Source organism: Gastrolobium bilobum, unplaced genomic scaffold (genome assembly GCF_033153095.1).
Source record: "Gastrolobium bilobum isolate Gb01-03AN ecotype WA unplaced genomic scaffold, APGP_CSIRO_Gbil_v1 utg16102, whole genome shotgun sequence".
Classification (NCBI taxonomy): domain Eukaryota; kingdom Viridiplantae; phylum Streptophyta; class Magnoliopsida; order Fabales; family Fabaceae; genus Gastrolobium; species Gastrolobium bilobum.
In genome coordinates this window covers 1-58,452 of record NW_026895969.1, presented here as the reverse complement: position 1 = coordinate 58,452, position 58,452 = coordinate 1, and the positions used below count along the sequence as shown (strand labels likewise).

Sequence of the window (58,452 nt, the reverse complement as noted above, 5' to 3'; positions counted from 1 at the left end):
CCTTGAATGCTTGGAGTACTTGGTCTTTTGTATTTAGCAAGGACACCCATACTCTTCTGGAGTGGTCATTAATGAACGTGATGAAGTAATATGCACCACCTAGAGATTTCTCTGACATAGTACACACGTCAGTATGGACAAGATCAAGAACATACCTTCTTCTTCTAAGCTGGTCCGATCTTCTAAATGAAATTCGGCATTGCTTGCCAGCTATGCAATGTGTGCATGTTTTCAGAAGTGGACCTTTCAAGTTCGGCAATAGTTCCTTCTTGGTGAGAATTTGTAGACCTTTCTCTCTCATGTGTCCGAGTCTCTTATGCCATAGCTCCAGACTCGATTCATCCTGAATAGTATTGATCTCTTCACTGCCGATCTTTCCTTGCATGACATAGAGACTTACCTCGAGCTACCACCAAGCTACCTTTGGCGAGTTTCCATCTTCCTCCACCAAAGTAGTTTATCAGCCCGGTTTCATCGAGCTTACCTGCCAAGATGAGGTTGAGCCGCATATCAGGAACATGTCTGACCTCTTTCAGAACCAGTCTACATCCTATGTTAGTCATCATCGTGACTTCTCCAACTCCCACTATCTTGTTGGTAACCTGGTTACCCATCTTCACGATATCGAAGTCGCCGCCTTGATATGATGAGAAAAGCTCCTTGTGGGGTGACATGGAAAGATGCTCCTGAATCTACAATCCATGAACAATCATCATATGCTATATTAAGATAATTATCCTCACCGATTAGGAAGACATCGACCTCGGATTTGGCTACTACGGCTGTGGTGCTCTGTTCTTCTTTTTTCTTCAGATTTATCTAGTCCGGCTTCACGGTGCCATTTTTCTGGTCTCTTTTTAATGTCTGACATTCAAACCTCCTGTGACTTGGCTTACCACGATAGTAGCATGTTAACTCGGATCTCGGCTTTGACCGTCCTCGAGACTTATCTCGACCTCGGCTTTTACTCCTTCCTCGATGCTCCGTCCTTACGCGGTTCTCGAAGACATTGGCCTCATACTGGCTAGTCATCCCTCGTTCTTTTCTTCTGGCCTCTTCATTCAACAGGTTGTCTGCAACTGAGTCCATGGTCAGCTTTCCTTCTGAGACTAAGTTGCTAAGCGTCACCACCAAAGTATCTCAGCTCTCTGGCAATGAGCTGAGTAGCGAAAGTGCTTGCAACTCGTCATCAATCTTCATGTCAATTTTCATTAACTGATTTACGAGCCCTTTGTTTTTGCTCGTCCCTGTAGACCAATTTCATAAGTCGGCGTACCAGGGCAACTTTGTTACGCGACATCTTCTTCTGAATCAGATATTCCAGCTTCGTCCACAGCTCATGAGCGTTTGTGTAGGTCGACACGTGCTCGAACAAGCTCTTGTCAATGTACTTGCGGATCATAGACCGCCTTCTGGTTGAGGAGATCCCATTTTTTATCACTCTTCCCTCCTGTCTTGTCTGCACGCAGAATAGGCTCATATAAATCTTTGCAATAAAGATGATCCTCCATCATGGGTTTCTAGTATGAGTAGTTCTCTGCCGTGAGTTTGAACATATCACCATCATGTGCTATGGCACCCTCCATCTCGGACCTCACAAAGCCCTTGATCTAAGAGCTCTGATACCACTGTTGGATTAATAACAACTTCTATTTGTGGAAGTCAAGTAAATTTGTGGCAAGATGAAAAAATAAAGAAGTAGAAAAATAACACACAAATAACACACAATTTTAACGTGAAAAACCCCCTCAATGTTAGGAGTAAAAACCACGGGACCACTAAGTCCAAAAAATCTTCCACTATGAAAGTAGGATTACAACGATGATCTCTCTAGTACAAGATTAGAGGTTTGCACACAAATACCTCATCCACTAAGGATGGTTACAACAAATTTATCTTTCACTTGAAGGATTTCTTTCTCACCTATATGGTGGAACTATTTCTCTATGAGGAACTCTCTCTTACTCTCAAAATGCTTCGAAGGGATGATTTGAACAAATGAGCAAGGCTGCCTTTTTACAGGAACATCTTCTTGCGTCCAAACAACATCTCCATGTGCAATCCGTGTTCAGGCTTCAAGCTTTCCGCAATTGCTATAGTATGTTGCCTCCAAATGGATTGTAATTTCATTCTTTCCATCAAATGAACAATGAAGAAACATGTGAACATTGAAAACAAAGCTTGCCGACACAAGCTACCAAAAATCAGCTTAACCAACTTGATTAAAAATTTGGCAGCATCCATATGTTAAGCATCTACCTACTATAATAATTTAGGAGGAAAAATCAACTCAGGTGCATCGCCAAGTCACGGCGTGCATGAATTACCACGTTGACAAGATCATCGTATCCTGGCTCCACTGGTGGATGAGCTTAGGAGGAATTCAGAACTGTGGAAGTGTGAGGTTTGTTTTGACATGGATATAGCCTGCAATGATTCGGCATTAAGCAGTATTAAGGTAAGAAAAAGCTCCCCGTCTGCGTCAATCAGATTTAAACGAGAAACAAGGACAGGAAATTCCTGTTCATTGGCGTTTTATGAAGATTCTTGTTATACATAATATTCCAATTCATATGAACTGACCCCAAGTCCCTAAGCCTTTAACTATATAACCTGGCTTGAATTTGATTATTATTTTATAAACAATTTCTCCATCTATGGTTTTGAAATTATAGTTCTAATCTTTTATCTTTTTATTTAGTAAAAAGTCATAATTTTGCTACTAAAATCAATTTATTAACACCATCGAAATTATGTATTTATTTACAATTTAATAGATACGATAAAGATATGCGAATTTCATACGTGGGTCAATTCAATTTAGTGTTTTAAGAAAAATTCATACACGGCAATTGGTAAAGCCATCCACACTATGTCATATGAATTGAGGATATTAATGCAGTAAGCGTCTCAATGTATGAGGCGTTAACACAAGTGATCTCTCCGCACGAAAGGCTATAACCTGCATGGTATCTCCTACCAACTACGTGACCAAAAGCAATAACAAGCTAGCCAAAACAGCAATATACAGGTAAAGAAGCCTATAACACAAGGCAAAATGGAAAAATTCAGAACGCACCATCCACAATCACAATATTCAACAAAAGGCAAAACTTTCCACCTAATCTCAAATTTTAACAATAAGGTTATGCAAATGAACAAACTAAATTTTCAATTAACTAGTGACGAAACACTGGCAAAACACTTAGAATATAATTGGTTTTTTCCATGTTATGACAATGACCGTGTAAAGAAGAAACAACACGGAACTGAAGAAAGAAGCATGCTATCGTGTGAACTTCCGGGGGCCAGTCTACCCGGATAAACAGCATGAGGTGAACCAATCCATACATTATAAGTTGCACTCCTCCAGTTCACAAAATCGGGATGAGCAGCCAGATGTGAATCACAGCATTTCCTGTGACTTCCGTACGCAACGGCTAACCTTTCTCTTGAATTCATCTCTCCTATCTCTCCACTCCTTCTGCAACATAAGATTACATGGGGTCTCAGACAACTTCAAACGAACATTCAAACTGTCAAGATTGAAGCACTTTATAATCCCAGGTGGGGCACTTCAAACAGTGAAGATATTAGCAGCAGAAATGTCTATTTCTAAAATGCAAGGGTTCACCAGAACAAAAAAATTACCGAATCGCATGTTAAATCCTCCAAAAAAATTTATTCAAGATACTTATAACACTTGTGCAGGGTGGGTATGGTGCAAGTTTTAATTATTTTCTAGTGAAACAGGTGCAGATTTTCATCCCAAAAACTAGTGAGATGGGTAGGGAGTAGGTTGAGTGTATGTTAAAGAGCAAGGTAGAGTAGGGTTGAGCAAAAACCTGCCAACATGCTACCACAAGAAAAATTCTGGTGAGGCTTTCAAGAAAGTGTATATCAGAAAGACGAAGAAGGGTCCAATGACAAAGGGCCAGGCAGCAGCAGCAGCAAATACGCCAAGCCCAAACACAACTTGAGCTCAGATGCAGATACGAGTCCAGAAGCAATGGAAGATTCTATGAGCGTTGAATGGAAGATTCTATGGAGAGAAGAACTATTCAGCGGGAAGGTAGGATGGATGACATGACGGAATCAATGCGACAACTCCGGGAAATGATATTGGCATACCTTTACTGGGTGGACCAAAGGGAGAGTGGGGTGGGCACTGGAGAACGACCTGGACAGTGTGAGAGGATAAACGAACACAAAGGGGGTCATAATGGAGGGAACTGGAGGGAAGATGATCACATGAGATGTCTGGAGGTGCCATATTTCGCTAGAGATGATCCATATGGGTGGATCTATCGCTCAGAACGATATTTCAGGCTCAACCAAATTTCCCATGAAGAGCAAGTAGAAGCGGTGTCAATTTGTATAGAGGGGAGGGCCCTAAATTGGTTCCAATGGTGGAAATCAAGAAACCAGCCACTAAATTGGTTTCATACTTCTTCTTTTGGAAACCCGTATAAGGCACTAATGTCCCTTCGTCAAATTGGGATAGTATTAGAATATAGGAAGAGCTTCAAATTGCTGGTAGTGCCTTTAAGGGAACTTGACAAAGAAGTAATGAATGCAGCATTCCTAAATGGCCTGATGGTGAAAATTCATGCGGAAGTCAAGTGACACCATACAACGGATATGGAGGGAATCATGTCCTTGGCACAACGTGTGGAAGAGAGAGAAGTTGTTATGGGGAAGACGATGGTTATAGGGGATCGTAATGGATCAATATCAAACGGGTTAGGAGTAGGCTTATATACAAGGCATGCTTTTACAATCCGAACTGGAAATTAAAATGCGAAAGCTACGGGAGGTATGGGTTGGGGAACACAAAATGGACCTAATACTTTCGAGCGTGGGTCCAACTTAGCTAGAGGAGGAAATAGAAGTGTGGAGCCTCAAACATGGCCTAACAAAAAACACAGGTCATCAAGGAGGGTCAGCTGGGAATACCAACAGCAATGATAGTGCTTTAGGTGACGCAACCTGTGCTATAGATGTGATGTGCCCTTCTGGCAGGACCATGTGAGTGGCAACTCGCAACTTATTGTTATGGTATTGGGGGTAGAAGGAGAAAACAAGGGCTTGGAAGAGGAAGTTACAACCCAATGCACGAGAGACGAAGACTTGGCTATGACATTTAGTGCTATGAGCATTATGGGCATGACTTCTAATAGGTCAGGCTTGTGGATTCAGGAGCCTCCGACAACCTCCTACCTACTTAAGTCGCGAAGGATCTGGAGCTCACAATAGACGGGACAAGCTTCATATGGGGGAGGTAGGGGATGGGTATTAGGTGACAAACAAGGGCGTATGTCGAAAGGTATGGCTCAGGTTCCCTAATCTAATGGTGGTACAAGATTTCCACCTCTTCCAATTAACAGGGGTGGACGTTATCTTGGGATTTGAATGGTTAGTTGAGTTAGGGGAGATCCGAGCAAATTTTAGGAAACTTAGTCTCAAGCTACCAACGCCGCAAGGGATGGTGGAAATCAAAAGGGAACCATCGTTGACCAGAAGTGTAGTATCTTATAAAAAAATGGGGAAGGCCTAAAGGAAGGGGGCAAAAAGGTATTAAGTACATTTGGGAATGATAGTAGTAAACAAAGACAAGCACAAAGGCGTATCTGAAGGAGTGGAGTGTCCTGCAAAGATTTCAGGATGTTTTCTAATTATCCACTGAATTACCTCCTTCAAGATCATTTGATCACAAAATAATCCTAAAGCAAAGGGCTGAAATTCCGAATACTAAACCTTACTGCTACCATCATTACCAAAAGGAGGAGATTGAGAAGTTTGTGACGGAAAGGCTGGTTGCGAGTATGAATATGATCAAACTGAGTAACAACCCATTTTCCAGTCCTCTCATAACAACCCGTTTTCCAGTCCTCTCATCCTAGTAAAGAAGAAAAATGGGAGATGGAGGTTCAGCATGGACTACCAGACATTTAATCAGGTAACCATAACTGATAAATTTCCTATTCCTGTCATTGATGAGCTGTTGGATGAGTTGGGAGGGGTTGTGGTCTTTTCTAAAATGGACTTAAAAGTCTGGCTACCATCAAATAAGGATGTGTGAGGAGGGCATTGGAAAGACAACATTTCGCACTCACAAGGGTCACTATGAATACCCCGTGATGCCATTCGAGCTAAAAAACATCCCCTCTACATATCAATCGTTGATGAATGAAATATTTAGACCTTTTCTAAGGAGATTTGTGTTGGTTTTTTTGACGACATCCTATGGATGTAAATTTGCATGAGCAGCACTTGAGTCAGGTTACGGAGACGTTAAGGCAGAATTAGTTGACTGCCAACCTGAAAAAAAGTAGTTTTGAGCAACAAGAGTTAGAGTATTTGAATTTTGAGCCATATTATAAGCAATGAAGGAGTGAAGGAAAACCCCAATAAGGTAGAAGCTATACGAGCATGGCCGAGACCAAAAAATGTTAAGGGAGTCAGGGGGTCCTTAGGATAACCGGATTCTATAGAGATTTGTTAAAAATTATGGGTTGATAGCTAGACACCTCACACAATTACTCAAGAAGGACAATTTCATTTGGGGAAAATCAGCAAAGGAGGCTTTTGATAATTTGAAACAAGCTATGGTCAGACTTCCCACTCTGGCTTTGCCTGATTTTGGCAAACTTTTTATAATAAAGACTGATGCTTTTGGGTTGGGGGGATAGGGGTTTGAGCAAGATTCTCTTCCTATTTCTTTTTTAAGCCAAACCTTCTCGGATAAGGCACACAATCTGTCTGTGTATGAAAGAGAGTTAAAGGCCATTGTGTTTTCACTTTGCAGTACATAAGTGGAGACACTAACTTATGGGGAGGAAGTTTATTATCAAGACGGATAAAAAAAAAATTAAAATACCTTATGGAGCAGAAGGTTATGCTGAGGGGGCAACAAAAAATAGGGGCAAAATTATTGGGCTTTGACTTTGAAATCCAATATAGACCAGGGGTGGAGAACATAGCTGCTGATGCCCTATCTCAAGTTATGGAATTTAAGGAATTATCCTTAGTTTCAAGCCCCAAATTACACCCTTTGGCAGATGAGGTGTTGGTTTATCAGGGCACTCAGACAAACATGTTGGAGCTCTTACAAGATCCAAATTCCCATCCTAGATATAGGGAGGTCAGGGGTTTTTTATGGTTTAATGGTATATTGGTATTGCCCCCGAAATCTCCTCACATTACCCTGTTGCTACATGACATGCTTCCCGATGGGGGGCATTCTAGTGAATTAAGGACTTTTAAGAGGATATCATCCCTGTTATCAGCCTATTATGCTAAGGTTCATTCGGTTTTTAATGTTTCACAACTCAAGAAGTTTGTCAATCCTGCGATTCCAGTGTTGGACCTCTCTCATTGCTTAACTGATTCTTTGGAGTAACAGATCGAGCCTTGTGAAGTACTTGATGCCCATGGATTGTTGAATGGTTAAGTTGAAATCTTAGTGAAATGGGCAGACTTACTTGACTGTGAGTGCTTCTGGGAAGAATTAGACATGTTTAAAGAGCAATTTCCTCATTTTCACCTTGAAGGGAAGGTGAATGTCAGGTAGTAATAGAAATAGTATAGTTAAGTTGTTGAGTATTCTGTCAGGGAGGTTTTGCGTATAACAGCTTTCTGTTAGATCCGGAATATTCCAGAAGGTGGCTTTCAAGTCTATAAATGTGATTCGACTCTTGTATTATCATTATGATCAATATACAGTTACAATTCTTAGATTCTCTTTGTTTTTCTCTCTATGACTTTTCTTCTTTTCTCTGTTATTCCATTGCTTTGAGGTAGGGAGGTAGTGGTGAGGCTTTCAAGAAAGTGTATAACAGAAAGACGAAAAAGGGCCCAACGACAAAGGGCCAGGCATCAGTAAATAGGCCAAGCCCAGATACAACCTGAGCTCAGATGCAGATACGAGTCCAGAAGCAATGAAGTCCAAGGAGGGAGGGGGAGTACTACAGAATGGAGAGCATAACAGAATTGGGGGAAGGAAGGGTGAGTTAGTTAGAGGAGAGAGAAAAGGAGGATGTAATTGATATAGGGAGAAAGAGACGTGAGGGGGGGTATTATGTTGGTAATCAATTGTTTGGGGTATTGGGTAGGAAAGAGCTACTGTTGGAGTCCTCTGTTATGTTATCTTTTCCATTGTAATTCCAAGGCTGTTTCAGCCATTACAGTAGCCATTCCAGTTATTAGGAGCTGTAAGGAGTTTATATCCATAGTATATCCTGTATTTCAATTCAAGTTGTGTTTAATTCATTGAGGTTTCATCACATTCTCTTTATTCTTTTTCTTTTTGCTTCTGTGCTTCATAACTCCAATTACTAAAATTCACGGTTTTTGCTGAAACCAGATCAATTTGATCACTCGTTTAATATTAATATTTTTTTTTTCCATAACACAATTCCTAAATAGTCTATCCTATTAATATTAATTTTTTCCACTGCATTTAATCACTCGTAAAATTCATCCATACTAAAAATAGAAACTATATCAATTTGTCATTAATTCATTAACTGGGGAAGTATTATACAAACTTGCGTTATGCAATTCCACATCTCACTCTTTACACCCATCAGCTACCAGCTCATGTACCTTGGACCATAAATCAGAACTTAACTATATATTAAGTAGCTAATCTTAAGGAAATATCTACGGAAATATTTGGAGAATATACAGGATCAAAGCAATCCAAGGATGCAATTGACAAAAATATTCATTTACAGTTGGTTACTAAGTCTTTTGCATGCTTCCCATGAAAAATGTTGGTTTGCCTTTTCTTCTCTAGGATGCAATTAAGTACCATAAGAGAGGAGTGAGGGGAAGGTTGCTTTAACAAAATCATATAGTTAAGAAAAATGGTCAAACTTACCGCAGCTTCAACATTTGCAGGAGATTCATCATTAGGACTAGAAAGCATTGATATGATACTCAACACTATACTCTCTACCTGCAAGATAGCATGCATAATATTCATAAGCAAAATAGCTTTACTAGTAGTAAGTACATCAAATCACTAGTGGTGAACAAGAAGTGGCACATCATTTCCACATGACATCCAGCAAAGTTATTAATAACAAACCAACTTCGAAAGTTTTAACACTCCAAATTAGCTTTAAGGCATTAAATATTTGATGTCTTTATAGGCTCTTTAGATATTTCTATTTGATAAATGATGCTGGAAAGCTCCTACTCTTCAATCTTAGACTTTTTAGTTTTTACTTGATGGGCTCCCCATGAGCCATCACAAACTTGAAAGTCCAAAGAGCTGAAACCACTACCACTCATGAACCTTTTGGTCTAACTACATTCAGAGATTACGTAGAATAATAAATATAAAAGATAACTCAAAGAATAGAGATTAAGTATTCAGAAAATTGGACTTTTAATACCTAGTTTATTAATATTTTCCTCTTTCGTCGAAAGTACGGCAGAGTTCCATCCTACCATACGACTAAATGATCTATCATTAATGCAATGCTGAAAGTACATGACAAATTTACAAGTGGTTCTCCTCTAGATTATGTGTATCAATCAAACAAAGAAATCATCACAAGGTGAAGACTAGTATATAATTGCATCATATGGTTAGCTTCTACCACATATAGGTACATTATATCTTACCAAACACACACACAGAGACACACATTATACTTTTGTAACTTGGTTATCAAACAAGATCACACATGCTAGAGATATTAATGTTAAATTACACTAATCTCCATTACAAGGGGCCATAAATTGCACTTAGTAATAGGTAGGTTGTCCATTTATGGAATGAAAGGATAGAAAAAAATTTAAGTCTTTTAGTATTTCTTTGAGTATCTTTTACAGCAGGAAAAAATGATGTAGGAAACACCTTTAATTTAGACAAGTCACAAGAGAGAAATTAGTAAACATTTGTATTGTATGGTTAGCTTTTCGCATGTTTACACATTTTAACCTGATTATCAAACAAGCATGCAGGAGAGGTACTAAACAATACTAATCTCATATTTCTACCATTAAGTTGATTTAGTCAGCAATAACAAAGCAATGTGACCAAATGAATAATGAAGGGCAAAATTCTCATTATGAAAAAAAAAAAAAAAGGTATGGTTCTATGTTTATACATACTGTATGAACAGGCGTCCAGCGCTCACTTGCAAGCTCATAACCATTTGGGTCCTCCCCAGGAGGATGAAGAATTGATATGCAAACCCGCCCATCAGGATATACTGCAAATTGAACAGCATCATTTAACTGTGTTTTAATCAAAGCAAGATCACAAATGGGAAAAACCAACCATTGGGATGCCATAACTCTGAGGTGAATTTCACTGATGGCGGACTATTTGGGTAGTTGGGTGGAAAGCTCATAATGGCATTGAAAAATCCCCCCTCACTACAAGAAATTTAAAATTGACAAACAAAACAGCAGAGTGGTCAATAAAACTCAAGTGTTATAACAATCATAGAAACAAAATAAAATGTTAACTAATAAAACCAATCCAATAAGAGGGAATAAAGCAGTGATTTAGAGCATTTTCTAAAAAAAGAACAAAAGTAAAGCCTACAACTAAGGAAAATCTAATGCAACCTAATGAACCCAACTAAGAACAACCCCCATAATTAACAGCATAATAAAAAAAATCAGGAAAGTATCATATTTTGCAACTGAGAAGCAGCATTAGAAAGAAATTTAATCTTTATTCTTTTCATTAAGGCTCCAAATATCACTTTCCATCATTATCAGTACTTCATTTATTTAAGTTGAAACTATGACGGATGCCATAAAGCCCCATATTCAATCCCCCTCATCCCCTTTTTACCCTGGAATCTCCAGAATTAAATAACGCAACAAGAAGGGCAAGAAGAAGGGCTCACACAACAACCGCATTAATTAATTCCTCATGAATAGGGCAGACAAGAAACAATTCCATCAATTTAAAAAAAAATTAAGGATCACAAAACCCGAGCAATCCAACCAAACTTTGAAGAGCCCGCGTAATTAAAAACGTGATCTTTAGGTGAAAAGCCAAAACCCCAAAATAAAGAATCAAAGAAATCATCACTGCATAGGCAAAGGCAAATCAAATCAAAAACCCCAAGTAACAATCGAAAATAGCATTAACTCGAGCAAGAGAGAGAGAGAGAGAGAGAGGAAAGGGTATTAATATAAAGGAGCTTACTAAAGAGTATCAGGAGGTCCAATTATCGTAACACTCCATTCAAAAATGTTGGTTTCGTCCACCAAACCGGCGGAAAAACCGTCGACGGGGTTCTTGCAAAGATCTGCAACGCAGGGAAGGTCAATCAGAACACAGCGGAAAATCCACGCGAAAACCTTTGAAGAAATCAAATGGGTAATAGAGAAAGAAAGGGGATTTGATGAGCTACCTTTGAGTTGCTTTTGGAGGAGGAGGCTTGCTTGGGACGCCATCAATAACAAGGAAAAGAAGCTCAGAGGAGAGGGCTTCAAGAAAGAATCAAGATTGTGAACAAAGAACGTAAGAGAACTCCAAAAGCCAACACTTAGAGTATTTATTTAGTATGGTATACGAGAATGAAAGTAATGTTAATTAGATAGATACACGCAAAAGAGAAAAGGAGAAAGGTTCCCAACCCAATGAATGTGTCTCTATGCGACTATGCTAGTTCCCTTTGAGCTGTGGTATGGCCTGGTGCGTCATCAGGGTTGGGTGTATAAATAGACAGAGCTAGTTTTAATTTAAATAGGTTAAATTTCTGTAAAATATTTTAAATTTGTCCTGAATGATCTGATAGGATTCAAATCAAATTATAAATCTGATCTAAATAATATTTAAAAAACAAAAAATTTGAGTTACATTTATTAGCCTGTTTAAGTTTATCAGATATTTAATAATTAAAAATAATATTATTTTATTATTTAAAATTATTATTTATTTTATTAGAACAAAAATATAATATAGGACGATATGTAAGTTTATAGATTCGGTATGTAAAAGAAAGACTATAAATTACTTTCTAAACAAACTTTTTTTATTTATTCTATTTTATTATATTTAATAGGTTAAGTCTAAACTAATGTAGTCTCTATTAGGCCAATTGTTTTAGGGGACATTTGGTATAGGAGATATTTTTTTATCGAGAAAAAAGACATCAGTGAATATGGGGCAAATATTTTTTTCTCGAATAAGGTGTTTGGTTTGTTAAAAAAAATTCGGAAATGTTGGATTAATTTTAGTAATGTTATGTTTGATTGACCGTAAAATATTGATGGAAATGTTAACTTAAACGACAAAGTTACCCTTATTTTTTGAATCTTGAAATGACAAAATGTGAGTTATCAAACGTTAATGTTTACACTTCTTTGTCTCCCTCTCACCAGGTTCATTTCTTTGTTTCTAAAGATTTCTCCTCGCCTCTCTTCCTATTTTCAGTTGTGGGGTTGCCGGAGATCTCACCCACACCACAAAACGCGTCTTCCATCCCTCTCCCTCCGCCGGCGTGATTACATTGTGTCATGCATAGATGTTCAAACAGATAGAGCTAAAAAATCTGCTGATGACCAGTCGTTTGCCTAAACTGCAGCCAAGTGAGCAGATTACTTATGCAGATAATGAGGCAGCGTACAAGTTTCTAGAAGAAATCTATGGTACCAAGCACGAAGATATAATCCTTTATGAACAATATGTTGGTAGTGGTCCTACCTTGGATCTTGCAGCTAAATTTACTCAATTGAGAGCCGTTTCCTCCATAGTCCCATAGTTTCAGGCTTAAGGGTCATGTTGTCAATAGAATTGATGAGCAGAATATTTAGCATTATTTGTGCAGATTTGTAATTATATCCTTAATTAATTAGCGTAGGTTATGATTTGTAATTATATCCTTAATTAATTAGCCAGCCGTAGGTTATGATTGTGTAATTATATCCTTAATTAATTAGCTAGCTGTAGGTTATGATTGTATAGTTATGATTGTGTAATTATATCATACTATTTAAATGAGAATTCTCCAAAGGAGAACATAAGGTTTTATCCCAATTTCTCTAAGTTTAACATGGTATCAGTCTAGGCTTCGTTACTAAATTTTTCGTTGTGCTCACAGTCTCTGAGTTCCCAAGTTCTAGTCTTTTGCGCGTACTGTTCACGTCGCGATTCTTGTTTTTTTTTTCCTCTCGCGATTTTTCTCAGCATCATGTCTACTGAAAAATATGATGTTCTTTTTGTTCGTCTTAATGGAAAGAACTACTCCACCTGGGCATTTCAGTTCCAGATCTTTGTCAAAGGCAAGGAGCTTTGGGGTCATGTTGACGAAACTAATTCTGCTCCTGACAAAACTACGCACCAAGCGGCACATGCCCAATGGGAGGCCAAAGATGCACAGGTAATGACTTGGATCATAGGCTCTGTTGAGCCTAGTATTGTCCTCAATCTCAGACCCTTCACAACGGCAGCAAAGATGTGGGACTATTTGAAGAAAATTTATAGCCAAACAAACACTGCTCGCAGGTTCCTGCTTGAACATGAAATTTCTCTTTTTCAACAGGATAGTCTCTCAATTTCTGAATTTTATTCTCATTTCATGAATCTTTGGCCTGAATATACTGACATTGTCTATAAAGATTTGTTGATTGAAGGACAAACTGCAGTCCAAAATGTTCATGACACCATAAAACGAGATCAATTTCTTATGAAATTGAGATCTACTTTTGAGGGCATTCGCACCAACCTAATGAACAGGGCTCCTGTTCCCTCCTTGGATGAATGTCTAAATGAATTGCTTCGTGAAGAACAACGTCTCCTTACTCAGACAAACATGGAACACCAGAAATCTGCCTCCCTTCCTGTAGCGTATGCAGTACAAGCCAAACCACGAGGTCGAGACATGAGTACTGTCCAATGTTTCTGCTGCAAAGGCCATGGACATTTTGCTTCAAACTGTCCTAAAAAGTTCTGTAATTACTGCAAAAAAGAAGGTCACATCATCAAAGAATGTCAAATCAGACCACCACGGAGAAATGCAACAGCCTTCACTGCCACTGTTGGCTCTTCTACTACTCCTGTTTCTGTGGATCAGAATCCGCCTGTTTCTGTTCCAACTTTAACCCCTGAAATGGTTCAACAAATGATTGTTTCTGCATTTTCTGCTTTGGGTCTTTCAGGTAAAGTTTCTTTATCCAGCTCTCCTTGGTACTTTGACTCTGGCGCATCCAATCATATGACCAACAATGTTGCTTCTCTTACCAATGTTACAAATTACTCTGGTAATTTACAAATACACATTGCGAATGGAAACAATTTACCTATCACAACAATTGGTGATATTTCTTCATCTCTTACCAATGTTTATGTTTCCCCTGATCTCACTAGTAACCTTATTTCAGTTGGTCAATTAGTTGACAGTGATTGCAAAGTTGAATTCTCAAAGTCTGGTTGTCATGTGCAGGATCAACACTCAGGGAAGGTGATCGCGAAGGGGCCTAAAGTTAGACGTCTTTTTCCTCTTTATTCATTGTTGTCACCATGTTCTTTTCAGCCTTTTATTTCTTGTAATTCTGCAACTGTTAATTTTCAATTATGGCATAAGCGTCTTGGTCACCCAAATTCGAATGTACTTCATGCCTTAATGAAATTTGGAGTTCTTGGCAATAAACATTTCTCATCTTTTAGTGTTGTTCAATTTGATTGCAATTCTTGTAAACTTGGTAAAAGTAAAATTCTACCATTTCTAGTTCATCAATCAAATGTAAATCAGCCTTTTGACATAATTCACAGTGATTTATGGGGCATCACACCTGTAATATCTCATGCACATTACAAATATTTTATCACTTTTATTGATGACTATAGTCGTTTCACATGGGTCTATTTTTTGCGATCTAAAGCTGAAGCTTTCTCTGCATTCCAATTTTTTCATTCCTATGTTCAAACTCAGTTTGCATCAAAAATTAAAACTCTGCATTCTGACAATGGGGGGAATACACATCTCATTTGTTTCAAGAGTTCTTTCAGAAAAATGCTAAATTATCTCAAAGGTCGTGTGCTTCCATACCCCAACAAAATGGGATAGCTGAAAGAAAAAACCGTCATCTTCTTGATATTGTCCGTACCTTAATGTTGGACTCTTTAGTACCCTCCCGTTTTTGGTGTGAAGCTCTCTCAACTGCTGTCCACCTTATTAATCGGTTGCCTTCTCCAGTCTTGCACAATGATTCCCCTTTCTTAATGTTATTTGGTAAGCAACCCAATTATTCAACTCTTCGCACCTTTGGTTGTGTCTGTTATGTTCATCTTCAGCCACCAGAACGCACCAAACTCACAGCTCAATCTGTTAAATGTGCTTTTCTTGGTTACTCAGCCCATCAAAAAGGTTTTTTATGCTATGATCCTCACTTACATAGGATTCGGGTTTCTAGAAATGTCATCTTTCAAGAAGATACATATTTTTTTGCTACTAACCAAGACACTCAATCTTCTACATCCAAATCTGTCTTGCCATTGTTTCCTAACAGTTTTGCAGAAGACCAAGCTCGTCTTCCTGTCATTGTCTACCAAAGATGTCCGACTGTTCCACCAATTCAGACTTCAATCCCTTCAAGGCCCCCTTCTGATCATTCTCTGGTTGCTGATCCAGTGCATGCACTAGAACCTGCCCCTTTACGTCACAGTACTCGCATTCGTAAACCATCAGAAAAGTATGGTGTTTCTGAATCTTTATCTTTGACAGCAACTTTAGCATCTATTCCTATTCCTTCTTCATATAAACAGGCAATGGAGCATAAATGTTGGCAGGATGCTATAGAGACTGAACTTCTTGCACTAGAGGAAAATCAAACATGGGACATTGTTCTATGTCCTTCGTCAGTTAAACCTCTTGGCAGTAAATTTGTATTCACTATAAAGTTGCGTTCAGATGGATCCATCGATCGATACAAGGCTAGATTGGTTGTTCTTGGAAATAAGCAAGAATATGGCCTAGACTATGAAGAGACCTTTGCGCCGGTGGCCAAGATGACTACTGTGCGGACTATTATTGCCATTGCTGCATCTGAATCTTGGCCAATTCACCAGCTAGATGTCAAAAATGCCTTCCTTCATGGTGACCTCAAAGAAGAAGTTTACATCAAACTTCCTACGGGTATGCCCTCACTATTACCTAATACTGTTTGTAAGCTAAAACGTTCTTTGTATGGATTAAAACAGGCACCAAGAGTGTGGTTTGAAATGTTTAGCACAACATTACTTGGTTTTTCCTTCATCCAAAGTAGCTATGATCCATCTCTTTTTCTACAAAGGACCTTCAAAGGAATTGTGATTCTCCTTGTTTATGTGGATGACATTATCGTCACCAGCTCAGATCAAGAGGCTATCACTACAATCAAACAATTGATGCATACAACTTTCCACATGAAAGATCTTGGACAGCTCACTTATTTCTTGGGATTAGAAGTACAATTCCAACAAAAAGGCATCTTTGTCACTCAGCACAAATATACTCAGGATCTAATTCAGCTAGCTGGTCTCACCACTGCAACTATGGTTGACACTCCCATGGAAGTTATTGTAAAGTTAAGACGGGATGAATGTGACCTTCTACAAGACCCAACTTTATATCGAAAGTTGGTAGGAAGTCTCATCTACCTCACCATCACAAGACCTGATATCTCTTTTGTTGTCCACACAGTCAGCAAATTCATGCAAAATCCTAGACACTTGCATCTTACAGCAGTACAACGAATCATTAAATATTTGTTGGCCACTCCCAGCCGTGGTATCTTCTTTCCGACAAATGCAACAATACAACTTCAAGCATACAACGATGCTGATTGGGCTGGATGTCCCGACACAAGGAAGTCTACTACTGGCTGGTGTATGTTTTTAGGAGATGCCCCTATCTCCTGGAAATGCAAGAAACAAGAATCTGTCTCTAAATCCTCCACTGAAGCAGAATATCGGTCCATGTCTGTAGCATGCTCTGAGATTATTTGGTTACAGGGCCTTCTTTCAGAACTTGGTTATTCACAAGCAACACCAACTCTGTTGTATGCTGATAATACAAGTGCCATACAGATTGCAGCAAATCCTGTATAACATGAAAGAACAAAGCACATAGAGGTCGATTGTCATTCAATCAGGGAAGCTTATGACCGTAGAATTATCACTCTACCTCATGTCTCAACATCTGTTCAACTAGCTGACATCCTCACCAAGTCTTTGACACGTCAACGACATAATTTCCTCGTCAGCAAATTGATGCTTGTAGATTCACCAACATCAATTTGAGGGGGGGATGTCAATAGAATTGATGAGCAGAATATTTGGCATTATTTGTGCAGATTTATAATTATATCCTTAATTAATTAGCCAGCTGTAGGTTATGATTTGTAATTATATCCTTAATTAATTAGCCAGTTGTAGGTTATGATTGTGTAATTATATCCTTAATTAATTAGCTAGCTGTAGGTTATGATTGTATAGTTATGATTGTGTAATTATATCATACTATTTAAATGAGAATTCTTCAAAGGAGAACATAAGGTTTTATCCCAATTTCTCTAAGTTTAACACATGTATCCACGCCATATGCAATGAAGCTTTAAATAAATTGGTGTATGAACATAAGTAAATACTGTGTAAATATCTTTTTTGGAGTGGAAATATTTAAATGAATGGCGGTCTTGATATACCATTGTATTCAACATTGTAGTTTCTTAATATTATAAATATGAACTTAGGCATTGCATTTATCTCGTTCACATTTGAAATTATAAATCTGTAACTAGTTTTATTTTCTTTGAGTACGAGATATAGAAAAGTTTATGCACCAAAGCAAATTGACTATAATAATTAAAAAAGAAAAGGTTTAGACAAAATTAAGTTATTTCAAGGGGCAGAAATATATAAGAAACAAAACTAAAACTTTTGTGTAGTTTTACAACTTATATGGATCATATATACTGAGGCATGCTTAACTTAAAAAAACCATAATTGGATCTGTACCATAACCTAAAAGCTTAGTTCACAAAGCTTATACAAAAGAAAGCACAACATAGAGAACATTGAATAAAAGTTGGGAACACTGTACGCATAGATGGTTAGAATATTATGTTCATATAATAACAAGACAACCTTGCAAAAGTCTCACAGAAGAATGAAAGCCAAGTTATTGTTGAATGCCTTCATTATATCCTTTCTGACAGTATTATTTGCAACCAATTTAATTGAATATGTTTTGCTTTTCCCCATTTCCTCAGTTAATTTCCACAGCTACATTTCTATTTACAGTATATAAAAGCATGAATAACTAGAATAGGTGCACAAAGCATGTACCATTGCATATACCATTGCTTTGTGCACGAAGTCATACACCATTGCATATACCATTGTATGTCAGAAAGTTTAATGAGATTTTGGACCTCCCAAACATGGATATTAATAAAACATTTATATAAGCTAAAATTGTATTGTTACAACAGGGGAAATTTAGGAATCAGATAACCAACTTTATAACCAAGTTATACATTTGACTTATACATAATCTCGTTCACATAATGAGCATGATGTTATGTTGCTATTGTGTCAAGATGGCCAAAAACGCTCTGAAGGGCTATGAAGTCGTCCATAAGCAAAACAAGTGCCATTTATCTATGAAATGTCCAAACAAGAGAAACTTTCCAAGTATGCAGAGAGGTTCGTCCTATTTGGCTGATAACTAATGAATAGCTCACTCAAGCATAGTAATCCAAACTTCTACATAACCTTTGAATGAAGTCATGAGGCAGTTGTAACAATCTTTAATAAAGAGAAGGAGTTGGTTATGGGGACTGTGAATCCACACCTTGATAATCTGACATATATGCATAAAGAGCATGTTAAAACCCAAAAAAAGGCCATTAACATCACATGCGATGATATAATATACCGAGGTCATTTTTGTCTCCAATTTTTATTACACGATTCTGAGGTGGTGGGAAAAAAAACCATGGGGGAGATGGGATTCATTTTTACGATTGTGTAGTTGAAATTAATATGATGGGGAAAAATTGATGAATCAAAGTGATGATGTGGATACAACGTACACTTGATAATTCCACGTCAACATAGTTTTGATGACAACAAAGAGGAATGATTCAAAGTCAAAGCAATATCCAAAAAGCAAACGTGAAAGCATGCACCAAGTCTCAAGCATCAATCCAAGTCTAAAATCTCAAATGGTATATTTATTTAGGACTTGGGAAAATGTGTAAAGATGTATAGATACAAAGCATTGCATGAGCTCAAGGTCATTCATCACTCATATATTTCAAAAGCATGCATCCTTAAAAGAAAAGTCAAGATAAATGATCTCATATGTACAATATTGGTTTGGAAGAAGCACATATGTGATACAAAGTTTTCTAGATAATCTCCATAACCAATAATAATGCATTACAAGTCATAAAGATCATTTGGAAAGAGTAGAAACTCAGAAATTGTACAAAAAAGGTTGCTGCTATGAAATATCCGGATATTCCACTTTGAATATCCGGATATCCAATATCCGGATATGGAATACAGAGTATCCGGATATCCAATATCCGGATATGGAATCCGGAATATCCGGATATCCAATATCCGGATATGTGCCCGATAAATATCCGGATATGTACAGACTGCAACGGCTAGAAACGACTAGTTTTCATAGGAGGTGTCATTATAAATACCCACATCAGTTGGGATGAACAGTACACGACCCTATAGCATTTATTGAAGCTTTATTACTCTTGCCAGCCTTTTATTGCTCATTAATTACTCACTTTGATCATTGCATACACTTGAGCTCATCTTTCCTTTGAAGTTATACATCTCTTAGCTCTTCAATTTGTTCAATCTGTACTTTGAGAGTACTTAACCACTTCTAATCACCTCAATCTTACTTCTTGATTTGAGAGGGAAGTGAACCCTATACTTAAAAGGTTACCAAATTCCTAAGTAAATTTGGAGTGAAAAATTGTGAGGCATCAAGAGCCCGAAGTCTTGAAAGGTTGTAGAGGTTTGTCAAGCACCCTTAAGCTTGATAGTTAGTGAAAAGATTTGATCGAGCGACTTCAGTCTGGACGTAGGTCACGGTGGTAGTGACTGAACCAGGATATATCTAGTTTGCAATTTCTCTAACCTTTACCTCTTTACTTTATTATTGAAATTGCATCTTTAGATTGTCTTTATCTATTCACTTGCTTACTTTGTTAATCTCTACACTTGATCTCACACTTAGATTTTTCCTCATTAAATCACTTTATTGAAGAAATAGTCTTTAAAATATCAAAGGAGACACTTTGCGAAAAGATTTTGTAAAACTCAATTCACCCCCTCTTGAGTATTGAAGCCACTTGTGCAACAAAAATTTCCTGGGATAGTTTTCGTTTTTTCTCATAGCAAACATAGGAAAAAAAAATATCCCCAGCCCACTTTCCCAACAATTCCCCCAAAAACCTAATACCAAACACCCAATTATTTACATCCCTAGTCCAGATCGAGTGCGAGTGCGAGTTTTGATTCTCTCTGACTTTACCTTTTTGTTTCTGATGCTCCGTTATATTCATCCAAGCATGCCACGTAATACGATCTCATGTGGTTTTTGCCGAGTGAAATGGCATTAGATATTCTCTTACCAAAAACTGAGAAAAAAATACTAGAGAAAATAACTATAACGATAAGAATATTATAAATAAATTATTTTTTATCAAATTTTAAAAAATGTATCAAGTGTTAAAGAATTAAAAATATTTTTATTCTTACCTCCCAAAATTACTTCATTGGCCCCTTTTAGATTTCTACATCAGGTTTGGAGTATTTGAATTTAGATCCTTTCATTTGAAAAAATTGACATCTGGTCATGTTATTTGATCACAATTACTCTTTTAAAGATCATACATTTTTCTCTCTCTTATTTTATCATCAATGAGTGATTATGATCAAATAACATAATTATATAACTACTTTTTCACATGTGAAGATCCAAATCCGGGACATTTTTGTTTTTATTTGCTTTCAAGTGCACGCATAATAATTGCCCACTTCATTACCAACTAGGAGAAAAGAAAAGTTTGGGTGGTCTTGAAACACATGGTCCTTTTCCAAATTTGGAAGAAAAAAAAAACACTTTACTTCTTTTTTTCAGTTACATTTCTATTTATATTCCTAAAATTTTCTTTTTTTGAAAAAAGGACTACCCAAAATAGGTGTTATTGGTCCACTTTAAACATTTCCACAAACTAGAGTAATAATGGATGTGGCCGCTAAATATTGTAATGGGAAAGAAAATATGAAATTTCTCACCTCAAATGCCATTTAGAATAGTAAAAACAACACAAAACATAAAGATTTTACTACTTAAGGTCAAGATACAAAATTTTATATATATATATATATATATATATATATATATATATATATGCATATAAAAAATAAATCACATAAGTCACTAATCAAAATTCTATGAATAACTTCATATTTGAAAGATATAAGTCAAATAATTATATAAGACATAAGTCTAAAAACATAAAAAAGAGTTTAACAACTCCTACAACCAAGTTCCAAAACATCAAAAGAATAGAATTTAATAACTTTTAAATTATATCAATTAATTCAAATCAAACACATCGTTTTGCATGAGTTGCATGTCCTCAATGTCCTTTTCTTTTGTTCCTATAACAAGTTTATTTGCAATAAAATATAATAAATTGATTCAAAATCACCTCAGCTTGGTACTCAAACTTTTCACCAATAGTTTCACCCTATTCTTTCTCTGCAATAGCGACCTCCCTCGAGGTTTTTTTTTTCAAATAGCTAGAAGAAGATTCTATGCATTTTGATTTATGGAAATAAAAATAGGTTTTTTTTATAAAAAAAAAAACCTGGGTCATTTGTTAAAAGTTGACTCGATTCAGTTTTTTTTTTTGTATAAGACTCTGTTCAGTTTTTTGGTTTAAGTAAAAACGTAGAAACTTGCGTTTTTTATCGTTTTTATGTTTTTGTACGGAGTTTTTACTGACGAGAGTTTTTACTTGCGTTTTAACACATATCACTTTAATAAAAATATAAAAACGTAAAAATATTTTTATGTTTTTACACTAGTTTTTTTACAACAATGGTCCAAAGTACTAAAACTTTAAAATGACATGTAGTGATGGTGCAGGAGTTTTTTATAAGTAAAAGTTAGGCCAAATAAAATTTTACAAAAACTTTTGTAATAAAAAGGATTTTTTTTATAATAATAAAAATCAGAAGTGGAAATTTTTTTTATATTGTATTAGCTTTTTTTTTAAATTTCGGATTTTAAGTAAAAAAAATTTTTTTTTGTAAATAAAAATGATGACAAAGTATGCAATCACTAAGGGATTGTTAATGGTAAGAACCCTTCTCAAATGGGTGACTCCAAGTATCATATTTTTTCCATTTTATTGGTAATGGTACGTGTAGGGGCCTAGCCAACCACACCGCTAGGCCAATCCATAGTTTTAAGTAATTTTTTAATTAAAAAAGTACATAATCATAAAATAATTTTTAATTTTATTTTTTAAATAATTTTTTTGATTTTAGTTTCAGAATAAATTTTAACTTAAAAAAATAGATGAGAAATAAGCTCTAAATATAGATGAGAAATGAGCGTAATGAATTCAGAGCTCCATTACCTAAGCATTAATTCACCCGCCATATGTTTACCAAAAAAAAAAAAAAAAAATCACCCGCCATATGTTGGGATACATCCAGCCCATTAGTTTAGTCATTGGGTCATTTGGCCCATGACCTTATTGTAATCAGTTGTTTAGCACGTAGGTATTTATATGTAAACAAATAACTAACTTTCATTATTCAATTCAATCACTGTTTACATTAAATGCTTAACTCTTCTTCTTCCTCTTATCGCAAGATGGTATTAGAGCTCTGCATGGAGCTCTGATGATCGCCATCGTTCACCGTTTTGGTTCTTGCTTCTTGAATTAGTTTCGGATCTCGATCTTTGAATTTCTTCCACTAGTTTTTCTTTGAAGTTCAAGTATTTTCTTTGATATGGCGATCCAGAGCTTGATTTCCTCAGATCCAGTTAATGAACCTGAGATTCGTCAAGATGATGAATCACCTCCTCAAGAAAAAGGAAAAATCAGTAAATAGAAGAATGATTTTGATCCTTCTGATCCAGGTAACCCATACTTTTTACATCCAAATGAGAATCCCTCACTTGTTCTAGTTTCTGTGCTTATGAACGCAAAAAACTACCATAGCTGGGCTAGAGCTATGACTATGGCTCTTGTGTCAAAGAACAAAATGTCATTCGTGAATGGTACTATTTTGGTACCAGATGAATCAGATCAAAGGTATGCAGCCTGGGAGAGGTGTAATACCATGGTGCTCTCGTGGTTGCATTGCTCAATCACAGACTCCATTTCTCAATCCATATTGTGGATGGATCGTGCCTCTGATGTGTGGAAAGACCTTAAGAAAGGTTTTCACAATCAGATATTTTCAAAATTTCTGACCTGCAAGATGAAATTTACAAATTACATCAAGGAGAAAGCTCTGTTTCTGACTTCTACACTCGTCTCAAGATTTTCTGGGATGAGATGGAGACACTACAACCTACTCCAACCTGTAGATGTGTTCGTCCGTGTTGTGGAGTTTCAATGGAAATAAAGAAGGTTCGTGATAGAGATTACTCAATACGGTTCCTCAAGGGTCTAAATGACCAGTTCTCTAATGTGAGGTCCCAGATTATGATCATGGACCCACTTCCTTCCATTAATCGTGTATTTTCTCTTATTGTCCAACAAGAAAGGCAACTTCAATTGGAAGGAAACTCTTCTAATCTTGATTCTCCCAAGGTCTTTTTCAATTCTGCAGAATAGCCTTATCATGCAAAGGGAAACTTCTCCAATCTTGATTCTCCCAAAGTCTTCTTCAATTCAGGAGACCAGCCTTATAATGCAAGGGGGCGCTCTCAGTTTCGTGGGAGAGGTAGAAACACCTATGGTGGACGAGGAAGATCCAATGGTTTAAGACTTTGTACATACTATGGGAAGACTAGTCATACAGTAGACACTTGCTTTGAAAAGCAAAGGTATCCACCAGGATTTAAGCAAAGGGGCCCCAGACAAGTTAATGCAGTGTTGAGTGAGATGTTTGATCATGACAGCAATACTACACATACAGATGTAAAAGAGAACTTTACAAAAGATCAGTATCAAGTCATAATGGAAATGATACAACAATATTCAATCCAAAAACAACCCAATGGACCAATTACCCACCCTATGTCTCATGCCTGCAATTTGGTTCAGACAAAAGCACTGAATGCAGAGACCAATGGTAGCACATCATCAAGTAATACAAAGGTACAGTGGATCCTTGACACAGGGGCCACTGACCATATTACTTTCTGTCTTGGGAATATGTCCACTTGTAGAAGAATTGAACCAATTGCCATTTGTTTACCTGATGGTACTCGAGTATTCTCTTATAGCTCTGGAACAATCACTATTTCCAGCACTCTTGTTTTAACCAATGTGCTATATGTTGAGCAATTTACAATGAATCTTATATCAGTCAATAAATTGGCACAAGAATCTAATTGCCAGTTGCTTTTTCAGCATCAAGTTTGTTTCATTCAACAACTCCCCTTCATGAAGACGATTGGTTCTGCTAGACTTCAAGGAGGGTTATACATCATCAATCAAGTTGTGCACATTGAGAACAATAAAGCTGTGGAAAACAGCCAGCAAGTAGATTTGCAATTTTCGAATAAAAGTAGTTTTTTAGTTGAAACTCATGCCACTGATGTTTGGCATCTTCGTTTAGGACATTGTTCCAAGTCTGTGTTACAGACCATGATGTTTAAACATCCTTTTATTACTTGTAAGGATGTGAACATTCCTTGTGACATTTGTCATTTGGCTAAGCAACAAAAACTTTCTTTTCAGCCCAGTCTCAATGTGTCAAAATCTGCTTTTGATCTCATCCATATAGATATTTGGGGGCCCTATTCAGTGCCCTCAATTCATTCGCACAGATATCTGTTGACCATAGTAGATGATTGCACCAGGTTTACATGGGGAATACTCATGAAAACAAAATCAGGAACTAGAAACCACATTCATGATTTTGTACATCTGATTGAAAATCAATTTAACAAAACGATCAAAGCATTTAGGAGTGACAATGGACAAGAGTTTATGATGACTGATTTTTTCTTGCAGAAAGGTATAACTCATCAAATGTCTTGTGTAGAAACACCTCAACAGAATGGAATTGTTGAAAGGAAGCATCAGCACATTCTCAACATAGCAAGAGCACTTTTCTTCCAAAGCAAACTTCCTAAGAGCCTATGGAGCTACTGCATCACACATGCTATCCATCTCATCAACAGGCTTAACACACCAAAATTGTAGAACAAATCTCCTTATGAACTACTCTACAATGAACCATCTACTCTCATACACCTAAAGGCTTTTGGGTGTCTTGCATATGCATCAACAATTGAAGCTGGGAGGTCAAAGTTTGACCCTCGAGCAAGAAAATGGGTATACATTGGGCACAAAAATGGAGTGAAAGGATATGTGGTTTATGATCTGATGTCAAGGCAAATCTTCATTTCAAGAATGAACATTACTTTCCTTTTTCTAAAGATAAGTCCTCTGACGATTCTGATATTTGGCCTATTGTTCAAGATTCACAAACTCAGTATGATATGCCCTTGTCATCTCTGCAATCTCTTGATTCTACACTAATTTTTCAGAAGGAACCAAGTCATGCAGAAGTTTCACGCAATCAAGAAGCTGCAATTGCTAGCCCATATGAACCTGATCTCTCACATAACAGGATCACTGTTCCTGACACCAATACCACTGTTGCTGATCCCTCGCACATTACCACTAGTGTCCCTAATACTGACACATATGACACTAATGCTTGCCAACCTGCACTGAGATGCTCAGAAAGGCTAAGATCTCAACCCAAACATCTAGCAGACTATAAATGCAATATTTCTACTTCTTGTTCCTATCCCATATCATCAGTAATGTCCTATGACAAATGTTCTGCCAACTATTCCTCCTTCTGTCACAATATTAGTTCTTCAGTGGAACCTACACACTACAAACAGGCAGCTCAGTCTCCTGAATGGATTTCTGTCATGAGTGAAGAGATTGCAGCACTCAACCGCAACAAGACATGGGACTTCGTTGAGCTTCCAAAGGGAAAACGTGCAATAGGATCCAAGTGGGTTTATAAGATCAAACATAACCCTGATGGAACTATTTCTCGTTACAAAGCACGATTAGTGGCGAAAGGTTACAATCAACTGGAGGGAGTTGATTATTTTGAAACATTTTCTCCAGTTGCAAAGTTAACTACTATCAGGTTATTGCTTGCCTTGGCATCTGCACGTCACTGGCACCTTGAGCAACTGGATATAAATAACGCCTTCTTGCATGGAGATTTAACTAAAGAAGTTTACATGAAAGTACCAGAAGGTGTTCAAGCTCCTAGCCCACATTATGTCTGCAAACTCACAAAGTCTCTGTATGGTCTCAAGCAGGCCAGCATGCAATGGAATGCCAAGCTAACCACTGAACTCAAAGCATTAGGATACTCTCAATCTTCTGGAGATCATTCCCTCTTTGTCAAGACCAAAGGTGAGTCTTCACAGCACTTCTTGTTTACGTAGATGACATGGTTCTAGCTGGCAATGATATAGATGAAATTAAATCTGTTAAGCATCATCTGGATAATCTGTTCTGTATAAAAGATCTCGGACCTTTAAGATTCTTTCTTGGCCTTGAAGTGGCAAGATCCAGCAAGGGATTAGTGCTTAATCAGCGGAAGTATGCATTGGAGCTTCTCACCTACAGTGGTTTGCTTGGAGCAAAACCAGCATCCACTCCAATGGATCCTCATATTAGACTCAAGAAATATGATGGAAAACCTTGTTCTGATCTTGCTAGCTATCGTAGGTTGGTGGGCCGCTTGTTGTACTTGACAAATACACGGTCATATATATCATTTGCTGTCCAGCAATTAAGCCAGTATGTTGCCAACCCCATGGACGTCCATTTTAATGCAGCATGTAGAGTCCTTCGTTACCTGAAAGGTGCCCAACCAAAGGTTTGTTTTTTCCGTCACACAACCAGTTGTCTCTTCGTGCCTTCACCGATGCTGACTAGGAAACGTGTCCTGAACGCGACGTTCAACTACTGGATTTTGTGTATTCTTGGGATCATCTTTGATTTCATGGAAATCAAAGAAACAAAGTACAATTAGTAGATCCTCCGCTGATGTTGAATATAGAGCCTTAGCTACCTTAACATGTGAGATACAATGGCTTGCCTATTTACTGCAGGATCTATGCCTTCCTCTTCTCAATCCAGTTATGATCTATTGTGACAACCAAGCTGCCATTCACTTGGCTCACAATCCATCATTTCACTAGCGCAGTAAGCACATCGAGCTTGACTGCCATCTCATGCGCGAAAAAATTGCAGTTGGACTAATTCATCTTTTACCTATCTCAACAACTCAGCAATTGGCAGATCCCTTTACAAAAGCTTTACATCTTGCTCCATTTCACGATTTCTTGGATAAGTTGGGACTGCATGATATTCACCTCCCAACTTGAGAGAGGGGGTGTTGGGATACATCAAGCCCATTAGTTTAATTATTGGGCCATTTGGCCTATGACCTTATTGTAATCATTTGTTTAGCGCGTAGGTATTTATATGTAAACAGATAACTAACTTTCATTATTCAATTCAATCACTGTTTACATTAAATGCTTAACTCTTCTTCTTCCTCTTATCGCAAGACCATACAAGTTACCTTTTTTAAAATTCTAACATTAAAAAAGCTTGCACAGACAAATTACTGTGAGTTTTTTATTTTTTATTTATATGTCTGAAACTCTAACGCGACTAATTAAATACTGTGACTTTCAAGAATCAAATTCACCACCCTTTTATTTAAAATAAATTGATTTAGTTTGTATTTCATATTAATTTGATTTTGCATATATAGGGTCACGGGCGATCAGTTGTCTCCTATAAACTAAAAACTACATTGCATTGAAAAAACTCAGGACATTTAAAGAAAATAAATTATTATAAGAGAGGAATAAATTTAAAAAAATGCTCTGTATTCTTTAAGAAATAATTTTATGTCGTATGACAAGAGAAACAGTTATATATATATATATATATATATATATATATATATATATATATATATAGCTTATATAATAAAAAAATATAAAATACCATTTTCTGGATATGTACCGAACATATACATCTAGTGCTAATATATGCTCATGCATTTCGACGAGTACCAGAAAATTGTTAGGCATGCTTATCAGGTATAATTTTATGTTAAATCGATCAAAACAGTGTAAGATTGTTATATAATGACAAAACAACGCACGTAGAAGGAGGTGATCAAATATAAGCTATAGAATAAGACGTTAAAATCACGTCAACTAATGAAATGAAAAAAAAAATTAACTCGCTTTATTTTTGTGTCCTTATTTTTTCTGGTTAATACTAACAAAGCGTCTTATTTCGGTCTAACATTTAAGTTGCTAAATACAGAATCCTGTTAGCTCTTTTATGCACAGTAAAACGCTAGCAATGGACACAATGCCTGGCTAAAGAGGATGCCTTGCCTACCTCCAAAGAAGAAAAAGAAGAGCGACAGAAGATGCCTTGCCAGCTTTCTTTTGCAACAATCATGTGGATATGCTCAAAAGGACCACAATCTCAAAAGAAAATGAGCAAATATGTATGTTTTTAATTTTGGCCAATCTTACACCTTAAATGTCCTATTAATAATGACTCAATTAATAATAATAATAATAATAATAATAATAAACTACCTTAACTAAAATTTTTGTTAAAATTCCTTATTATATGTAAGTATTTCCCCAAGTGTTTGTTAAGCACAAAAGCCTGAGTGTGAGGACACTGGACACGGAAAATCAGAAACCCCTTCTTTGTATTTAACAAAAGCAATTATTCTTCCATCTCAAATCTTACATTCCACATATAAAGAGTTAATTATGGGCTCTAGCCCCCCTCATGTACCAAAAAAGAGAGAGAGTTAATTATCAATAAGCCACTAAGTTTGATATAGTGGTTAGGGATCTAAGTAAGTTGTATTAAGTTATGTATTCAATTCTCACTTATATTTAAAAAAAGAGAGAGAGTTAATTATCAGTTAGTAATGATCGATAATGGTTAGTAATCTAGTAATAGTTAAACCTGAGTTAAAATTTTATCCACCAAAAAATAATAATAGTACATATCAGTTAGTAATATTAATTAAACAAACTAGTGTACTAACGGATACTCATTATCACGCAATCCAGAGGAAGTCACACTCAGGCTTGGCCTCTCAAGGACAGAAGACAACCTTGAGCTGAGGTGGGGAGGAACACTCGTGTATAATTAAAGCACCGATTCATAACAATAATTTAATAAGCAATGACCCATGACAACAGCCCAAAAAACAAATTTAAGCTATGTACGACTCACGGTTACGATTGGGCTATATTTCGTGTCAGAACACTAAACGTTGGCCATATACTTTCAGGTTCAGCTCCAAGACTTTGGGCTTATACTGCGTTTGAAATGGAACTTAGAGACCTATCCAACAAGGGGCTGAACATACTTAATAGGAGATTGGATATCCACCAATTAAGTTTATTATTTTTTATCATAAAATTTTAGTCGTTATTTTTTATTAATTTGACGGGTTATAATTTATTAATAATTATTTAATAAATGTCATATAATAAATTATAACCGTCATATTGACAGAAATCAACAGCTAAGATTTGTTGGTAAAAAATAGTAAACTTAATTAGTGGTAAGTAGATTCGTTCCCATCCAACAATGAGCTTATGCTCCCCATTCAATTTGTTAGTAGTCCTTAGTTATGGATAAAGCAAGATAAAACTATTAAACGGTGGTAGCTCAGTTGGAAACGGTAGTCCTTAGTAAAGGAGCTGAGTAAATGATTACAAAAAAAAAAAGGAGCTGAGTAAGTGGAAAGGAAAGAACATCGGTTCAATTTTCATATGTCACATTTAGAAGGGATTTAAATATCTTTATCCTTATCCGCCAGAACTTCGGATTTTGTAGAATATTTATGGAAACATGTGTTTTCTGTATTTTTTTTATTTTAAAAATTAAAATTCAAAACACAAATTAAAAATAACTCAAACATGTTTTCTAAATTTGATGTTAAAAATAAAAAAAAGTTATAATTTTTAATTCTATTTTTACAAAATAAGCCTTGTCAAATGAATTTTTTTTATTTTTTTTCTTAAAATTAAAAAACTATTTTAGAAACAGTATTCAAAAGCATGCCATAGATTTTGATAAAATTCTTTTACCTGATACAAATACCTGGGAATAGACTTCAACCCTGTTTTAACATGATTTTCTTTTCATGTTCTTTTATGTTTATACTCCAATTAAACTAGGCCAATCCAACATTTTGTTTTTCATATATTTTTGGTCAATCAAAATAATTCTCGTAATTATTTATGTTTACGGAATTTATTTAATTTTATACATAAAAAAGGACTAAAACACAGACCATCTAATACAATCACACTCACTTCACCATTAGGCTGACTTATGTTTACGGAATTGTTAAAGTTTAAGAGTGATTATATGTATGATGTTGCTTAAAAATATATACAAGTCAAATTGTATGTGAAATAACATCACATTAGCTTGAATTGGAAACCGTGTTTATATGTATGTGGGTGTCTTTAATAACATCGTCATCACTAGTTATCAAACCAATTGTGAGAATTATCTTGAGTGAAGATGAATTAATGATTAATGGACTATTAGTATTATATAAAAATAATTAGTTAGAAGTATGATTTCATCCTCTAACTTTTTTAATTATCAAATCAATCCCTTCCTTGTATCTAAGAATATGATCCAACCACTACCACCCAACAACTCTTTCCAATTCCAAGTTCTATCTAGACCTTTCAACTTCGTCCCTCTTCTGCACCTATCTTCTCTCACTTCAATTCCCAAAGCAAAGCCCTCACACCTACCAGCTTTTTTTTCCCCTCCCCAATGACTTGTATGCCATTCCTCCCTCTCTCTTTCATTCCCGAGATGTAAGACAATTATGGCTTAGAAAAGAGAGAGAAATCAACGTTAATCTTAATCACTATATATGCATCAAATCCAAAAGAAAACAGAGCCATTTATATATGTACAATTATTGTTTTTCTCGTAAAAAATAAAATAAAATGCATGCCTTGGAATGAGGATGAAGGAACTTACACCTGATCTCTCTAAGCCGCTAAATGCCATGTTTTCAGAGATGTTCTGCACCAAAAACAATACGCATGTAGCATGTTAATCTTCTCTCTCAACCATTTTGTTTTGACTCTATAAAATGAGTGCCGCGCGCATGCAGAAGGGGTAGTAAAAATGGAGAGTCACAATGCAGAGGTAGCGATGGGAATGGGAGGGTCAAGTGGTACTCACTCATGTTCACGATGGAGTCCTACAAAGGAGCAAATAAGCATATTAGAGAATATATATAAGCAGGGCATAAGGACACCCACAGCAGAGCAAATACAACAGATTACCACTAGGCTCAGTGTGTATGGTCACATCGAAGGAAAGAATGTCTTCTACTGGTTTCAGAATCATAAAGCGAGGCAAAGACAAAAGCAGAAGCAAGAAAGCATTGCATATTTCAATCGCTTTATTCATAACTCACATTCACAGCCCATTTTCTCTTCGCCAATTTGCCAAAATGGTTGGTTCCCTATAATGTTATTTCATTCATATTTATTTGTCTTACATATGTATATATACTATTACCATTTTATTATGTATTTGACTAAAATGGATTCACATAAAAGTTCATCAATGTCATTGTGGTTTGCTTCAGAATTTCTGTGATTTTTTGTTTATCACATATACTCTTATAGTTTGTAAAAGGTAAAAAATCACGTGACATATATGATAAAAACATACTCTTTTGTAAATTACAAAGACATAAATAATAAAAAAAAATCACAAAAACATAGATAATTCTGGACTAAACTACGATGTACATATTAGTGAACTTTTCCCTTATATTAACTATTCCGCCTCTTCATGCAAATGTACTAGGTAGAGTTATGTACATGTGTTTTCAGTGAGCCCAAAATTTACCTAAAGTGTCTCTCTAGTTTCTTTACCTTTCACAATTATATTAAGCGTCTTTTTTATTGGTGAAAATATTAAGCGTCTTTAATTAATTTTATTTTTTGTTTTTCAGTCGTCTATGCCCCATATTGCTTACAACAGAGTGAAATGAGCTTTTATCCTCAACAACCAAATGTGCTTGTAGCCGGAGGTAATGATCCAAGGACTGAGAAAGTTGTGCCCATGGGGATGCCAAAAATCTGTTATGGCCCGCAGATATACGAACAATTGCAACAGAGAATCCCTGATTACAACTTCAGCAACAGTAACCAAGAAACGTTGACTCTCTTTCCTCTTCACCCAACCGGCATTTTGGAAAGTAAAACAACAGACAAAGTGCCTTATGTTGCTTCAATTGCTGCTGATAGTTCCACTGATATAGATGAAGATGGTCGTCCCGGAAACCAATTGTTCGTTGATTTTTTTACCTCTGTTCAAGGGTCTCGAGAGAGTGATTAGTGATTAGATATTATTAGCCAAAACAACTTCCCTGCAATTTTGAGTAGCACATTGTTTACCTCCGAGGTGGGTTTTATCTCTGATATTGAGTTTATCGTAGCTAGATTTGGTGTTGTTTTTAATCATTATATAATGATATGTGTTCACCAAAAGAAAATAATTGACACGTTTGACAAAAAATTTAAGAGATATTTTCATTCATGTGATGTGATAGTAAGCGTATTCGATGTTAAGAATTATAACCAAATTAATTGGAAGCTTTCGTTGGGCAGTTCATTGTTTTTGTTGATGTATTTAGTTTTGTTTGTATATTGAAGTATGTAATATCTTTTACATACAATGATAACTACTAAAACAATTTCAATTAGATTTTGTTTAACTAATTATAATTTAAGATAATGTAAACATTTATTAAAAACATATAATTTAAAACCTAATTTTAATTGATGTTTAGTGTTGTTTTCGGTCGTACGAGTAATAAAGTAAATGAGTAGAGTTTTCCACGAGGATTAATCTATCAAGCAATAATTTTTCTACACGATCAAAGTTAGATCGAGTTATTTGGAATATGATTCAAATATAAAAAATGCAAACTAAACTACCAAACTAAATATTAAGATCAAGAATCAAGAACGGTATGAAATGAAGAATGCAAAGTGTAGTTAGGGTGTTGATTTTCCCAATGTCTTCCTACCGAATCTATCATTTTCTATAACTACTAAAATTTATTAAAAATAGAGAATTAAAATCTCATTTTAATTGATGTTTTAGTGTTGTTCTAGACGGGCCTCCGGACCATCTTGAACAGGTAGGTAGCTAGGGATGTAAATAGATTGGGACGGGTTAGGCCTATCTTAGATCGATAAATAGATTGGGTCGAATTAGACTTTGATTTAAAAAGGCTAGGCTTATGTAAAATATTTTGGGTCTAGCCTAGTCTATTAGTCTTGTATAGGTCCAAATTATAAGTTTAGTCTTGCCTATATTTTTTTTTTAAAAAAAACTTTGGCATATATCTTTTAGTCTGTTTAAGCTTATTACGCATTCAATAATTAAAATAATATTACTTTATTATTCAAAATCATTGAAATAATAATTTATTTATTTGATTTAAAATGAATAATATAATATAGGCTGGTCTATAGGCTAGACATGTAAAAGAAATTATATGATATGCTTTTTAAATAGGCTTTTTTTATACCTGAACCTGTTTTATCTGATTATATGTAATAGGATAAATCTGGCCTAATATAGGCCGAGGCGTAGACCTTCATTAGACAATCTAACTTATTTACACTTCTACTAGTAGGTAATTTTATACATTCAAGAGATAAGAAAATGAAAGGGAAACAATATTTTATTTGCTACTTCGAATAGTTAATAATTATCAAGTGAACTTGCATATAAATGAAGATTGTGTTGCGCTTTTGATTTGGTTAAGTTACTTTAAACTTTGCTTGTGTCCGCGAAGCCTAATTGCCGATCCAAAATGTTTTAACCAAAAAGAAAAAAGAAAAGAAGAGGAACCGGTGATTGTATGGCCAAGGTGGAAACAATGATCAAAATGCCACTATTCATTAAGTTTTTCACCCAAATATCACGCGAACAGTGTTATTTTTCAATATGCCACACGCGCAAGTTAACTACAATTAGGGGTGTAAATGGGCTGGGCTGAGCTGGGTTTTGGCCTTCCTAGCCCAAGCCTACGTAAAGGCCTATCAAATACTTTATTTGTAGGCCAAGCCCGGCCTATTTTTACAAATAAAAAAGCCCGACATGGCCTACAGGCCTTGTAGGCCTACCACTATAGATACTAAGCAAAGAAAATAATTGTATAGAGCAAAGAAAGTTTCATTCATGAATGCACTAGTACTTCTCATAAGAAAAAAATAACAAACAAGAAAGAGTCAACATAATACCCCAGCTTTAGAATGTATATCATAGAGGAATAGAGTCAAAAAAATGGGGAAAATAAGAACAATACAATTATTGGGTGCTGAAATAAAGTTTACAAGAGAATGTCATTCATCTAAAAATTAGGGTTGGTATTGGTACTTTGCCATGCCACATAAAATAAGTATTATTTGGGGCTTCGCCCTTAATGTTATCAAAAAAAAAAAAAAAAGTATTATTTTATTATTAATAAATTAAATAGGCTAGCCTACAAGGCTTTGGGCCAGGCTTGACAAAATTGGCCTACGGCCTATTTGTTAAAAAAGCTTTCTTAAAAGCCTAAGCCTACTATACTTTTTTGAAAGGCCGGGCCAAGCCAGCTGTAGGCTGGGCTGGGTCAGCCTGACTCATTTACACCCCTAGCTACAGTGCCCAACGAACTTGGTAGCCAATGATTTCGTTACATGTGGCACATTTTCGAAGAAAAAATTGACTGTTACGTGTCCAAGTTCGCTACGACTGGTAGCAAACTTGGTAGCCAATGATTTCATGACACGTGGCACACTTTTGCAGGAAAAGATGATTGGACGAAGTTCACTACCAGGGATAGCGAACTTGGTGTGCTATGTGGCACAATCTCGTTGCCCGATCAGAATTAATGTTCCAATCACAATAAAAAAACAGAAAACGAAGGAAAATGACAATTAATTGTAATTAATGTATTAATCACAATTAAATAATGTATCCATGCTTTGTGATCTACCCCACATTCCATAAACATTAAAAAACCACATTACGTAATTACTAATTAGTCAATACAAATTAATTAAATTAAGAAGAACTGTTCTCTCCAAATTTTATTAATAATCAATCTCTCTCAAAAAAAAAAAAATCTTCTTAATTATGCACATCTTTTCGAGAACTCATTGCAAATCAATCTAAATTAAATTCTCCGAAAAGGGAAAAAAAAAAGTTGATAAGTAATTACAATCCAATCCACAAAAAACATTTGAAAAAGGAAGAAAGAAATTTTTTCTAAAAATAATGATAGTTGATTGCAAATCAATACCTAAAATAAGGAAATAATTAAAATTAAATTAACCATACTAATTAATAGAAAGATTTTTGGAAAAAAAATTCAAACAAAATTTGTTCCAAATTTTAGCCCCTGATTTGCATAATTTCAGCCCTATTCAAAATGATTTCTCATACAGTCCTTAAGTTATGCAATACGATCGACCGGTGCATGGTTTGCCGATATGACATTGTTTAAATTTTTCTTTTTATAACTTTTATTTTTTTTCCTTTTAAGACTGAAAGCTCTTTACTATTTATTTATTTTTTGTATATATATTTTTTTTCAAAAATTAAAGAACAATAATTCTCGATCAGAAAATTACTCTTGTTAATTTTTTACTTTAAAAAAAAAGGTACATGGAAAACCTTTTGGAAGATGAAATAAAGGCTTCTAAAATAATTAAAGGCTTCTGCTGTTAAGGAAATAAATAAAACTAAATTAAACATAATAATAAAAAAATATTTATAAATGAAAAATTAACAGCCAATCAAACTTAAAATATATCCCAAATCTCAACCTGATGTGTGATGATTTGTATCATTCTGGTCCTTTTGAGAATGATTTACCCTTAAATACTGAAGTTGTGCTATATGCTCGTATGCTCAAAAGTTACAATGTTCATTTTTCAAAAAAAAAAAAAAACTACAATGTTCCGAAAAGGTCTGAGTGATTTCTCTCTGTGACATTTTTTTTTATGACTTTTTTTAACTTGAACCTCTTTATTTTTTTTAAATTTTTATTTAAATTTTATTTCCAAATTTTCTTAAATAACATTTTGAGATTGGGTAGCAAGTAATTAATGTTGATTTTTTTTTTTAAAAAAAAGAACCACCTTAAATCTTATTTTTGATTTAGATGATGTGAATCCTTCTTAATTACAAAATTCACGAAAAATAAACATTCTTGCTTAATACAAATCAATCAACAAAAAAGAAAAATAATAAAAAATATTACAAATCAATCAATAACAAATATACTGAAATAATGAAGGAACTGAAATCAAATTAATTTTGATTTTTAAAGAAAATATTTACAAACAGAAACTTGACGTATCAAATCTGAGCCCCGATGTGCCCTGAATTGTATTACATGTCATGAGTCATGAACTTGTAAGACTTTCCTCTTAATTTAAAGAAGAATGTCCAATAACTAGGTCTCTGTTTAGGAGCTAAACTAGAGTAATATCTTTAGGATTTGAATTTCATAAAATGAAAGGACACGCCTCTACCGGAAGGCGCATGATCCATAATCTCGTGTTTTCGATTTTAGCTTTAGATATTGTTTGTCCTACATCAGTTTTTTTCCTTAATAAATGCGGAAATTTGGATTGCTTTCAATCACTACCGAAAAGTTTGGGACTTCATTTTTCTTTTGTATTATTTAATAGTATAGCTTGATAGGATGATGTGAAGTTACCCTAGCAATGTCTTTGGGTAGGTTAAGTACTGCTCTGAGACTTGTCTTTGGGTGTTTTGTGTTGGTTCTAGTTGCACAACTTTACTATTTCTTATGGTGTAATATGAGATGATCCACTCTCAAATGAAATATTCTTTTTGCACAAAACTTGCACGGATATAACATGAAAAGAAAATATTTTTAAAAGAAAATTGGATAATTTTCCTAAATATAAAAATAATTAATTATAAATTCATTAACATTAAAGACATTTAAATTAAAAAAATAAATAAAATTAAATCAATCATTATAATTAAAAAATTTATAAATGAAAAATTAATTGTCAATCAAATTTAAAATATATCTCGAATCTTAACCTGACTGATGATTTGTATCTTTCTCATCTTTTTGAAAATGATTTGCACTTAAATTCTGAAATTGTGCCATATCCTCACATCACATGTTCCTAAAAAGTCTGAGTGATTTCTCAGTGGGGCATTGTTTTTTTTTTTTTTCATTTTTTTAACTTGAATCTCTTTATTTTTTTATGAATTTTTATTTAAAGTTCATTTCTAAAAAAATTTAAAACACTTTTAGATTGGGTAGCAAATAATTATAATGTTCATTTTTTTTTTTTGAAAAAAGAAAGAATCACCTTGATTCCTTTGAATCTTGTTCTTGATATTAGATGATGAGAATCTTCCTACAAAAAAACACTCCTAAAAGGGAAAAAAGAAAAAAGAAATCTAAAAATAATGACTTATTACAAAAAATAAGAAAAATTGGAAAAAAATAATTTATTACAAATCAATCAATAACAAATATACCGAAACAATGAAGGAATTGAAATCAAATTAATTTTAATTTTTATAAAAAGGATTTACAAAAATAAACTTGTCGTTTCAAATCTGAGCCATGATGTGCCCTGATTTGTATTACATGTCATGAGTCATGAACATGGTAAAACTTTCCTCTTTCAAGAAGAATCTCCATTAACTAGGTCTCTGTTTAGGATCTAAACTAAGAGTAATACTTTTAGAATTTGAATTTCATAAATGGAAGAACAAGCCTCTACCCGAAGGCCCATAGTTCATCATATCGTGGTTTCGATTTTAGCTTTAATATAGATATTGTTTGTCCGACACCAGTTTTATTTCCTTAATAACTGCGAAAACCTAATAGTGTGTTAAATTATTAAAAAATAAATAAGAGAACATAATAAAAATAGTAAAAAGATCAGTAAAATTGATAAGTAATATAATTTGTATGAATCATTAAATATAAATAGAATAATAATGAAGGTAAGAGTTCTTATTTTCATATCGGTATAAATTGTCATCATTAATTTCAGACTACGACTTCTAAGATAAAGTCTCATTGTTGCAAATTCAAATTGTGTTTGTGAGAGATAAAATATGACAAATAAGATGTTATTGCGTAGATCTCGAAAAATTATGTGGAATAAAAAAAATTACCTGATTCGGATACCCGATTCAAAACTTATGGCCTTCAGAAGTTTTACGATTAAATTATTAATTTTTTTTTGAAAAAAATGTGACACGTGTCGACACTTGATGAGTGACGCTTAAATTAAGCGTGATTGGTAACGCCTAAATTGAGCATAATGTTGTGCAATAAATATATAATTATTTCTAAAACAGTCATAAATTCATAATTGTTTATTTAAAATACAATATATCAATATTTTTCCCACCAAAAATAAACATTCCTAAAATAGCTTATTACAAATCAATCAACAAAAAAGAAAAATTGAAAATTTTTTTTATTACAAATCAATCAATAACAAATATACTGAAATAATGAAGGAATTGAAATCAAATTAATTTTAATTTTTATAAAAAAGATTTACAAAAATAAACTTGACGTCTCAAATCTGAGCCATGATGTGCCCTGATTTGTATTACATGTCATGAGTCATGAACATGGTAAAACTTTCCTCTTTCAAGAAGAATCTCCATTATCTAGGTCTCTGTTTAGAATCTAAACTAAGAATAATATTTTTAGAATTTGAATTTCATAAATGGAAGAACAAGCCTCTACCCGAAGGCCCATAATTCATCATATCGTGGTTTCGATTTTAGCTTTAATATAGATATTGTTTGTCCGACATCAGTTTTATTTCCTTAATAACTGCGAAATTTTGGATTGCTTTCAATCAACACCGAAAAGATTGGTATTTGGTTTATCTTTTGTATTATTTAGTAGTATAGCTTGATAGGAAGATGTGAAATTACCCTAACAAAGTCGCAGCAATGTCTCTGGGTATGTCAAGTACTGCTCTGAGCCTTGTCTTTGGGTGTCTTCTGTTGGTTCTGGTTGCACCGCTTTACTATTTCTTATGGTGGAACAAGAGAAAAGCAAAAGCAAGTTTAGTTATTGAAAAGGGTCCTGCTAAGAATGCAAAGGGGCTATTTTATTGGCGGTGCTGGACACATTGTTCCATGCATTGTACCAACATTCCAAGGAGTGTGACCAAAGACCCAGAAACCACAATTCATGAGACAGAAACAACAAGTGATGATGCAGAACTGGAGTTGAGTGCTGACAATATTTCTCAGCCGAAGTCCTTTGGTGAAGAAAGTGTGGAGTTAGAGTTGATGAGGCTGCACAACCTCGCTGGTCCACCAAGGTTTCTCTTCACAATCATTGAGGAAAACAAAGAAGATTTGGAGTCTGAAGATGGAAAATCTAAGGGTGATAGCATCAGAAAGGGTTCAAAAGCAAGTAGCTTGAGTGATGTTATGTCAGCAATTGATACCCCTTTCTATACCCCTGTGACTTCCTCCTCGCCCTCCAAGGGTCCTTTGGACTCTCTTGATTCTTATCAGCATCAAGGATTTAATCCTCTCTTTGAATTATCAGAAGAATCAGAGTTGAACAGGTTTAGATCTTCACCACCTCCGAAATTGAAGTTCCTGAGGGATGCAGAGGAGAGATTTCATTGGAAGTTGATTGAAGAGGCTAGGAGAAAAGCACTTGAGAATCATAGTGATGGGTCCTTTCTTAGGATCATTCAGAATGAAGACACAGAGCGCAAACAACTTCAACAATATCTACCACAGATTCCTTCAAGTTCATCTCAGGTTCTCCCATTAACTTCTTCTCCTACAACATTCAAACCACTTGAAAACGCATCCATGGTGCATTAGATTTTCTTGCAACTAGAACTCTTTTATTATTATTAGTTTATTATTCATATTTATGTTAAATTGATTTTTCCAATTGGCTCCTCTGCAAATTTTTAATTTTTAAAAGAGTTCTTTTTTTATTTAATTTTTTGACCTCTATTAATGGGCTTTGGAATGATTGCTGTGGTCATGCTGCAAATTTCATGCTTTTCAAATGGTTAAGGTGCTTGTTATCGGGCAAACGACATAGTGGGGCATTGTGTTTTTGTCCAATCTTTTCCCTGTTAATCATTCATGTAAATGATGCTTGTTTGCTACCAATTATGTTTAATTTAAAGGCCCTAATGACTTATTGTTTTCTTTTGGAAATTTCCAGAGTCATTTCCCGTACTATAATTCGCTTTGCCATCCTAGTATACGCAGGCTGGTCATATGCGCTTAGCTGTATCTTTTATTTTCCATATGCTTAATTCACATCACAATTAGCTACTAAGGTTTGTTTGGTGTGACGTATAAGGCATGATAGTATAAGCTTATACGATACGTTATGACATTTTCAGTTGTTTGGTGTGACCATCGTATAGTATAAGCTTATACAGCATAATCCCTTAATACATCAAAACGATGTATAACTTAATCCGGCCTAAGGGTGAGGAATAAGGCCTGATGAGAGATTGATGTATTAACATCGTTGACCAATGTAATTCTAAAAAAATAATATATTATTTTAATATTAATCTATTAAAATAAAAATTTATTTTTCAATATATTTATTTTTAAAATATTGAATATTTTTATTTTTATAACTATTAATTTATATTTTGGACACACTGATCAATAAAATTTTATAAAAATTAATATCATATGACATTTTTTGAAGAATTATATAAATTATTTATTAAAGGATAGTATTAAAATGCATTACCAAATATTAGATGATATTATCTTATACAATATATTATTATATACAATACCGTGCCAAACGCTGGATAGTATTAAAATTCAATCAGGTCTTATACAATCAGGCCTTATACTATCAGGTCTTATACTATCAGGCCTTATCCTATACTATGCACCAAACATGCCCTAATTCGCAATAGTGGCCGCCTAAATTCTATAGTCCAGGCCCAATATGACGAGCCCAATATGATGAGCCCAAACTTAAGGATTTACCAAAGACATCTCCAAAAGAGGCGGTTAACACCTCCCCAAGGACGCCATCCCCATTTTTCATGCACAAGTAGTCATTGTACATTAACAATGAATACAATGCGTCTTGTCCAAGTAAGATCAGGCTACGATGATGTAACTTGTTCCATCCTTCTTTACTTTCTCTTCGCAAAGAAAATCAAACCCCACCTATAAATACCCCTTCTCACTCAGTGAGAGGATGACACTGTTTTATTATTTCTATGAACTATTACACTTTTCATTTAAAGAACCACCATAGTCACTAGTCACCTTTACCATTGTTACACAGCACGTGAAAAACTTCCTAACTAAACATATCCCTAGATAAAGATACTACACCCCTTGTGAGATACAATTCTCTTGACCAAAAGGTTAACATGTAAACATAAGAGATTTTGTAAGGTAGATTTTAGATGTAGAGTTGTGAACTTGTAGTGATAATTGAATTTGCCTACCTCTCAATAGAAGACTGAAAAGTCAACACTTCGTGCTAATGCAATTAGCAAATTGGGATACGCATAATGAGTTTGGAATCACTTGTACAAAGGTTTTGTTGAAGAATTACACTCTCTTTTTTTGGATTTCAGGAAAACATAAAACAACTACATAGGAACCATTCTGGGGGTTGATACCCCCCTTTGGTCACTTAACAACAGGTTTGTACACTCCATAGGAGGCATAACAAGAATTTCCACGTCCCAAGCGTGTTCTGTAGATGTAGAAGCCATCCAATCAGCTAGAGCGTTTCCTTCTCTGAAGGTGTGAGAAACATGGGTCATCCAATCCTTCCTTAGCATGCCTTGGATTCTATTAGCTAGGGGTGAAAAAGTTTGATTCCTGGAGCATCCGTTTCTGATGAGGTCTATAGCAACCATAGAATCACTTTCAAGCTAGACCTTCATGAATCCATATTCCCAAGCAACTTCAAGGCCTAACATGATACCCTTCAACTCAACAAGAAGGGCGTTCCCGTGGCCGGTTCTTTTCCTAAACCCCACTATCCAGTTTCCTCCAGAGTCGTAAAGAACTCCACCGCATGAGGTCCTCTCACCCCTACAAGAGCAGCTGCCATCTGTGTTCACTTTTATCCAACCAGGCTGGGGGAACTTCCAAGTAATGAAAGTTTTCGTTCTGATTAAAAGAGTAATATGCGCTTTAGTTAGCAATCTATCTGGCAGGAGAATGATGTCTACTAAAGCATTGGTGAGGAAAAAGGTTTTTAGAGGGTTAGGGGCTATCCCATTGAAGATGAAACTATTGCGGTCTTTCTAGATACTCCAGCAAGTGACTCCAAACCAAAGTTTGCTGTCATCCGTCGTGAATACGTTGATATTCTTGAAAACATGCTTCTCCAACCAAACATCGAGGGGGAGACTAAAAAAACCAGGTTGAAGGGGACAATCTTCTTCCAAACTTTCCTAGCCCAAACGCAGTCCCTTAGAACGTGGATTATGTCTTCCAAGGGCTGACCACATCTCGGACATGAAGGCGATTCACACATCCTCCTGCGAGCCCTCTGGTCATTAGTAAAAAGTTTGTCTTGGAGGAGGAGCCATAGGAACGTTTGAATCTTCTGGGGCCCAAGCCATTTCCACGCAAGGTTCCAGGACTTAAAGAACGGTTGATAGAAGGAAGAATTATTGAGGTAGGCAGATTTTACAGAGAACCTGCCATCATTCGAGTCTCTCCATATCACTCTGTCTGAACTCCTTAGTCCTCTGACCGTTCCAGAACAAATTCATGGACGAAGAGTTAATACATCTATCAATATGGCGAATGAGGTTATCAGGAAGCCCAATTTCAATCAGAGTGTCATCGATAAAGGACCATTCCAATTTTTCGTAGGCTTTGGCTAGATCGAGCTTCAGGGCCATCCATTCTTTCTTGCCTTTCTTCGTCTTCATCGAATGAATGACTTCCTGGGCTACAATGACATTGTCATTCCCGTTCCTTCCAGCAACAAAACTGCACAGGTTGGGGGATAGCCACTTGTGCATGTGTTGCTTCAAGCGGTTTACAATCAGCTTCATGATGATTTTATAGGACACGTTGCACAAACTGATGGGCCGCATTTAGTTTAGACTATCCGAGTTCTCAACTTTAGGAATCAAAACAACAAGGGTTTGATTAATCTTCTCCACTCTATCTGGTTCAGAGAACGTATCTGTAATGAGAGAACATATTGACTGATTGATGTGGCGCCATTGGGATTGATAGAAAACCGCCAGAAGCCCGTCCGGACCTGGCGCCTTGAACTTCCCCATAGAGAAGATAGTGTTTCTGATTTCCTCTTGGGTGGGTATAAGACTCAGGATACGACGCTCGTCCATGTTGGGCTGGTAAAAATCTCCCCTGATGGGGAAGTCGTCAAGGATACTATCCTCGGAGGAATACAACAAAGATAAGTAATTCACAGCATAGTCTATGGTGATCTGGGGATCCGAGAGCCAATTCTCATCATTTTTAATAGTTGTAATTCTGGTCCTTCTTCTCTTAGCTATCGTGTTAGCATGATAATATTTTGTATTTTTGTCTCCAAATTTGATCCACTCGCACCGTGATCTCTGAAACCACTCAATCTCCTCTTGAATCAGGATTCTCTCTAGATCATTCCATAGAGAGTTTTGCTGCCGCTGTTTGGCTTTAAAGGTGTGATTATGCCAAGCCACCACCTCTTGTTGAAAATAGTCTCTGGCCTCTATCCAACTGGTGGATTGGTTCCAGCACTGACAACAATACCTTCGAAGCTATCATCAGTTAGCCAAGAGGCCAAAAACTTAAACGATTTACTCTCATCCTGGTTAATAATGCTTGGGTTCCCAAGAAGGATGGGACGATGGTCTGAGGAGTAGTAAGGAAGATGGACAACTTCCCTATCCGGCCAGGTGACATTCCACCTCTCATTCACAGAGACTCTATCGAGTCTTTCTTGCAGATTATTCCTCTTCCAGGTGAATTTAGGACCCTTGAATCCCAAATCATTGATGTAGCAGGACTCCAAACACTGTTTGAAAGCATTCACACTATTCCAACAGAACTCTCCTCCTCCATACTTCTCATTCGGCAGGTGCATGTCATTGAAGTCACCAAGGACCATCCATGCGTCAGAAGAGATAGTAGAAGCGATGCTGCAAAGATCATCCCACAAGACTTGTGTTTCCAGCCTATGTGGGTTCGCATAAACGAACGTAACTGTCTCCTCCACAGTGGAGGCCTTGTGCTTCGCTTTGACATGCACCAGTTGGTGCTGGGAATGAAGAACCTGGATAGAAGTGCCAACCTCATCCCGCAGGAGCCATATGCCCCCAGAAAATCCCACTGCATCTTGACGAAAGTGGTTACTGAACCCTAGTTGCTTAATTCTAGTCTCAACTTTGACTTCACTGATTTTCGTTTCCAAAAGTACCATTACCTTAATCTTGAACCTGTGCTTAAGATCATGGATTAGTGCAACAAAGCCTTTTTTATTAACCCCTCTACTGTTCTATATGCAAAAATTCATAAAAAAACAATAAACAAAGACACAGAGCAAAAAGGATTTTGGACAATCCACAAACCATTAATTAATTTGAGAGGTTGACCCTCACCCCTTTAGGGTTTTGTCCAAAATTTGGCTATCCTGCTCATAGGTCATTGACTTCATTAAATTAAGAATTTCATTTTCCTTCTCAGCCATGGTAGCATTTTCGGTTGGAGCAGGTGATGTCTTTTTCTCCGCAGCAGAGATTAAGGTTAGAGGCAATCCAAATTCCCCCACAAAAGGTTTCCTGTCTGCTTGGTTGTTGTGTATGCTCCCTGCTACTTGTGGAGAGGCATATGGCTTTTGCATCTTCCTAGGTAGCTTGTGTTTGACTTTAGGTCCTACACCTCCCAAGGTGGATTTACTTTTTACGGTGTTGCTAGTAGAGGGTGTCTGAATGATCTGACTTGCTAAAGTGCCCTCTGCTTTATTCTCAAAGGAAGTGGTAATGGGAGGAAAAGCAGCCGACTTCAGTTGAGGAACAGGTATCACAGGCTGCTGCTTTCAACAGGTTGCACCAATTTGGCTAATATTGATACCTGGGGTTCTCTGGTCCCTCCATCTTGCTTCCTCGATTGAGAGTCCTTGCCTCGATGGTTGGGTCCTTTCCTCAATAGCGTCGCCGGAGCTGGGTGGGCTTTGCCATCAGTTAGGTCTTCAGGGACAGCTTTCAATCGTCTGGATTTTGCTATTTTCTTAATCACCATCCATTTACCAAAGGCGTTGGAATCCTCCTTCTCATTATTGATGGTTTGGGGTGGACTGGGATTCAGGTTAGCCTCAGTTCTAGGTTTCTCCTTCAAAGGTTTCTCGTGAAAAGGTTGTGAACTTGTGGCAGAATGCATGCATTGTTCCTTGCGGTGGCTATACATGCCACAACCGAAGCAAATCAAGTGCAATCCTTCATAGCCAACATGGAAGACTCTATTGCCTATCTTGAACTTTGATAAAAAGCTCCTTCTCATATCGGCTTCCACGCAAACACGCGCAAAACGCGCTTTGTCCGTAATCTCACCTTCTCCTATCTTATTTTTCCTGAGAGCTTCTGTCGATCTTCAGAGTCCTTCCAAAGAGGTTCCCAATTTTCCATAGATGTTGGCTAGAGTATAGCTCTATGGGGAGTCCAGGAATTCTTAGCCAAATAGCAAGTTTCCTCACCTCTTCATCGTAAGGATCAAACAAGGGTCTCCAACGTTGGACTATTAGGTAGTGTTGCGTGACTACCCAAGGGCCATTTTGGAGTACGTGGAGATAGTCCTTTTCTTCCTTGAAGCGAATTAGAAGATGACCATTATCAAACCCTATTAGCTCGTAGGAGCTCACCAAGTTCCATAACTTTTCAAGTTTCAACATGAGAAACTTCGCACTGATTTTCCTTCCTAAGAGTTTTATAATGATGGCCTTTTTCCATTGTTCACAATCAGCTTTGTGCTGGGACTTAGAGAAGGTGTAAGTTGGCCAAAACGGATCATCTTCTTCCTCAGCTTGAAGAATTACACTCTTTTCCTACTCTCGTAATCCAAAAAATAAAATAATATTTTTCCTACAACTTTTTTGAATATTTTGCTTCAAAAAGTTGCAGAGTTTTCTTCTATCACTTTTTTAAATTTCATTTTTTTGACTAATCCTAAAGGGTGGCACACTTCATAGCGGAGTGTAACTCAATAATTGAGTTGCAAATGGTGATTTAGTGGGATAGTTCTTGGCAGGGGTATTCAAAATATCCAAAAGAATCAATTCAATTCATAACCAAACTATTTCATATTTTAAAAATCCATTATTTTTAAAAATCGATTTCATATGAAACTGTATTTTATTTTATAAACTGGTTATTTACAAAACCATAAAAATAATTGGTTATCCACAACCAAACTGCTCTACACTTAAAGAACAAATAAGTAAATCCGTTTTGGCTAACATGTTTATGTAATGATAGAATACTTGGGCCACATGTGCTTATCAATGGCTCTTTTTCTATAAAACTCTAATTTTCTTCAACATGTTTGTATTTTTCTTTTTTGGTGAGTCATCATTTGTGTCTTCTAAATAAGGTGAATTCATAATCTTGCCAATGATAGAATTAAAGCTGTTGTCAAGTGAACTGTTTCTCACTACAAATTTTCCATTGTTTCCTGCAGAAATCATAGATGCAGCTGCTTCAGCTGCCTTTCTCCACTGATATGAAGCCACACCCACGCCACTCTTTGCAGTGCCATACATAGCTCTCATACCTTTCTCCATCAGTTCAAATAAAACTCTTAGTAATATAAATCTTGAGAGAACGAAGAACAACTTTTTTTTTTATAATTTAAAATAATTCAACTGTTCTTCTAGCAATCACTCTCAAAACAACGTGAATCAATTTTTATAAGAATCATTTCGTTCGGAGTTCCAAAACAATAAAAATTCTTACAAGAAATAGTTGGTCAACTACATATAACCCGGAGAAACAAACGACTACTTATAAAATAGCACAATTAATCAAAAACCGATTTTGAATTTGTTATAAAATCGATTTTGAACTTGATAACCGGTTTATAGTTCATAACCAATTTTAAATCAAAATCGGTTATGAACCATAAACCGGTTTTGAAACCGATTTGGAAAATTCAAAACCGATTTAAAAAAAAAAATCTGGTTCGGTTTGAAAATCAAACCGTTTAAAATATATTCGGTTCAATTTTTGTTAAAACTGATTATTAACCGCTCCATGCACACCCCTAGTTCTTGAAATTAGAAAATAAAAATAAAAAATCAGTTTGACGAGGGTGATTGAGTGGGGATAGTTCTTGGAATTAGAAAAAAAAATAAAAAATCAAATTAGACTATGTTGGAGAGCAAATGGTGAGCAGCATCCAATAGATTGTAGATCTTTAATAAGCGCCTCATGAAGGGACGAATTTAAAAACGGTGGGTGTCCTGAATGGGTTATAGCGTCAATGAACTTTTACCCAAACAAAGAAGTGATATCTTTGTTGTTATCACGTTCGGCCGAAAGTTCCCTCAAGTACCAGCTTCTCCTTTGAAGTTTAAAATGCAAATTTGCCAAACGAGTGGCTTACAACCTACAAGATAAAAAAAGAAAAGCTGCTCTTTGCTAAGAGAGTGCTAGCATAGCGTTCAGAGTTTGAGTGATTTAACAGAAAGAAATATGGTGGCTTTTAATTCGGGAATAACAATGGTCCCATTCTGTAATAGCTGGAAAATTGGAAATTCAGCACGGTTCCATGTGAAATCAGTCACACCCAGTGACGTGGTCCCGGGTATGAGTCAAGTTATTGGGTCCACACTATTAATTCTCTACAATCCAATTTGGTCATTTGGCTTCAATGAATCATAAAAAAACTCACTAACAAATATATTATACAAATTTTAAAAAGAATTGGGGCTATTTATTTATGTTTATTGTCATTTTCCGTTTCTTATTTCATTCCTTTACAAGTTGCAATCTTGTAGACGCGGATTTCAGATGTTTGATGTATGATGTAGACGAACAGATTATTAAACTGATATTTCTTTTTTGCTTAGAACCTTCTCCATTCGCTTTGGGATAATTAGTTTATATTTTATTATTATTCGTGATCATCGGCTTCACGTAGTGTATGGTTGCAAATAGGGGCAGTGTGATTGGGATGCGAGGTATGCATGACATGACAAAATTTAACATACACTTAGATGAATATCTTTTATAAAATTTTATTACAGCTCCAACCTAATTTAAGAATAATCTTATATGTATATATAGTATCATGTGTTATATTCTTAATGAAATATTGTCGTAAAATACGTATTGTTCTCTTGTATAATAAGACTGATAATTGATCGAGGCCTGTTTTGCTACTTCCATTGAAATAATAAACCTGCAATTAATTCTCCCCTAAACTTTTGTCCAACCAATTAAGTGCAACCCTTTTCTTAGGTTTATTCAAATAATTGAAAGAAGAAGTGTTATATTCAAAAAGAGGTTGTTTGATCCATCCGGAGTCATTAGACCTAAAACACTAATTTAGAAAACTATTTTCTATAGGGGGTGGCTAGTGGCGCCACCATCCTTCCATTATCTCCTTTTATTTTATTTTATTTTATTTTATTTTATTTTTTAACATAAAAAAATGACCAATCCAATTGCGTCACATGAAACAATCCGATATGTCATTCCTCTTTTTTATCTAAGAAAAGAAATATTCTCATTATCTTTTCTATAAAATATTCATATTCATTTCCTCACTCACTTTAAATATTAAATAATTTAAAATATTTATTAACACATAATAAAATTATTAACTATTATATTAATAATTATCAATCAATACTAATATTGATAATTAGTCATTAACGGAAATTATTAACTATTTTATATTTATTTCTACCCTTGTATGGTTATGATTTCCCATATATAATGCTTTCACTTTAAATTTGGGAAATCATGACCATACAAAGATGGAAATAAATATAACCGTTGGATCAACATAAGCGATCTAACGGTGAGATTGACTGGGTGTCACATGAGTGTAACATAACTTGGGTGTCACAATATCCTATCCCTTAATTAAATATGTATTCTTATAATTAATTAATGAATGAATTTTTTTAAAAATATTCCTATAATTTATTTTAAAAGGAATGATACTTAATGATTTAAAAAAGATTCCTATGATACTGGGTATAGTCTCACCCCAAATAAATATATTGTCCCTATCTGTGTACTCTAACCAATTTTCAAACCTAATCAGCAAGCTGGAGTTGTTACTCTTTATAAATTCCATAAAATGTTTCAAAAACAAAATCATTATTTATTTTAACCACTTTTTACTGTTAATTAATTCTTATCATAATAAAAAATAAAAAAGTAACAGATATTTTGGATTAGAATTACAAGCATACTGTGTAGTAAAACTTCTTACATGTAAACAAGACTTCCTATATAAAAATTTACAACTATTTCTGTATCATTACATTTATTTTTAAATTTTGTAAAATCATGGTAAATTTTTTTGAGTTACACTGGAATTTATAATATTTTGACATATTATATTTACAGAATAAAATTTTGGCAGTTACTGCAGATAAGTTATCTGCATTACTTTCAAAACGACGTTGTTTTGGGATTGAAAAATTAAATAATTATAATCATAAAGACTATAATAACCCTGAAATAAATTAAAATTACAAAAATACCATGATTTTCGTCCCAAAACGATGTCGTATTAGGCTTACTGCAGATAACTTATCTGCCGTAATTGCAGAAAAAACGAACTCTTATATTTATTACTTTTATAGTAATTATTGAAAAATGAGATAATAACAAATAATAATATAGGAGATATGTTATTCTGCCTATTCTTATTTTGCCTACATCTCTCAACACCGTTAGATTACAATGTCATACAATGGTAGAGATTTGTGGAATAAAATAAATATTTTTCCTCTTTCTTTCTCCTTAATGTCTCCCACACTCTTTCTCCCTCCTCCTCTTTCTCTCTATCGATTTGCGTAATTTACAACTTGAATTTATATTTGAATCTAAATCTGTGCAATGATTAATGGCATGATAGTTCTGCTGGATGAGTATAATTTTTAAAATTCCTTGAATATGATATAATTGAACACAACAGCAACCACAAAAATACAAAAACATAAAAATCACAAATCATCTCTTCCTTTGAATTAATCCACGATTACCATAACATTTCTACTTTGCTATTGAAATTTAAAATCGAATCAACTTATCTCCTTCTTCTTATATTGTTTTTCAGAGAAAGGATCTCTGTGCTCTCTATGTTACGCCCAACAACAGTCCTACCTGATTCCATAACATAGGGCATCTGCGTTTGTTTCTTCTTGACACCCCTTTTCAATTTTTTTTGTAAATGCTCATAACAATGTCTGGGTTGGATGAATTGAGAAAAAAGTTTGCATCTTTTTTTTTTTATGTTAAAGCGCCCATTGAAGAGAGAGAAAGGGGAGGAGAAAAAGGAGTAAAAGAGTTATTTTATATAGTAAATTTCACCATTGAATAAGATTGTAATTTAACAGTATTGAAAGTGGTATGCAAAGGTAGGCAAAATAACCTATCACATGCATATACATATAGTGTCAAATGTTAATAAATATCAATATAAAATTCTTTACAATATAGTGCACCCCAGTAGATTCAAATTTTATATCTAAGATCCACATACAATTTAAAAACATCAACCACTTGCCTCTTTATAAATTGTTATTTAAATAGCATTATGCATAACTTTGTTATAGCTTATGGGAAACAAATTGCCCGACCAGGTGGATTGAGCACGGAACTTGTTAGAGACTTTGGGTAACGATAAAACTGTTGGGCCTTGGCGATACGATCATTAAGAATACCTGGCCCATGCCTCATTTTGCTTGACCTTACTTCCGAGTAATTAGTAGTGTCAATTCAAATCATTGACACTTATATCACTTGTTAGCATATATAGGAGAAGCCCAAATTGGAAGGGCCACCAACGATGGATTAAGTAAAAAATATGTAGAATGATCCATAAATTTAGTGTGTTACGGTTTTGGATTGAGATGAGGTTTTGAATTTATTTATTGTTTGTTAGGTTCCTTATTTAATTCATTGTTGGTGACCTCCCCTATTGTTGGTTCTCCATGTCTATGCTAACAAGTGGTATTAGAGTCAATAATTTGGTTAGACTAAATATTATGGGGTTTTAGTTTGCCCTTTATCATAACACGAAAAACTTTCTTACACACACAATATTTTGTGGGGTCTACATTTTTTAAAACAAAATAAAAATAAAAATTAAGGCACGCAAAATAAATTTCTATAACATTACATAATCACTTTTCCTACAACATAACTCTTATAAAACCCAATATTATATAGAGAAGATAGTTTGAGTATGGATTTGTATCAGCCTGATACAAACTCATCACACGATCTCACTTCCTATTTTTTAGAACATTTTCTTAGCATGTAGAAGTTACTGGGTAGCAATATGTAGCATTTTTTTTATTCTAGCAGTAGCCGTTGGTTTTATTTTGTATCCATCAATAGCTTGTAATCCCTATTTAAAGGGTTTGATCTTCCAAAAAAAAGGGCATTAGAAAATTGTTCCATTTCGTTTATTTTTCCTCTTTCCATAAGCTTTATCTTTTTTGTTGAAGAGGAACCTAATATTTGATGCTCTTGTTGAGTCCACTTTCTATCCTTTCTCCCTTTCCATGGCAGAGGGAACATATTTCAGAAAACTTGAAGAAATTCAAGAAAATTATACCACACAAATCAACAAACTCTTCAAAAACTCTACCCAAGCTCTTTTCCGTATCAACCAACTTCGTGAAACATTCACAAAAACTTCCACACAAATTTTCGACCTTATTAAACAATCCAATCAGATCGGTTCAGACCGCCCTTACCACTTTAATGAGCCGTATTGATCAACTCATGCGCATCACCCGAAGCCACCAATAATCCACCTCCACCAAACCCATGTTGTAAAGCTAAAAGGTGATCAATCTTAGTTATGTTATTCCATTTATATTTGGATAAACCTTTTGTTTGAGGGGGATTATGCTAATATCTTGTCTCACACTTGAGTGTAGGAGATTATTGAAAATTTAAGTGAGAAAGGACCATAAATCTAACATTTCACAACTGCCATCATACGCTGATTGAAGCCATAGTGTTGTGGCCCATGTTAAGTGAGAGATTAATTTTTTGCATTATAAGAAAAAATTTATTCTATATATATATATATCATTTAAGTATATACTGCCTCACTGATAATATTAAAAATATAATTAAAGTGATGAATAAAAATAACTGACATATTAAAAGTATAACAAATGTTAACAGAGAAAAAAGTATAACAAATTTCTCTTACTTTAAAAATAGGGACATTGACCATATTGCCACTCCTTTAATAAAAATTTACCTGATTGCCACTTCTGAAAATTTTTTTGCCAAAATGCCACGCCTGAATTCCGCTGGTCTGACAAGCGGGAATGGACTGGACACGTGTCAGCGTCTGAATGGTCAACCATTCTCGTTGGGCTGCCCAGCTAGAATGACAGAATGCTGACACGTGGCAAAAGTACAGACATCCAGAGAATGCCTGTGCTTTTGCCACGTGTCAGCATTCTGTCATTCTAGCTGGGCAGCCCAGCGAGAATGGTTGACCATTCAGACGCTGACACGTGTCCAGTCCATTCCCGCTTGTCAGACCAGCGGGATTCAGGCGTGGCATTTTGGCAATTTTTTTTTCAGAAGTGGCAATCAAGTAAAATTTTGCCTAAAAAGTGATAATATGGTCATTGTCCCTCAAAAATACATAAGTATAATGGGTTAAATAAATGGGCTGCTAGGATAAGCATGGCCCAAATTATTTCATACAATGGCTGAATTTTTTATTTGGGCCTAATGAATTGAGTGAAATCAAGTGCACAAGTGAGTAACAAAATGAATGGGCTCACCCGATTTTTTTGGATCTCCTCTGATTACAAAATAATTCTTCCTCACCCCAATTCATGTTACCCTCTTTTTAAAAGTCAGCACTCGATACACACAAGTTTTATATCAGGATATGTGCAAGTTATTGGGACAAGAACTGGAATTTTTTAGCAGAGGTGGCTCACAGTCACCCCAAACTTAGTGATCTGCACAAGCTCAAACAGTTTACTCAGCACAGCAGAGCCATTTTAACTCTTAATCAACTTTTTTCTTTTTATTTCACAGAACAAATTCTCCATTGGTTTTTTAATTTTCGAAGACAGCACTGATTCAAAACAGTAAAAGAAAAATACTAAGACTCCTATAGAGCCTCTATATTACAACAACTATGTGACAATCTTCAGACTCATGCAGACTTATACAAAATACAACGAAACAGAACAAAACAACACAAAACAAACAATTCTAACTAACTAACTGAAAGCTACTGCAACAAAATATTGAGTGATTTAGAAGGCTCTACCAGAGGGACAACTGCCTTGTCTCTGGTTATAGGTTCACCTTGATAGATTTTTAGTCTCTGGCCATTTACCTTGAACCTCCTGCCATCTTTGGCACATTGAATTTCTATTGCCCCATGTGGAAAAACTTCTACAATTTCAAAGGGACCAGACCATCTTGATTTCAGTTTGCCAGGGAAAAGCTTAAGCCTAGAATTAAACAATAGCACTTTTTGGCCTGGCTCAAAACACCTTTCCTGAATGAGATTATCATGCCATCGCTTCATTTTTTCCTTGTACAACTTAGCATTTTCATATGAGTTCATTTTAAATTCATCTAAGTTGTTTAACTGAAGCAACCTATTCTCAGAGGACTGTTTGTAATCCATGTTCAGCCTTGCAAGAGCCCAGTAGGCCTTGTATTCTAACTCTAATGGTAAGTGACATGCCTTGCCAAAAATGAGTCTATATGGTGAGCAACCTATTGGAGTTCTATAGGCTGTTCTATAGGCCCACAGGGAGTCTTCTAGCTTTAGTGACCAGTCCTTTCTAGAAGGACCAACCACTTTTTCTAAAATTTTCTTTATCTCCCGATTGGTGACCTCCACCTGCCCACTTGTTTGTGGGTGATAGGGTGTTGCCACCCTATGTTTGACACCATATTTTGTTAGGAGACTCTCAAACTGCCTACTTATGAAGTGGCTACCTCCATCACTAATTATGCATCTAGGTGTACCAAACCTTGTAAAGATGTAGCTCTTTAGGAACTTGCACACTATTTTGGTTTCATTAGTGGGGGAGGCCACTGCCTCCACCCATTTGGATACATAGTCTATAGCTACAAGAATGTATTTATTACCATTTGAAGGGGGGAAGGGACCCATGAAATCTATCCCCCACACATCAAACACTTCAACCTCAAGAATAGGAGTTAGAGGCATCTCATTCCTACGTGTGATATTGCCAGTCCTCTGACACCTATCACACTTACTAGCTATTGTATATGCATCCTTAAAAATGCTTGGCCAATAAAATCCAGATTCCAATACCTTGGCAGCAGTCCTTACTCCACCATAATGCCCTCCATATGGGGAGCTATGGCAGCTGTGCAGAATTTGGTTTTGCTCCATTTCTGGAACACATTTTCTCAAAATCTGATCTGCACATTTTTTAAATAAATGAGGTTCATCCCAAAAATAAAATTGCACATCATGGAGAAATTTCTTTCTCTTATGTGTGTTCAAATCATCAGGCAGCACTCCTGCAGCCAAGTAATTGGCAAAATCAGCATACCAAGGGGTGCTTGAGGCACTTATGGCTAACAAAGATTCATCAGGGAACATGTCCCTGATTGGTACAGAATCTTGTTCTGTTTCATTGGACCTAAGCCTAGACAAGTGATCAGCTATTTGATTTTGGGTGCCACTCCTATTTACTATTTTTACTTGGAATTCTTGTAGGAGTAACATCCACCTAATGAGCCTTGGCTTACTGTCTTTCTTCTCCATTAAGTATTTAATTGCTGAATGGTCTGTGTGTACTATTACTTCAACCCCAAACAAATAGCTCCTGAATTTTTCAAATGCAAATATCACTGCAAGGAGCTCTTTTTCGGTCACGGTATAATTTAATTGGGCACCTTGCAAGACCTTGCTTGCATAATAGATGGAATGAAAAATCTTATCCTTCCTCTGCCCTAGCACAGCACCTAGGGCCCACTCACTAGCATCAGTCATCACCTCAAAAGGCAGGGACCAATCTGGTGCCACAATTATGGGAGCTGAAACCAGTTTGGTTTTTAGCTCTTCAAAGGCCTTCAAGCAAGGCTCATCAAAATTAAAGGGTTTGTTAGCCTCCAGTAGACTACTTAAGGGCTTAGCCACCTTAGAGAAATCCTTTATAAATCTTCTATAAAACCCAGCATGGCCTAAAAAGCTTCTTATGCCCTTGACATCTCTAGGTGGTGGTAGCTTATCAATGAGTGCAATCTTAGCCTTATCTACCTCTAAACCAGATTTTGAAACCTTATGGCCTAGGACTATACCCTCTTGCACCATAAAATGACATTTTTCCCAATTCAAAACCAAATTAGTCTCCTCACATCTCTGTAAAACTCTAGACAAATTCAGCAAGCAATTTTCAAATGAATCTCCAAATACAGAGAAGTCATCCATGAAGACTTCTACATACTCATCAATCATGTCATTAAAAATGGCAGTCATGCACCTTTGAAAGGTGGCAGGGGCATTACAAAGCCCGAAAGACATTCTCCTAAATGCAAATGTGCCATATGGACATGTGAATGTTGTTTTATGCTGGTCTTCTGGAGCTAAGGGTATCTGGTTATAACCAGAATACCCATCAAGGAAGCAAAAATATTCTTGGCCAGCAAGCTTGTCAAGCATTTGATCTATGAAAGGTAAGGGAAAATGGTCTTTTTTAGTGGCTGCATTTAATTTCCTGAAGTCTTGACAAATCCTCCAACCGGTTATGGTTCTAGTTGGAATAAGCTCATTTTTTTCATTAAGCACGACTGTGATACCTCCCTTTTTAGGGACACAGTGCAAAGGACTTACCCAACTACTATCACAAATGGGATATATCACACCAGCATCCAACCATTTAATCACTTCCTTTTTTACGACTTCTTTCATGGTTGGATTGAGCCTTCTTTGAGGCTCAATAGAACTGGCATTTTCATCAACTAGCCTTATCCTATGCATACAAAAAGAAGGGCTAATACCTCTAATGTCAGCCATGGTCCAGCCAATGGCTTTCTTGTGATTTTTAAGCACACTTAGGAGCTGATTCTCCTCATTATTTTTGAGGGCAGCAGCTACAATTACAGGGAGGGTATTATCTCTTCCTAGAAAAGCATATTTAAGGTGAGTTGGGAGTTCTTTCAACTCCACTTCAGGTGGTTCCACAATGGAAGGTTTAAGAGGTTTGGTGACTCTCTCATGAAGTCCTAGGGACTCAAAATGTTTGTCACCAAAGAACTTAGTAGGATAAGACTTCAATGCACATGCATGATCATGATTAGATGCATTATTTTCATAAAATTCAAAAATGGCAGAATCACTTGCAGAATCATTTGTTTCCAAATTTTCGTGTAAATGGGCAGCAACTAAAGTATCAATTACAGATATGGCAGAACAATCATCAACATCATCATCTACATATTTCATGGCTTTAAAAACACTAAAGGTCATAGTGTCATCATTTACCCTCATTGTTAACTCTCCTTTTTTCACATCTATTATTGCACCCCCTGTAGCTAAAAATGGTCTTCCTACTATAATAGGAATATTTTCATCAACTTCACAATCAAGGATAATGAAGTCAGCTGGAAAAATAAATTTTTCCACTTTTACTAAAATATTTTCCACTTTTCCTTCAGGGTATACAATAGACCTATCAGCTAATTGGAGAGTTAATGTTGTGGGTGCAGATTTTATTCCTAATTGCTTAAAAATGGAAGCAGGCATCAAATTAATGCTAGAGCCTAAATCACATAAAGCTCTACCAATATACCTATCTCCTATAACACAAGGAATAGTAAAAGAACCTGGATCCTCCATTTTAGGAGGTACTTTTGTAGAGACAATGCTGCTGCATTCTTTGGTCAGTGCCACTGTTTCGAACTCCTCTATTCTCCTCTTTCTTGATAGGATGTCCTTCATGAATTTGATGTAGCTTGGCATGTGTTGAAGGGCCTCCACAAATGGAATGTTGATCTGGAGTTGTTTGAGGATGTCTAAGAACCTTTTAAAGTGCTGCTCCTGGTTTTGTTTTTGTAGCCTTTGTGGAAATGGAATCTGCCTTGCCCTTGATCTTGGTGAAGTGCCTTCATTTTGCTGCGTAGGTTTGGCTGGCTCCTTTGATTTAGGTGCTGATTTTTCTGTTTTTCCCAAATCACCTTGCTCCTTGTTGTTTTCTGAGTCTTGCACTTCAATTACATTAGGCTCTTCCTCTTCTTCAATTGGTTGAACATTTTTTTCTGCCAACTTCCTCAAGGTAGAAGGCCTAATAACATGCTCTGGTTGTTCAACCTCTCTTCCATTTCTCAAATGGAGAGCCTTACAAGATTCCTTTCCCTCTCTCCTTGGTGCTTCAGTATCACTAGGAAGAGTTCCCACCGGTCTATTGCTAAGAGAGGAAGCAATCTGCCCCATTTGTGTCTCTAAGCTTTTTAAGATTGCTCCATGACTTTGAAGCATGGCCTCATGATTTTGCAGCATCCGGTTTGACCACTGATCATTAGGAAGAGGCTGAGCTTGCCCTTGCTGATCTTGAGGCATTTGTGAGTTGAAACCAGGTGGAAATGGGACTTTTGGCTGATAAGGTTGCTGCCCTCCTTGGAAGGGTTGATTCTGATTTCTATTTCCAACATTTTGATGGTAATTTTGGCCCTGATTCTGGCCAAAATTCCCACTTTGTTGCTGCCATCTGCCTTGGTTATAATTTCCTCTATTATTGTAGTTTTTGTTGTAGTCACCAACATAAAAGGCTGAAGAGGGGTTGCTTGGGCATTCTTCGAAAAAATGAGCTCCATAACAAAGGGAGCAGATTGGTGTTGTTTGAGCCACTTGAGCAGGTGG

The 58,452-nt window shown here is 35.8% G+C and overlaps 4 protein-coding genes across 4 annotated transcripts; 2 read left to right on the top strand and 2 right to left on the bottom strand.

Moving 5' to 3' along the window:
• Window positions 1-2,993: 2,993 nt before the first annotated feature.
• On the bottom strand, window positions 2,994-11,658 carry LOC133297034 (ubiquitin-conjugating enzyme E2 7). The gene is made up of 6 exons (XM_061496087.1): window positions 11,391-11,658; window positions 11,183-11,285; window positions 10,298-10,395; window positions 10,129-10,229; window positions 8,885-8,962; window positions 2,994-3,484 (listed from the first exon to the last, which is right to left on the bottom strand). Exons 1-6 carry the CDS (start codon window positions 11,431-11,433, stop codon window positions 3,407-3,409), a joined length of 501 nt encoding a protein of 166 aa, XP_061352071.1. The 5' UTR covers window positions 11,434-11,658; the 3' UTR covers window positions 2,994-3,406.
• Window positions 11,659-31,461: 19,803 nt separating this feature from the next.
• On the top strand, window positions 31,462-32,688 carry LOC133297029 (WUSCHEL-related homeobox 2-like). The gene is made up of 2 exons (XM_061496076.1): window positions 31,462-31,795; window positions 32,303-32,688. The coding sequence occupies exons 1-2, from the start codon at window positions 31,462-31,464 to the stop codon at window positions 32,686-32,688; spliced, it is 720 nt and encodes a 239-aa protein (XP_061352060.1).
• A 6,639-nt stretch (window positions 32,689-39,327) lies between these two features.
• Window positions 39,328-40,354, top strand: LOC133297025 (uncharacterized). The gene has a single exon (XM_061496069.1). It carries the CDS (start codon window positions 39,328-39,330, stop codon window positions 40,222-40,224), a length of 897 nt encoding a protein of 298 aa, XP_061352053.1. The 3' UTR covers window positions 40,225-40,354.
• A 3,738-nt stretch (window positions 40,355-44,092) lies between these two features.
• On the bottom strand, window positions 44,093-44,803 carry LOC133297028 (uncharacterized). The gene has a single exon (XM_061496075.1). It carries the CDS (start codon window positions 44,801-44,803, stop codon window positions 44,093-44,095), a length of 711 nt encoding a protein of 236 aa, XP_061352059.1.
• Window positions 44,804-58,452: the final 13,649 nt, after the last annotated feature.

Coding starts and splice junctions, on each gene's coding strand:
- LOC133297028 (XM_061496075.1), bottom strand. CDS start 44,803: ATGGTACTTTTGGAAACGAAAATCAGTGAAGTCAAAGTTGAGACTAGA.
- LOC133297025 (XM_061496069.1), top strand. CDS start 39,328: ATGTCTCTGGGTATGTCAAGTACTGCTCTGAGCCTTGTCTTTGGGTGT.
- LOC133297029 (XM_061496076.1), top strand. CDS start 31,462: ATGGAGAGTCACAATGCAGAGGTAGCGATGGGAATGGGAGGGTCAAGT. Junction 31,796..32,302: donor TTCGCCAATTTGCCAAAATG/GTTGGTTCCCTA, acceptor TTTGTTTTTCAG/TCGTCTATGCCCCATATTGC.
- LOC133297034 (XM_061496087.1), bottom strand. CDS start 11,433: ATGGCGTCCCAAGCAAGCCTCCTCCTCCAAAAGCAACTCAAAG. Junction 10,230..10,297: donor AGAGTTATGGCATCCCAATG/GTTGGTTTTTCC, acceptor TTCAATTTGCAG/TATATCCTGATGGGCGGGTT. Junction 8,963..10,128: donor GCTGGACGCCTGTTCATACA/GTATGTATAAAC, acceptor GCTATCTTGCAG/GTAGAGAGTATAGTGTTGAG.